Source organism: Saccostrea echinata, unplaced genomic scaffold (assembly GCF_033153115.1).
Source record: "Saccostrea echinata isolate AGI-Se365-2 ecotype Australia unplaced genomic scaffold, CSIRO_AGI_Sech_v1 ptg000001l, whole genome shotgun sequence".
NCBI classification, from domain to species: Eukaryota; Metazoa; Mollusca; class Bivalvia; order Ostreida; family Ostreidae; genus Saccostrea; species Saccostrea echinata.
The window spans coordinates 29537932-29597144 of NW_026889750.1; the positions used below are offsets into that span (position 1 = coordinate 29537932).

The 59213-nt window shown below is 33.5% G+C and overlaps 1 protein-coding gene across 6 annotated transcripts; it reads left to right on the top strand.

The window, feature by feature from the left end:
- The first annotated feature begins 3672 nt into the window (after window positions 1-3672).
- LOC133189015 (uncharacterized) lies at window positions 3673-55576 on the top strand. 6 transcript variants are annotated; one of them, XM_061324482.1, is made up of 8 exons: window positions 3673-3782; window positions 23061-23250; window positions 40762-41776; window positions 42964-44493; window positions 45994-46112; window positions 52149-52289; window positions 52669-52848; window positions 53207-55576. In XM_061324482.1, exons 2-8 carry the CDS (start codon window positions 23071-23073, stop codon window positions 53378-53380), a joined length of 3339 nt encoding a protein of 1112 aa, XP_061180466.1. In that variant the 5' UTR covers window positions 3673-3782; window positions 23061-23070; the 3' UTR covers window positions 53381-55576. The 6 variants fall into 6 exon arrangements, with proteins under 6 accessions (XP_061180466.1, XP_061180446.1, XP_061180472.1 ...); XM_061324462.1 differs by having other exon boundaries at window positions 3673-3778; XM_061324488.1 differs by lacking the exon at window positions 3673-3782 and adding an exon at window positions 20818-20958.
- The last annotated feature ends 3637 nt before the right edge of the window (window positions 55577-59213 follow it).

Genomic DNA, 59213 nt, shown 5'->3' on the forward strand with positions numbered 1-59213 from the left:
TTTCGTCAAGCTCACAAATTGCTGACATAACAATAAGAAGCACGATCAGTAGAGACGTAACGTTAGGGTTAGTCGCACAAGCTCTTAATTTGTTTCTGTAATAATTTTTAACCCATAGTATAATAATAATACAAGTTCTTAATACAAGACTTAGCTGAAATTTGCTTCTCAACCAATGAAAATCATTCGCCCAAATGTCATTCTATTTTTATCAAACCATACACGTGGGTATATTGAAGTGAAAACAAAGTATTTTCGAATAAGCTAATGAAAATATCCACAAATGCTTCTGTTCATGTGTAGGAATTTAGGCTAGACTGTGGACATCTACCTGGATAGCTTAGTGGTTAGAGCACCTGACTAGTAATGCAGGGGTCCCGGGTTCGATTCCCGGTCCAGCCATATGTTTTTCATTATATATATATTTATGAATTTTCAATGTATATGAACTCATTCCTCCTTTCGATACTACAGATGGTGCCGTGGCCTACCTTGTTCAGGCAATATGATATGTATATGTAATTAATGTTAAGTCCTGACAAGGTGAACATGTGTTGTGTCTTCGGGGGCGAAGACTATTTAAGGAGGGAGGAATGTAGAAATTTAGGCAGGACTGCGGACATCGGCCTGGATAGCTGAGTGGTTAGAGCACCTAACTAGTAATGCAGGGTTCCCGGGTTCGATTCCCGGTCCAGCCATATGTTTTTCATTATATATATATTTATGTATATTAACTCATTCCTCCTTTCCATACTACACATGCAACCTCTTCCTATTTTTTTAAGACGTGTGAATGTACTTGTTGGTATAATTATTACAAAGCCTAGTAATCTATTCTTCTATTTTAATGACCGAATGCACTATCTATGGCTGGAAACACGTGGGATTTATGGAAATGTTGTATATAAGTCTTGCCTTTTGGCCTTGTGTGCCTTGTCTTGTGGACACGAGAGCCGTACGCCCTGCAAAACGTAAGGTTTTAGACTTATAAGGCAAGCCTTACTGTGTGTACCGGCCCTTACACTTTCAGAGAGTACGCACTGACAAACTGTTTATTACCACAACGTCAAATACTAGATGCAATGCATTTTTCTGAATGTGATAAACGCGTGTCTTTTCTACAAATATCTTAAATAACTATATGTATTATTTAAAGGTTTGCACATAAAAAACCCAATATTGTAATAAATTTTAATTAAATTAATATACTGAAAGAAAAAAGAAACGCATACCTTAATATATAAAGTTAGCAGTTTCTGCACGTGTATATAACCGGCGGCTTTTGGCCTTAAGGTCAATAGGGGTCTTTTAGTTAAAGAAATTCATGACCACGTTTCATTGCAGAGAGAGAGAGAGAGAGAGAGAGAGAGAGAGAGAACTAATGACTATGTACTGTATGCATTATATGAATTTCTGACCTTTTGACCTCATAATCAACAAGAATCTTTTTAAGAGTCATATTGACTAAAGGTATAACATTTCATTGCAAAACCTCAAAGAGAAAATTATCATCAGGAAACCATGTTATGCAAGATATGAATATTTTACCTTGACTTTTTGACCTAAAACTCAATAGGGGTCTCCTTCAAGTCATTGGGAGTTATGATAAAATATTTCATTGAAAAAGCTCAAGAAAAACTTAAGTTATCATCTGGAAACCGTTTTTTGCAATATATGAATTCCTGACCTTGACCTTATACCTTTCGACCTAAAAATCATTAGGGATTAGGGGTCTTCTTTAATTATAACTTACTCTCATTTGAACATGGCATAATACCTTATACTGTGATGTTTTAATTATAGGATAACATTACAATGGGTTTATAAGCTGGGAAATTTTTTTTTTTCTCAGTTCGAATTAGAATTTATCTTTCGTCCGTGTGTCTGTCGTCAATCAATTTGCCTATGCATTTTTTACTGCTTCTCAAGAACTACCGGACCATTTTTTAGTACATTGCCACAGGCCAATAGCGTAGCCTAAAGCAAAAAGAATACCTTGAATGAATCAAATTTAAAACGAATTTGATCGAAAAAAAAAAAGGTGACAGAACAACAAATGGGGCAAAACACTACTCGTGCGAGGAAAGTTGTGCAAAAAAAAAAGGATTGGAACTTCTTACTGAAAAATGTAGAAAGAAAACTTTTTTGGAATGACACAAATATATGATAAGATCATTACTGCAACACTCTTGTGGAAGATGTGAACTAAAATCCTAGTAATACAAAACATCTTTCAGCAAATGATGTTCATAAAAACAAGTCATATGGCTTACCCATAAGAAACTTGAATTCAATAGTTTGGTAGCGAAAGAAATTGAATATTATAATAATTTTAAAAGGTGTCATTTACCGCTCTCTGTGCAATAATTTATAAAGAATCATGCATACATACAATGTATGCATGATTCAGGGAAATGGGTGTACATACATGAACCAATATCAACTTTGCCAAACTAATAATGGGAAAATAAGTAGAAACATTTCATTTTTACTGTTGTGAGAGCCAAAGTTTTCTCGATTGTGTGTTATAATTATACGATGTATGTAGTAGCCACAACGCTCTTGATATGTGAGGTTCCAAAAACCAGGATTAAAGCATGTGTGTTAATTTTTTAATCCGAAATACAGCCTCCAAATCGAACCCGAGACATAGATAATATTATTTATGTTTATGTTTATGTTTTTTTTTTCAAAGTAACGATTTAAAGATCAAGATCATTAATATAGAAAAATAAACAGAACACTTCCAAAAAAAAGCATACACTCAAAACATGCATAAACTGCAAATGTTCAACGAAATAAGAAAAAAAACAAGAATGATTTTGATAAAGAGATGCTGAAAGGAAATTTTACCCAAAATCATAATAAAGAACAATTTCAAACAACAAATTAGTAAAAAGAGATAATTAATTAACAGAAGTATATGATTTTAACATTATTTTTAACTGGTACAGCAGCAAAAATGCCCAAACAAGAGGGGAAATGGTGACCAATATCGTAAAAAGAAGCTTTATAACGGTAAATCATGCAGAGACTTTGAAGAACAAGATTTTTTTTCAAGCATAATATATATATATATATATATATATATATATATATATATATATATATATATATATATATATATATATATATATATATATATATATATATATATATATATATATATATATATATATATATATATATATATATATATATATACTGTAGCGACTTAATTAGTTATTGAATACGTTTAAAGAAGGATAACTCTTCTGGTCTTATTATAAATTTGGCTAAACATTATGCTGTTCTCTGTGCTTGTGTATTAATTTATAAAATTAAACTTAAAAATTTACATGAAAAGCCGTAGATTAGATTAAGAGAAAAGTGGAAATTTATTTTCTATGTTCACTTAGCCTAATGATTTTAGAACTTTATTTCTTTCTAAGATAAAGTGTAGTGTGTACATGGTATGCGCTAAAAACTTTTATATTATTTTACATAGTTACATATTACATTGAATTTGTTTATTGTTATTAAGATAGATGCAATTTTGGATTGTCATAGTTTTTTTTTGTTTTTTTTTTTTTTGTTTGTTTTTTTTGGTAGCTGTTTTCTGTTTTCGCGCGCTTTTATTTAATCGACTTCCGGAATTCTACTGTTGCTAAAATTACGTCACTTGGAGGATTTCACCGCCATCTTTAAAATAGTTCAGGAGGTCGCTGAACACCTGAACATGGTAAAGTGACTGTCTAGCACCCAAATAGAAAAGTAGCTGTGTTCGAATCCCCCAAATGTAAGTAATTCGATAATTTATTATCAGTATCGTCAAAGGCTAATGTTGTTTGTCAGGATTTTAGAAATTGACCCGAAACAAACATGCTCGGGGTCAAGGCACGAGAAAATGTCTTTAGTACAGACAAAAGTTTTTTCACTTTACAAATAGTTTTCCAATGTATTCTGTGAAGCATATCTATTTATTTTGATAATAAATTAGTCTCCATTTCTTTCTTTCAGTAGAGTTTAGCTCTTTAATTTTGTATTGCATTTTCATGATTTTGACATTTATGTATATTCAAAGGGCGGTAACTCCAATATTGACTCCACTTTTTGGGGTTGGGGGGTTGGAGGAGAATGCACAATATTTAGCAAGAAACAAACAAAAATTTTGTTTGATTATTGACGTTTAAGCAAATCATGACAAGTTTAATATAAAGTTACTGTTTAGAATGTTAGGTCAAATATTTGTGCAGTATCATATCAGAATCAGTATTTATATATTTAAACCTAAATTCACAGTAAAGTTGGTCATGAAAATTTTGAAATAAAACTTAGAGGAACAAAAATCAAAGATTAAGAATTGTGCATCTCTTGTTTTACAGAGTTGGGACTCTGGATCTTATTTTTTTTAGTATATAATAATAATATGGTAGAGTCAGAGTGCTTTATGTGTATATAAATAAAACATCTTAGAAGATAAGAGCTAATGGTAGGTTATTTTAGGAAGTGAGAATTTATAAAATTCCCTAGTTCCAACTGGAATATAAAATGGATTTTGTTATTTATACAGCATTTAAAAAATTTAATGCATCTTGATTTTCTTTCTTTATGTGAAGAAACAGCATAAGTACATAGAACAGAAAATGAAGACAGTGTACAATGATTAGATTATGTTGTGTATTACTATTATGTAATTTGTAACTGTTTATATTTTACTTGTTCATAATAAATATGGAAAGATGTAATTCAGTTAGTACTTGTATACTGATTCACATGGTACCCGCATGAATTCTACTTGAACTTGAAATTTATGTTCTTATTCAGTCTTTCTTTATGTCAAATATACAGTGTTGCAGTTGAAGATAAAGGGAACAAAAAAAATCTCTTTGTTTTCATGATAAATGTGTCCACTCCTTGTACATGTATGTATCAATAAAATGTTTGTGTACACAGTTTTCATTTAGGACTATAGGACCTGAGTAACTTTAGGGATTTTGCACCACTTAGTACTGGGGCTGGGGGCCATTAAAATTGGGAAAATTAGCAACTTTTGGGGAATTTTGGGAAAATCAATATATACATGACAGGGATAGACATTAACTTTCAGATTCAGAACTCAAACTTTGACTTGTACGAATGCCAAACTTGGTTGCCCAAAATTTAGAAAGAAGAAAACACCGGTAACTTAATATATTATTGTAAATGAAGTGTGACATATTAATTAAATAAACTGCCAGAAAAAAATGTTGATATATGCCGGTGATGCTACATTTGTAAAATACATGTACATGTATATCATTTTCCTGTCATTTACTATGCTGAAAACTCACACTACCATGCAGCATTATTCCTTAAAATTCATATTTTTAAAATTATTTTCTGTACAATCTTAATTTTGTGAATTTTGATTTTTTTCCCCCCTGAAAAACTGAAGCCATGTTATGCTTAAAGGAAAACTGTTTCCATGTTTTGAAACACACACATCCTGACCAGGATACATCCTGCGCCTAGAATAACTGTTCTAACTATTTTAGGAATGACTCTAATTCTTGGCCAAATTATTCGAGTATAACCTGGTTTGGGTCAGTTTACGCTTTATAATCCGCGAAGCGGATTATAAAACAGCGTAAACTGACCCAAACCAGGTTATACTCGAATAATTTGGCCAAGAATTAGAGTCATTCCTTATAATTTAATTCTAAAATCATTAAACAACTGTGGGTGTAAAATTTCGTTGCTTTTTATTAGTTCAAATTTGCCGCTCAATAATACAACCCTAGTAACGGAAGTGATGGGAAGCAAGGGGAGGTAAAAACTGATACATGGTCCTAGCAGCCATGTTTTTTGTTTACATGTGGTAAGGTCCGAGTTGCTGTTTGAAGCTAAAGGTAAATTTATTAAATCTGGAATTTTCCATGAATCCCGAGGACTGGAGATGAGAGGATTGCATGGATACAGACGATTCAGCTGGTTGTCAGGGGGGTGTGTCCCCATACCAAACCAGGTTATACAGAAATAATTTGTGTTCCTTTTTGGATATTAACCAATCAGAGGCTAGAATACAAACAAAATTAAATTATTCCATAATATCTAATTTCATAAGAAGAATGTTAAGAAAGTTTTCCAACGGAGAACATATTTTTGTGAAAACGGAATAACGAACCCGATATCGGAATAAATGTTCTGATTGAAAAACACTATGAACGTCTGACCAAGGGGTTCCGAATGCAGAACCTGGCGGAAATCAGTGTTCAATTTTTTTTATTAACTAATGTAAGATTTCTATTAGAAATATTCACTTGCCTGATCGGACAATTACATTGACAGTTTAACTTGCTCGAACTGAGAATTTACTTTCCCCGGGCAATTGGACAACGGGTAATGTCGATCCCTGCATGAAAACGCATCATATTTGGGGTTTGATATTACCTACATTTTTATTTTGCAATATGCAGAAGCATGAATAGCCAGTTTACTATTTATCCAAATATATGTTCTTTAATTTTGAGGGGTAATGAGTATTGGAAAAAATACATATTCAGTTGGGAAAAAAAATACCTTTTTAGCTCTACTGGTCAGAGACCAGAAGAGCTTATGCGATAGCAAGGTGTCCATCGTCCATCTGTCTGTAAACAATTTTTCAAAATGCTACTCCTCCTACAGTTTTGGTCTGATTTCAATATAACTTGGCACACAAGTAGATTAGACTTTATATCGGTTTTTGATTTCAATGAATGGTATTGCCATGGATACTAAAAATAGAAATTTCTTTGAAATTCCTTCAAAACACTACTCAGTATTGGTCTGATTTCAGTATATCTTGGCACACAAGTAGACGACACAGATACATAATTCTCTTTATCGGTTTTTGATTTCAATGAATGATGTTGCCATGGTTACTAAAAATAGAAATTTCTTTTAAATTCCTTTAAAACATGCTACTCCTCGTACAATTTTGGTCTGATTTGAATATAATTTGGCACACAAGTATACTACACGAAGATTCACAATTCTATTTATCGGTTTTTGATTTTGATGAATGGTGATGCCATGGATACTAAAAATAGACATTTCTGTGAGATTCTTTTAAAATGCTTCTCCTACAGTTTTGGTCTGATTTTAATATAACTTGGCATGCAAGTGAACTACACTTACTGGGTAGATGCATAATTAATTCTCTTTATTGATTTTTGACTTTGATGAACGGTGTTGCAATGGTTATTAAAAATAGAAATTTCTGAAAAATTCTTTTTAAAAGGCCTCTCCTCCTACAGTTTAATCTGATTGCAATAAATCTTGCAACTAAAAGAGACTAAACCAAGGATCATTATTCTATTTATTGCTGTTGCATAATTTCAAGTCCAAGTGCTACTTTTCTAAATACAAACCAGTAGAGCTTCAGTCTCATCAGAGACTTCTGGTTTGAATTGGTAATAGGGCCTTTAAACGGCTCTAATTATAGACAATCATGAGCCCTGAACTTTTTCACATATTTATTGAAGATAATCCATGATAGTAAAGGATTCCATGAAGGATGAATGGAACAATTTTGATAAATTTTCTCTAATACTAAAGTATATCTAGAGATTTGCAATATGTATTTTTTCCTTCAAGTGACTACCAAATATGTTCAAAAAAGTATCATATACAAAACTTACCTTGGATTACTAAACTTTTCTGATGAATTTCAAGTATAATAACTTAAAAAAATAATGTCAGCTTAATATTTTTTTTTTATTTGGCATCTTTAAAAAATCATTTTAAAAGATGTAAATATTGTTAATTTTAACATTCACAGTATGCAAAATCAGTTTGCTAAATCCATGAATTCATTACATCAGAGTTCATTATAACTATAAATTTTACTATGAATTGTTATTAAGAATTTTGCCGGGGATCCAAAAAAATCCGCTGTATCCATATTTTTGCTATATTCATGTTTGTATTAAACAAGTTTCACTGTAGAAATTATGAACGAACTTTAACCGTTAATAAAAAACCAGAATATTATTGTGTTAAAAAACTGTTCATACAGTTTGATGATACATAACATTGAAAATGAATTTTTATAAAGGATTAGTTTCACACTGTTATGTATATGAAAAGAATCAATGTTTAAAAACATATACCTGTGAAGAGATTTGTAAAAATTAAAGCAAGCAGGTAATCTGTTATGAAAATTTATTTTTATCTTCATTTTCAAATATTGCTTCTAACATTCTTCTTTTGTTAAGAAAAATCCCACTGTAAACAAGTTTATTCTGAAGTAGACTTAATAAGTTTCAGAGCCCTCCATTTTAATAACATTGGAGTGGCCTGTGTTAGCTTATCAGGAATTTCTGAAAAGAATGGAACTTATGCCTTCTGAAAGCAAACACCCAGAATGCATGTGGGGAAAGTATGATTATGTTATCAAAATTTGAAAAAAATCTAGAGACCTAGTATTGTGTTTCATCGACTGCTGACTCGTAAGTGCTGGGTGTCTGCACAAACATAATGAGGTTTTGTAAGCTTGTAACATACTAAGCTATTGCACACACTGCTGTTTGAAGATTTATTGATAAAGAAATCAATAGTGAATTTTATGTGCGTTTAGTTCTAGTATATGCATATTGAATATTACCAAACATGTATCTAGGCCTACAATATAAAATATATGTTTGTATTTTTTTTATTGTTTGTATTTTTTTTTTCTTCAGGTATAGATAAAAGTTGTTTTGCCTACTGATATATTTAATTTACAGATTACTGTTTGATATTATGGAGTGCAATTAAAAAAATCAAGTACTAGCCCACGGGCTAGTGGCAGCAATAAAGTTACTAGCCCCAAGTAAAAAGTTACTAGCCCAAATGCATGGGGGGAAAATTAACAACTAATATTGAAAAAAATAGATTTATTGTTGAAAAGTCAGGGTTTTAAGGTCATTATTTTTAGAATTAAAGTTTAATTCTCACTAGTAAAATTGGATCATGTATAAATTAATAATTATTAGGGATGTCAACGAATAGTCGACTATTCGACTGTCAGTCGAATGGACCGACGATCGAATAATGAAACGACATTCGAATATTATAATTTTAAAAAAAATGCAATAAAAGAGTGATAACGATATGGAATTCTCATTTCAAAATTGAGAAACCGTCTTTCCTCGGAGACAGTTGATAAGATAATTTTCCTCTACAAAAAACTTGATTTTCCATGTGCGTATAGAAAGTACAGTAATTATAAATGCTTCACTACCGCGAGAATTAATTATCTACCAGTTACTGCTTGTGTTGTTTTTGTAATAAATCAACCATCAATATATATCTGGGCTTTGTTTGTAAAATAATTAATGGGACTTGATTTTATACGATGTACCAATTATCTTTTATTTTAAGATTGCTCAAATGCGAGGAACATGTGACATGTTTTGACGCTTCGATAATTATTTGAACAATTTGCTTGCATTTTAAATTGTTCATAATAAGGGCATTTTGATAGCCAGAACAATCAATAAATGAATAAGCAGTAACTAACTGTTTAACAATTTAACAGCCACCTGGCGTTTGGATAGTGTGAGATTACCCCCCCCCCCCTCCTTAATTTATTTCACAATAAGCTTTAAAAAATATCGGCTAGCAAATTTTGAATGCTAACTAAAATAAAAACTAACTGCATGTACAGACCAACTTATGAATTCGATTGATGGGGAAATCATGAATTTAGGAATATTAGATTTCTAAATTTATTTCATATAATCTTGCTATCCAACGTTACGCGCTGCATTAATTTTTATGTTACTTTTTAAACAGATTAAGGGTTTTTGAGTTATAAATTCGTCATGTACCAGTGAAGTTTGAAATAAAATTTTATTTTCAGAAAATGTTCCGAATATTCAACTATCGTTCGAATAATGCAATCGAATAATCGACTAAGAAAAATAAATATTTTGACATCCCTAATAATTATGATAGAAAATAAAAATGAATTTAAAATTTTTTTTCCCCTTTTTCTGTGCTTTGCACTAGCTCATCTAAAACGAAAAGAAATCATTTTCTTTCATCTTAAATTAATAAATACACTGGAAATATATTTTATGTAAATCACATAACACTTATCTTTCAGTTGATTGAGTTATCGTAAATAATTTAATGAGATATCTGCCTTTATTTACCATAAACACATGAATGGAGGAAATTTGGAGTAGAAAAAATGATTGTTTTTGGAAGTAAATAAGTCAGGATGTGCTGCAAAATGGATAATATTATGGAGATTTACGAACAAAAGGAGCATGCTGCCTGGAAATTTTTTATTGGTTGGGAAGTTAATAGCAAAAAATGATTGAAAATACCAGTAGTGATTTTCATATATTACATTGACATTTTTAATTTTCAATAGCCCACGGGGCTACCTGCATGCAGAAAACCACTAGCCTGACCCCAAAAAATGGTAGCCCCGGGCGTCAGCAATGCTAATTGCACACCCCTGTGGAGTGGATATTAATTTATTCACATGTTGCATATATTTGAATAGAAAAATTCCATTGCTTTTTATTTTTGTAAGAATTATATCTTAAATACATTGAACCAGTATGGCTCATGTGCAGGTTCAAAGCTCAAGAATTATACTGAGCTGTAAGACATATAGTGATATACTCAAACCCCCCCCCCCCCCCCCCCCAAAAAAAAAGACAGTACAGTAATCTAAACAGGAATCTGTTTTGTAGTAGTGACCTCAAATGCTGTAGAATTTCCTTTGTCATTGTCAAACAAACATGTCATAAATACTGGTACAGACAATGTAGCTTTTTTCCCCACAATTTACTTAATACTGAAGCTGTCTTCATAAAACTTTTTAGCTAAAGAAATAAATAAGACAATTTTATGAAATTAAGTGGAGGTCTTACTAAGCTCTGTGAGTTTGATTATTATGATGCAATTATGAACTATAATAAAAATTTCATTATCATTTAATCCTTCAAATTATTTAGTATGGTTTCTTGTAGTAGCATTGTACAGTCAGGATAGGTAAGATGTAAACTTTAAAGCTTGCAGTCTATCAAAATGTGTACTGTTAAAGATTTTTTTTCCCTTGTATTTTCAAGGGGGAAAAGAATGAGAAGGCAAGAAAAATTCAGATGCATAATGTTTTCTTTGAAAAGTTTCCTAAAAGAATATTTTCATATATTTTAAACCTCTTGCATGTCCTGACTTCAAATTTAATACTTAAATTTTAAGGACAGTAAATTATCTTTTTCTCTGACTAAATTACAAAATTCTTGGCATTTTTTTAACCTGCTGGAAAGCACAATGAAACGAATTGCTCTTGATGGATTGTCCATTGGAGGCTTTCAGAATTTATTCTCTAGCACTATGTGGACCCCATGATGTGCTTTCTATAATGAGAGGCAATTATTTGCTCTGAGTTGGAAAGTTTACCTTATCATGAAGTTGTATTTTTTTTAATTATGGAAATAGCACAAGAGTAAATAGCATTGAATTGTTTATTATTCAGTGCTGGGGAGAAATTTAGAAAACTAAGGATCACTGACCAATATAACCAGCAATGATGAATAGAGATCATTGTTCTTGTAAAGTCTACATTGTCAAAATGAAATTCAAAAGCAACAATTTTCTGTCAATTTTCAAAAAGGAAAATCTTTTGGGAATGACACCTTAATGTACTTTAATTATGTTCCCCAAACGAAGTTTGGGAACATATTGTTTTTACTCTGTTTCTTATTATTATTATTATTATTAAGGTCTTCCGTTTCAGACGGAAGACCTTATAGTGATTCTACTGTTTATTATTATTATTATTTTTTTCCCAATTTTTGTCCAAGCGATTTCTCAGAGATGGCTCGATGGATTTTCTTGAAACTTTCAGGGATTATGACAAATAAAATAAACTAAAAACATTTTAAGGATTTTGCAAAATTTACTTCCGGTCGTTAGATATGTCCGATTTCCGTTTTTTTTTTAAAGAGATCATGTCCGGACGATATCTCAGAAACGGTTAAAGATTAAGACCTCAAACTTTCAGGGATTATAGATCATGACAAGTACGTTTGCAGAATATGTTTAAATTTGTCAGCCGTCACTTCCGGTCGTCACAGGAAGTGATCAAAGAAATCGAAAATTTCAACTTTTCTTATTTTAATTAAATCTTGCATCACATTATTGCATCTGTTTCGCAGTTTCGAAATATTATGGTCCCACCGGAAACAGAAACGTCAACTTCTGGTTATAAGCGAAGAACTACATAATTTGAGTATTTTACTTTCCAATAAATATCGCTTATAGATGAAGTATTTGAAATGATTTTTAGATATGTTATTTAGACTGCAAATGTCTAGAGTAACGTCAAATATCTTGGTAAAATTCACTTCCGGTCGCATGTTTTACTGTCCGCAAAATAAGAACTTGTCAAAGTGAGATCTCAGAAACGGTAAGAGATTAAGACATCAAACTTATATGAGTAATAGAACTTAATGAGTAGGCAAAACCCTTTGGGTTAATAGCGTCAGCCGTTACTTCCGGTTGTTACAGGAAGTGATCAAAGAAATCAAAAATTTAAACTTTTCTCTTTTGAAATAAAACTTTCATCATATAATTGAGTCTCTTTCTCAGTTTCTATATGTGTTGGTCTCACTGGAAACAAAAAACGACAACTTCCGGTTATAAGAGAGAAACTATGTAATTGGTATTTTTAACTTTCCCAATAATATCACTTATTGATAAAGTTTTTGAAATGATTTTTACATATATTATTGAGACTGCAATTGTCTAGTGTGAAGTCAACCATCTTAGCAAAATGCACTTCCGGTCACGTGTTTTTCTGTCCTCAAATTGAGATTTTGTTAACCTAATTGCTCAAAAACAGTATATAACTGAAGTATAAAACTTTCAGAACTGATAGTCAGTCACCAGTTTATCTACATCATGCAAAAATCGTACGTTGCCGTCATTTCCGGTCGTGAAGGAAGCGATGCAAAAAAGTGAATTTTTAAAGTTTTTTTCTTTTTACAGAAATGTTTGGCTAATGCAGACGTTAGATAGATCATGACCATGCAAATTATTTTCATCGGAAGTGCCAACCGAAAAACAAGAAGTTGTCTCAAACATGAGTAGTTTTTCATGGAAACTTTTAGGGATGATCAGTTGTGAATAATTTAGGTGTAGAATGAACATTTTATTCGTTTGGAGCACTTTCGTTCATGACGAAGTACATAAAGAAAACAGAAAAGTAATTCCGTTTGTTTTTATCTGTATTTACATATCTTTGGAAGCCTTGTGATAACTTTTGTTAATTATTTAGAGTAATCTTATTGAGAAAATTGTTTTTTTTTTTCAAAAAAGTCAAGAAAACGGAAGACCTGTTATTGCCTAGGCAATAAGTATCTAGTTATTATTATTATTCTTTTTTTCTACTTTCTTCTCCGGTACTTTTTTGTCCGGGAGTGTTCTCATAGAACCACTCATCCGATTGACATGAAACCTTTTTAGGGTTAATAGGCATGTTGTGTAGGTGTTCGGAACGAAGGTCATTTTGCGCGCACATGCATGCACGTGCACGCGCGTGCAATGAGTGAAATGACTGATATACTTGATGAAGCCGTAACTTTTGTATTTCTTGATGAATTGCTTTGAAACTCAAAATATAAAGATATATTAGTAGTCTAGATAAGATAACGTGGTCAAATTAGCGTGAACTCACGCGCATGCACGTGCGCTCTTCTCTGATTGGCTGATACAAAAATCTCAATAATTTCCTTGTTTTTTCACAAAATACTTTGAAATTTAGAATATAAGTATATATCAGAAGGTGCTACAACATGGTATATAGGAAATTTCTTGAAAACACGCGCATGCAGGTGTGCTGCAATCTGATTGGTTGAAACTTTAAATGTCTATAACTCCCTTGGTTTTCAACAAAACAGGACGAAATTTACGACATGGATAGGCACATAGAGCTCCTACAATATGATACTATCAAAATTGAATGCAAGGCCATGCATGCGCGTACGCTGATTTCTGATTGGCTAATACTTAAAGGGTTACATCTCTCTTATTTTTCAATGAAATTCTTTAATATTTAACACAAATGTATGTATTGTGAGACACTATAAGAAAATTAATGTGAAAAATGTATAAAACATGTGCAAGCACATGCGCTGAAATTTGATTGGCTAATACCTATATGGCTATATCGGAGTAGTTTTCCAATGAAATACCCTTAAAAATAAAGTATCCATTTATATTACAAAAGTATTGTCTAATTCATTGAAGCTTGTAGGGAATGGGGCATCATAAGGGATTGGGGAGCCGTTTGGGGAACATCTGTAACGGTTCCCGTTACAATTAGCACTAGTTGGTTTTATTATAAGGTGGTTTTTTGTGATTAGAAATGAATGCATTGTTGGGAAAGAGGTTTTGCTAACTAAATAAAAATGAAGGTAAATAATCTTGGCCAAGGGTCTTTGCACAGAATAGGAAATGAACACGTGGAGTGAAAAAATAAAACAGAAATTTCGAGTGATAAGCTATCCACATGGAGGCATATTTTTGTCTGAAGCAGGGATAATCAGCCTGTTGAACTAGGAACTGTGCTTCCATGAACTATTTAAAAAAACAAAACTAAACTAAAGGCATCATCCATGACATTGTTTTTTGGACATCTTAATGCAGAGAAAAGCCGGAGCTTTTCCCTTCCCTACAAAACATGTGTCTGCAAAAGTAGTAAACTAAGATAAGGGAACTGCATTTTGGTAATAAAACTGAATATGTATGCATGTACAGAATAACTTAAATGATCTTAATAGGTGTATCTTCTATATTCCAACCAGAGATAGAGGTTTTGTGAATTCTGTATAGCTATAACATGTTTAGTCAAACTGCAAGGTCAAGAGATCAAAAATGTTGTTACCCAAAAGAAAGGACTTGTGTCAATGGATATACCTGGTAAATATGAAAGCCTAAGCACCAACCATTCAAAAGTTATGGTCAATGTTAATGTTTTCTAAAAGTGGGTCAAACTCCAAGGTCAAAAGGTCAAAATGGTACACAGGGAAAGACCTTGTCATAAGAAATACTCCTGCAAAATATATAAGTCCTAGCACTAACTGTTCAAAAGTTATGGGGAAGGTTAAAGTTTTTTAAAATTAGGTCAAACTCCAAGGTCAATGTCAAAGGTCAAAATTGTTGGTATACAAAGAAAGGTCTTGTCACAAGAAATATACCTGTGAAATTTGAAAGCCCTAGTACTTACTGTTCAAAAGATATAACAGAAGTTAAGGTTTTTTAAAAGTTGGTCAAACTCTAAGGTCAAGGTTAAAAGGTCAAACTCTAAGGTCAGAAATCTTAAAACCCATGAAAAGGTTTTGTCACGATGAATACACGTGAAATATGAAAGCCCTAGCACCAACTGTTAAAAAGTTATGACCAAGGTTAAAGTTGGGTAAATTTTTGCAAAAGTAGGTCAAACTATAAGGTCAAGGTCGCAGTTTTCTCGGCAACTACTCATCACAGGTGCTTGAAATCTTAGCACACTCTTTGTTTAGGCATGCCATATGGTGGGATTCATTTTTGTACGAATCCAATGTCAACTTCCTGTTTATCCATGTGTCTGTCCGTACCATACATAACTAATTTTGTCGCTTTTTTCTCAGCAACTACTCATTGCAGAGGCTTGAAATTTTATCACACTCTTTATTTAAGCATGCTATATGGTTGGATTCATTTTTATACGAATCTGATGTCAACTTCCTGTTTATCTGTGCATCTGTCCGTACCATACATAACAAATTTTTGTCGCACTTTTCTTAGCAATTACTCATTGCAGATGTATGAAATTTTAGCACACTGTTTGTTTAGGCATGCCATATGGTGGGATTTATTTTGTATGAATCCGATGTCAATCTGATGTCAACTTCATGTTTATCCCTGTGTCTGTCTGTAACTGAACTTGTGTACATTTACATCAGAGTATATATCCACATCAAAGCGGGGGTATTACTAGTGAGCATTGGCTCACCGACTTCTTGTTTTTAATTGTTTACCCTGACTTTGGAGTATGACCTACTTTTGAAAATCTTTATACTTGGCCATAACTTTTGAATGGTTGGTGCTTTCACATTTTATATGTACATTCCTTTTGACAAGACATTCCTTTGGTACCAGGATTTTTAGGTCACCTGAGTCACTCAGGTGACCTATTGCTATCTGTTTTTGTCCGTCGTCGTGCGTCGTCCGTCGTGCGTTAACTTTTGAACATTTTTAACTTCTTCTCTAAAACCGCTCAACCAATTTCAACCAAATTTGGTATATAGCATCTATGGGTGAAGGGAAACATAAATTGTGAATTTCATGATCCCTGCCCCCCTGGGGCCTGAGGGGTGGGGCTAAAACCACCAAAATTAATGCAATCTTTAAAAATCTTCTTTACTCCTGGACATCAAGCAGTCAAACTGTTGGCATCATTGTAATAAGCATGGAGCCCTCTACCAAAATTGTGAAATTTATGGCCCCAGGGTCAGGGGTTCTGGCCCCAGGGTGGGACTATATAGATCATATAGTGAAAGTGCATTATTTCTTTGAAAATCTTCTTCTCTGCTCCTGGGTATTAAATAAAGTTACTAAGTACATAGTTATGATGAGCAAGAGTGCCTCTTCCAAAATTGTGAAATTCATGGCCCCAGGGTCAGGGGTTCTGGTGTTAGGGCGGGGCTCTATAGATTATATAGTGAAAATGCATTAATTCTTTGAAAATCTTTTTCTCTGCTCCTGGGTATTAAATAAAGTAACTAAGTACATAGTTATGATGAGCAAAAGTGCCTTTTCAAAAATTGTGAATTTCATGGCCCCAGGGTCAGGGGTTCTGGTGTTAGGGCGGGACTCTATAGATTATATAGTGAAAATGCATTAATTCTTTGAAAATCTTCTTCTCTGCTTCTGGATATTAAATAAAGTAACTAAGTACATAGTTATGATGAGCAAGAGTACCTCTTCCAAAATTGTGAATTTCATGGCCCCAGGGTCAGGGGTTCTGGTGTTAGGGCGGGGCTCTATTGACTATATGGTGAAAATGCATTAAATCTTTGAAAATCTTCTCCTCTGCTCCTGGGCATTAAGGTGATAAACTAAGTACATAGTTAAGATGAGGAGGTGGGCCTCTTCCAGAATTGTGAAAGCCATGGCCCCTGGGTCAGGGGTTCTGGTGTTAGGGCAGGGCTCTTTTGATTATATAGTGAAAATGCTTTAATTCTTTGAAAATCTTCTTCTCTGCTCCTGGGTATTATTTAAACAAACTAAGTACATGATTATGATGCATAAGGATGCCTTTTCAATAATTGTGAATTTCTTGGCCCCAGGGTTAGGGGTTTTGGTGTTAGGGCGGGGCTCTATTGATTATATAGTGAAAATGCATTGATTCTTTGAGAATCTTTTTCTCTGCTACTGGAGATTATTTAAACAAACTAAGTGCATGGTTATGATGCATAAGGATGCCTTTTCAAAAATTGTGAATTTCATGGCCCCAGGGTCAGGGGTTCTGGTGTTAGGGCGGGACTCTATAGATTATATAGTGAAAATGCATTGATTCTTTGAAAATCTTCTTCTCTGCTACTGGAGATTATATAAACAAACTAAGTGCATGATTATGATAGACAAGGATGCTTCTTCCAAAATTTTTAAATATATGGCCTCAGTTTTTGGGGTTCTTGAGGAGGGGGGGGGGGGCTCTATTGATTATATAGTGAAAAAGCATGAATTCTATTAATCATTAATTAATCCTGTCTGCTCCTTAGTGTTGAGCTGATAAATAAATTGCTTAGCTATGATGAAAATGGGAGCTTCGAACAGAATTTTTAAATCTTGTGGTCCTAGGGTCAGGGGTTCTGGCATAACGGGGGGGGGGGGGGGGGGGGGGGGGCTTTTGATAATATAGTGGAAAAGTGTTAATTCTTTGAAGTCCATAGTTATGATGATGAGGGTAACTCTTCCAAATTTGTAAATTTCTTGACCCTTGGTCTTGGGTTCTGGTGTCAGGGTAAGGCTTTGTTGAATCTGTAGTGAAAATGCATTGTACCTGTGAAATTCTTCTCTGCTTCTGGGCATATTGGAAGCAAACTGAGTTTAAATGATATGAGTAAGCATATTTCTACCAGATTTTTAAACATCTGGACCATTGGTCTAAGCATTCTGGTCCTGGGCAGGGCTCTATTAATTTGTATTCTACTGAGAGAAGTAGACCTGTAAGTAATAGACAAATAAAAATGAGACAAAAACAACTTATCTTATTAAAAGTTCTTCAAAGACCATAAGAGAAGTCAATGCTAGAGGTCTTAATATGGGTTTAAAAATAGTACAGAAGCACTAATAGTTTGTTAATAGTCTGCATAGTGTTAAGTGGGGGACAGATTAGAACTTAATTTATGAGTTGATACTGAATACTACACTAATTATTTTGTTGATCCTGATCTTCCTACTTCTCTTGCTTTAGGGCAACAAAGCTTCAACTATCAGTGTATTTAACTTCTAAATTGTTGTATTATACTCAGGTGACCGTTAAGGCCCTTGGGCCTCTTGTTACCTTTTGGCCTTGACCTTAGAGTTTTACCTACTTTTGAAAATCCTCAACCATTGTCACAACTTTTGAACGTTTGGTGCTATGGCTTTCATATTTTACATGTGTATTCCTTGTGACAAGACCTTTCTTTGGGTACCATTTTAACCTCATGACCTTCTCCTTGAAGTTTGACCTACTTTTGAAAATCTTTAACCTTGGCCCTGAGTTGCCATATTTGGGCATCAGTGTTTCACAAATTGTCAAAGGATATAAGCTTGCCAAGTGGAATTAGAGAGTTGGAAAAAACCTGATACTAGTAACTAAGAGTACATTTTGTGGAACCTTTTTCTCCCTTTGCAAAACTGAATTTCTTCAAAGTTTATGTACATTATTACTTCACACAGATCTCAACATTCAGTCAAATGCTGCACAAATCATGGCAACCAATCAGGCTTACTAGGAGATCTATAACATGTTAGAGAGAAACAAAAAAAATAAAATAAAAAAGAATTGACACTGTTTGATAGTGATTAAACATATAGCAGCAATGGAAGAATTATAAATTAATAATGAATGGATTTTGTGTTATTTCAATTTTAGTTCTAGTAGCTACATTCAATGACGGAATTTTGAAGAAATTGCTTTTATGATGATTTTGCATGTAAAATTCAAATGCCTACAAAACATAACTTGTATTTAGAAGACAATGGAGACACTGCGTCTGAATCACTGGATGACCATTACATCACAGTTGACAAAGATAGGAGAAAATAGTTACTAGGTCTCAGTCATTTTATAAAATGATAACATTTACATTCAGTCTAACTGTAATCAGACATTACAGGGTAACAATTGGTCTGGAGATCTATGTTAGTATTGTCATGTTGGGTCCCTTATCAGCCCCTCTATCTGCTAGGTAATGGTAAGGTGGTGTACAATGGGATAAACCTGCAATCCCTTCACAGATAGGCACATAATCATAGGAGATTTCTCCACCTCTAGGCATCACTATTTCCTCAGCATAGTCCTGATTAGTGGTCAAGATAGAGTTATCTGCCCTAGTAATGCAGTGTCTGTCTTGGCAACTTCCTTTGCTATGTCAGGGATAATTCCCATGTTTCCTGGTCTAAACACCACAGCTCAATTACATTGGTGTCCTCTGCCATACTGAAGATGTAATTGAGAAAATTGATGTATTGTTAAAAGATTGAAGACTTTTTATGAACATTGATTTTTTTTTTATAGAGAATTCAGTTAGTTTATTTGTAGTAAAGAAAGCTGCAAGGATAGCAAAGCTGACAATAGAGGAATTTTTATGTGAAGATTTTTTTTAAAAAAATTTTATATAACAAGAATATACATATTAGATGTGACTTATCTAAATGCTTTATGCTTATGATAGTGTACATGTATCTACATAAAGTCAAGGATTGAAATGTAAAATCTTGAGACCATATTGTACAACTACTCTACTCTTTAAGTCATTGGTAGATTCATAAATTAATTCATAGCTGTTGACCTTGTATGAAGAAGCAGCACGATTTGCCATTTCAGATGCATGTTTTCAAGCTGATTAGAAGAATATGAATAACTAAAATTATTATTATAAAATATCTATGTTTGTGTAATAATTATGTAGGGTTTTCTGCAAGCAGTAAGAGAGAAATATTTTAAATACATGAATGAACAGGAACATTTGCACTAGAATTATGAGCTATCTCAACTTGAAAACTTGAAAATTGACTTTGAGTGAAATAAGTTTTAGCTTGAAGTTTACTGTTTATATTATTTATTTCTGTTAGAAAACTTCAGTACTTGATTAATATTTTACTTGCTTTTTAGTGGTATTATGAAAAAATAAACGTAATTTTAATAAAACGTTATTAGTGAAGGTCTTCAGAGATTTCGGAGTCAGGAATATGTGCTGGTGCTATATAGGATGGGTTACATACCAGACATCTAAATACTCGGTAGTAAAAGAGTGGGAATATATTGGGAGGAAAAGTCCACTTTGTATTATATAAATATTACTTTTATATACCAAGATAACAATAATGTGTACAAACAAATCAAAGCTAAAAGAAGGATATAGGGAGAAGAGTTTATCTAATCTGAATCTGATAGAACATAGTCATACTTTGTGTTGGGCATAATTTCATGCTGTAAATTATTCTACAGTACCTGGAGTGCTTTAAGGAGACACACATCTGAAAGTTTGTCTGGCCTTCTTGAGAGGTACAGAAAAATACCAAATGTTATTTGTTCTCACTGTGCCAAAACTCGTATATCAATATACAATTTCAAACTCGACAGGTTAATGTCGTAGGATTTAAGCAGAGGTCAGGCAGAAAATTTACCTGTATGTGTACCTGGAATACAGTATTGTTCGGATCCATACCTGTCACTCTGTGACTTGTAGGGCGGAGAAGGTTTGTGACCCTGATTTTCAAGGGTCGCTGCACCTAGATTCTTTTTTGGGCAGTTTTAAATGGAAGCCAGAAGGAGTAGAACTCTGTACCGCGTGTTAGATTTCATAAATAAGAACCCTGAGCTGTTTCGCTGATTTGTGTAGTGCTCTGGTAAAAAAGCATTCTCATTGATAATGGAGCATACCTACTTCTAACCAATGTCTACAGGAAATAGCACACTGAATGTAAAAATGTGTGGCTTTAATGGTTTCTGGTTTTTTGTTGCTATTAGGTGAATGATTCCTGCACGTGATTTTTTTTATTTTTTTCTGGGGCTGAGTGCAGATAACTGGAGATATTTTTTCTTGTGACTTAAGTGTAGAAAACTAGTGGTGTACATGTATTTCTACCAGGATTCCAGTGTATAGAGTTTTTATTGCCCACAGCTCCACTGATAGCATCATTTCTTATACTTGAAAGAAGGTTAATTAGAGAAACGTTTATAGAATGTCATTTCTTCTACTTTCTGAGGAGAGACCTGGTAAGTGGTGCCTTTTTGCAGTATTTTTTTTTCTCTCTCTTGGAAATGCTCAACCACAAATGTTGTAAATAATGATTATGCTATTTATTATCATGATTTTAGATTTTGCTCAGAATATCACCTAGTTATCTTCTGTTGTGAGTGTAGAAAAAGAGTGTTTCGTGGAATTTTGATGTCTGTTTTTGAATTCATTAAAAAATGTATGCCTGAATTTAATGAATGTGAATTTGCATAAGGTGACAGGCATTCTGTTGGTTGTGTTATGATTAATATAATGTTCTTTTGTTAAGAAGCTCGGCTATGTATCTGGAGGAGCGTTTAACTCAGGTAGATGGTCTCATTTATTTTCTTCACTGCTGCCTTTCATGATTCATACGTATGCCCTGAATGAAGGTACTGTTCTACTCATTATTCAAAGTATTGATAAATTTTTCGGAATATTCGGCAAATGGGATAATTCGTTCAAAAGTCAATTTATTATCTTCCTTAGGCCTCCGTGTTACATTTTGTTTGTGGCGTAAAAGTTTATTAATGTTATCAAAGGTGATTGTGGCTCTTTTGTCTTTTTTTTTTTTTTTTTTTTTTGCTATGAGTGTATTGATACAAAGATTACTTGGAGTATATTATGTTGAAGTTAGATAAATATCAGAGAAATGTCATCATGATAGAGTGTTAGAATTACTCTCTCAAAATCATATATATACCCAATGTATTTTATAGAAATAATTTTTTTGTATTTTTTTTTTTAGAAATATTAAGATATCTTAATCCCAACCATGAAAATTATACCATATACATGTATTTATAATTCCTAGCCATCTTGTAGAATATTCATTTTCTTCAATAACCTCATAAAACCAAACATCCCTATCATTATTGTGTGATTTCTACCCTTTGGGTTAACGTGTAATAAATTCTGTTGTGCAAGGATACTTTTATTACAACTTTGCAGGACAATTTTTAATTTTTTTTTTCATTAAGTGCTCTAGTTTTCTTTTTACTAAAATGAGCACTATTTTCATGCTCGGAAGATTAAAAAAAAAATGGAAATCAATTAACTATTTGTAAATATGTATAAATCATATAACTTGGTGGCGCAGATTTTACAATATTGCTCTAGGGTATGTTTGAGTCTTGATTGTTTAATTTCTTGGTATTAATCATGCTAATGATGCAGGCTTTTGCAACATTCACAAATCTATCTCCAGGCAAGTTACGGATGCATCCATGACCATTTGTTATCCTAAGCTGGAGGTTCTTATTTTTTACCAAAATGATTACTCTCTCTTAGGTTTTGCTTTGTATCCAAAACAGAGTTTTGATTTGGGAGGTCTTTGACTGGTTTTTTTTACTCTCAGTTGATGAATTAGGAAATGTTCTGAATCTTCCACACTGCTTGAAAAAAGTGTACATTTTTTTTGTTTTTTGATTTAATTTTAAAAGTTTAGTGGTTCATAAGTAACCAAAAATGATAGAAGATTTTTATTTGTAACTCATAATTATGTGAGGTCAAAGACTCTTGAGTTTTACTGAAATTTATTTTTTATACAGATCATGTGATACAATGTATATTCTTTTACAGGGTTGCCAAAATGGCAGTAAATGTTAAAACAGAACCACCCGGGATATTTTCTTGCATCAACGTCAACGTAATGGACGATGATAAAGAAAAGTCATTTCAGATGCGCAAAACAATGATGAAAAAAGAAGCCATGGACCCAAAATTTCGCAAAGAGTTGAAAGTGGATGTAGGAGCTGGAAACTTTCAAAACGTAAGTATCATAACTCCCCAGTCAGCAATCCTTGGCTAATTCAGTTACGCTACATACAGTCCTAGGAATGTAGGAATACACATCCTTCGTAAAAATTAACTTTTAATTCATTTTGCCCTACACACTGTGTAAAGATCACCTGCATATTCCTCTAATTTGCATACTACTATCTCCTTATATATTTCTTTTAAATACAACCTCTTGTTATTTTAACACATTTCAAATGATTTCGAGGTTGATCATATAAGCAAAATGGTTGAATTCTGATCCCGTTTAAGGTTAGTGTGTGAGATATAAGCCAAGCAAGGAGCTCCAAGTGATGGCTCCCTGGATATCTTAAAGGCCTTCTATCATAGACAAAATTTGACTTGTACATATTAATCTGTTCTTTAATATAAATACACAATATATAATTATTTAGCCTATTTTAAGAGAAGTAAAAAATTTATTGTGGATAGTGTGAACCGCAATCTACAAACTTCAGGTTAATCAGGTTGGAAATCACATGGCTCACAAGCACATGTTGTCAATTCAAAGCAATATACAATAAATGGTCACCAAAGAATTATAAATACAAAGCCATCAGATGGTTTTGTTTACCAAAAGAAAAAAAAAACGATACATAAAAAAATTAACTAAAATTCTATGAAAATATATGTCCAAATTAGAAATTAATAAACAGGAAATTGCCTTTAAAAAAACTCTAAAAATTTTGGTTAGTGGCAAGGATTTTTGACTTGGAAATGAACTTAATTGTATAAGGTATGATTGCATTTCCTTCAAAGCATGCAAGTAAAAGTACTCTTCTACAATTTTATTTAAAATTAAAGTACATAACATGTGTTTATGAAAATCAATCGCAGACAGTAAGAGTGCAACGATAAACCATTTGACGGTATATTTTTCCACAGTTCAATTCACGATACGCTAAACGGATATCACAATTCGGTTCAATCGTGTATGTCGATGAAAATTCGCCGTCTTGTTGACTGAAAACGTGTTAACATGAGAAATATGACTGTCACAACTGATTTTCTACTTAAATGAAAGAAATAAAAGAATGAATGTCTTTCTATTTCATTCCAGTTTAAATGGAAGATCATGAGGAAAGGTCCCCGTAGTTCCCTGTAAATGTTTGTCTTTGGTTTAGAATATTGTCACAACTTAAAGATCTACCTATCCATCCAATTCAAGTTTACAAATTGATATTTTAATTATTATCAAAAAATATGAACGTTTGATATAAATCTGTCAAGATAAGACTTCTTAACCTTGTCATGTATCATGATACGTATCGTATCGTGAACTGAAAATCGTGATACGTATCGTATCGTGAGATTTGTGTGTTGTTGCACCCCTAGCAGACAGTGTCACTAATAATTTCAACTTTACATAAATAGCAAGCATGTTCTTAACTTCTGATCATGTTTTCCAATTGTTTGGCTGTTGTTTGAGGTGAAAATAACAATTTCATTTCAAAACTTGTTTATGTTACTTAATGAGTATGAACTTTCTTCATGTGGCATTTAAGAAGTTGTATTCATGTCACAGAGACGCATAACTATTAGATGCTGTAAAGTAAATCTAAGTCTCGTGAAAGTCAGAGAGAATTTAATAGTTAACTTGTAGCACATGTATATTTAAAAGAAATAATTGCCTTATTAAATTTGGGAGGTTGTTTGAGGATGATATACATTGTGCATAAATATTTCTTACATTGATATTTTAAACTAGTAAAGTATATTTTTCATGCCAAATTTGAGTCAAAATCCACGAAATGCAATGAAATTAGTTTTTCAATAATATAAATCACTTTTTATTTGCGAGAACATTATTTGTTGCATAATTTAGAGACTGTTTGCTTGCGGAAATTTCATTCTCACGTATAAATTTACTGTTAAAGATTATATAGAGCAATTACTGAAATTCGTAAAAATGTTGTTTTGCTTATAAATACCAAAGAAAAATTTTGTGAAAATAAGGTGTCACAAAAATTTAGTGATCTACAGTATGTCACAGAGTATGATACATAAGTATAAAATATCATGATATGACACGTAATATACAGCATATGAAATTACTTGTAAATCTAGAAGAGTACATTATATTGATAATATCAATTATTATGTACTCTTATCAATTTGATCTTTCATTAATTAATTATGACCTTTAACCAAGCCAAAGTGTAGATTAAATTCCACACTTTTCTTATCATGAATTATTTTGACTTGTGCATATGACATTAGAGATTAAGCCATGTCGTCATCAGGTTTGAAAATTATATATTGTGAAATTTTTATTTTTGAACTAGGTTCTCTGTCTAGCTGTCTGTTTGTCTGTCCATCTGAAAACAATCTATCAAAATGCTGCTCCTCTTACAGTTTTGGCCTGATTTCAGTATAACTTCGCAGAAAAGTAGGCTACACTAAGATACATAATTCTTTGATGAACAATGTTTCCATGGTTACTAAAAATTTCTGTAATATTCTTTCAGAGGGCAACTCCTCCTACAGTTTTGGTCTGATTGCAATGAACCTTGCCACAAAAAGAGACCAAACCAAGGAACATTATTCTATTTATTGCTGTTGCACAGTTTCTGCTTTTTTTCCTTCTTTGTTATAAGTACAAACCAGCAGAGCTACAGTCTCATCAGAGACTTCTCTTTTTTTTTTTTTAGGCCAAAATGTTTTCACAGCAGGAACCTAAGGTTCACTCCATATATAAAGTGGGTTTATTTCAGGGAAGGGGGTGGGGGGGAGTCCTGTCCTCAAGCACCTGTGAATGTAGTACTTTAAAAAATGTTGTGATTTGAAAATCTTATTGCTTATGGGTTTTTAATCTCAATTCCTGAGATTTGACTGCTGATGCCCATATTTTTGCTGTCATATCATATCATATTAATTTGAAGAAGTTTAATTGAAAATTGAATTGAATCCTGTGTATCTCCATTCAAGTGCACTGTGATAAATCAATGCAGCCCTTTTTTGAACCTTAGAAATTGCACTTAAATATGTTGGTACCCAAAGTAAGGTCTTGTCTCGAGGAATATACCTGTGAAATATGAAAGCCCTAGCAGCAACCATTGAATAGATATGGAAGAGGTTAAAGTTTTTCAAAAGTAAGTCAAACATCAAGGTCAAGGTCAAATGGTCAAATTAATGAAGCCCAAGGAAAGGCCTTCTCACAGGAATTACACATGTGAAATATGAAAGCCGTAGCACCAGTCGTTCAAAAGTTATGGCCAAGGTTAAGGTTTTTCAAAAGTAAGTCAAACTCCAAGATCAAGGTCAATGGATTACAATTGTTGGTATTTAAAGGAAGGTCTTGTCACAGGAAATAGACATGTAAAATATGAAAGCTCTAGCACCTACTGTTCAAAAGTTATGGCCAAGGTTCAAGTTTTTCAAAAGTAGATCAAACACCATGGTCAAGGTCAAAGGGTCAAAGTTGTTGGTATGCAAAAGAAGGCCTTGTCACAAGGATTATATATGTATAAAAGTCCTCTCACCACCCATTTGAAAGTTATGGCCAATGTTAAAGTTTTTTCAGAAGTACGTCAAACTCCTAGGTCCAGGTCAAAGGGTCAAAGTTGTTGGTATCCAAAGGAAGGTCTTGTCACAAGGATTACACGTGAAGTATGAAAGCCCTAGCAGCAATTGTTCAAAAGTTATGGCCAAGGTTAAAGTTTGGTAAAATTTTGCAAAACTTGGTCAACCTCCAAGGTCAAGATCAGAAGGTTAAATATGATGGTACCCAAAGAAAGGTCTTGTCACAAGGAATACACATCTGAAATATGAAAGCCATAGCTCCAACCAATCAAAAGTTATGGGCAATGTTAGTTTTTGTGGACAAACAGACACACAGACAGATGGACGGACAGGGCAAAAACTATGTACCCCCGAGTCTTCGATACAGGGGCATAAAAAGAATTCCATTTTGAATGTAAGAAGACCTTTAACAGTAGAGGCCTGTAATATGTTGACGATGCGACCATTAGGGTGATAGCATGCAGATACCTCTTCCATGTTTTAAGTGTACTGTTTATAAACTGTGACCCATCTCTTCAAACCACACGTGATATTTGGTACTTCTAGACTCTGACATCACATGATGTCATATTGCATTACCAAACCGAAGACTGAACAGTGCTAATTTTAATAAAGAATGTCTTATTTACTATTTTATCTGCAATATATCCATTAAGTCAAGGCGATTTTATTTTTTGTTGACATTTTGTTGTTATTCTCATGAGAACGTAACTTTAAATAGCATTTGGATTGCATTGTGGGTCCAGAGTTACTGCGGAAAAAATTCATTTGGATCAATGTACAAAGTCCGAATTTTCTCTTCACCCAGGCATTGCTTTAAGAGCTCGTAGTGATGAGCAGCACTTTTCTCAAAATTATCGTCTCGTCCAGTCAAAATAAGTTGTGAAGAGATTTGTTTATAATTTACCAATTAACCAATTAATTATATCAACACTCGGACGACTCACAGGTGTAGTATCATCTATGTAAACACCCAATTAACACGTCCATCCCAGCCCCAGGCGTTCACTGTTATCCAGATAAGTCCAAGCTGAATTAATTTTACGCTTGATTGACGTCTATACATGCGCAATCAAAACTTAGAGAGATAGAGAGTAAAAAACAATGAAATATGTGTAACGGGACCCAGGTCTTGGTTCGAGAGATGGAGAACTTCGAGAGATCGGAAGTTCGAGAGATCAGGAGTAAATTTGCTTAGTTATATAGATGAAAAAAAACGGGACTGGAGGTTCACTTCGAGAGATCGAGAACTTCGAGAGATTGGAGTTCGAGCCATCGAGAGTCACCTGTATATTCCAGTAGATTATTTACAGAGAGACACACAAACAAACAAACATGTTTATTTCCCTCAGTTGCACAGTAAGATTCTTGTATTGCAATTAGAGATGAATATTGGGGTGTGTATCATTACCACTACATTTTCAAAATTGTCATTACCGCTACATACTCCTTACCGCTACAAAAAAGTATACATTACCGCTGCATTGCCTCATTTGTTAGCAAGCAGCTAATGTATGTACAGATTGATTTAAAGCATATGTACAACATATACATGCATAAGACATGTTTCCTCTGCTCATCATGGAGAGGTGAAAGTAGGAGGTTGAGCAGGATTTTTTTTCACTTTTTAGCTCACCCCAGGGGTAGGACGGAGCCACAATAGAGAATCCAAGTTTTACATTGAAATATATAGGAAAAATCTTTTAAAATCTTCTTCTCAAGAACCACTTGGCCAGAAAAGCTGAAACTTATGTGGAAGCATCCTGGGGTAGTGTAGATTCTAAATTGTTCAAATCATGACCCCCGGGGATAGGGCGGGGCCACAATAGGATATCCAAGTTTTACATTGAAATATGTAAGAAAAATCTTTAAAAATCTTCTTCTCAAGAACAACTGGGCCAGAAAAACTGAAACTTATGTTGAAGCATCCTCAAGTAGTGTAGATTCTCAATTGTTCAAATCATGACCCCCGGGGGTAGGGCGGAGCCACAAAAGGGAATCAAGTTCTACATTGAAATATATAGGAAAAATCTTTAAAAATCTTCTTCTGAAGAACCACTGGGGCAGAATAGCTGAAACTTATGTGGAAGCATCCTGGGGTAGTGTAGATTCTGAATTGTTCAAATCATGATCCCCGGGGGTTGGATGGGGCCACAATAGGTATTACAATGGGGGAAATCTGGTAAAGTCAACAGCATGGCCAAAGTTACTCAGGTGAGCGTTGTGGCCCATGGGCCACTTGTTTTTTTAAATCTTATTTTATTTAATAAAATATTTAAGAAAAAATTTTTATACCGAAAATCGTTCATTTATTACTTATTTATTCGAAATTTATATCCATCAATGACTAATCCTGCTTTGCCACGATTTGTTACCAACTTATCAATAGTAGCCATGACGTTTAACTGACGCTAAATAATTGAATTTCGACTACAGACTAAATGAATCGAATATGTAGCGGTAATGAGTGGTAATTGCCAATGATCTTATCGATAAAATATAGCGGTAATGATCACCCGAAATCTCGAAGAAATGTAGCGGTAATGAGTTGAAATTTTTCGTAGCAGTAATGTTGACCTCCCGAATATTGCTGCCTGGTATTCCAGTATCATAATTATGTCATAATATAACCAGTGTTTTATTGTTTCAAGTTTTAACACCAAATTCCTGAAATCTTTCTGTATACATGAAAGATTCATTTCAGACACAAAAATTTGATTTTGGAAATAGGTTCTATAATTTTGAACTCATACAGATCTCCATAAGTTTTGGTCTGATTTAAATATAACTTTGTTCGAAAGTAGAGGACAAAATTCTGTATGCACGGGTGAACTATGTCGCTGTGTTTGCTAAATATAGAAATTTCTGTGAAATTCTTTTTAAACACTGCTGCTACAGTTTTGTTTTGATTTGGTTTAAAAAATGGAAGAAAGGTATGCTATACAATGGTACACATACTGTATTTTGATAAACAATGCTTCATGTTTACTGAACATAGAAAAATGTGGAATTCTTTCAAAACATTGCTCCTTTTACAGTTTTGGTCTGATTTCAGTAAAACTTGGTACATAGGGAGACTATATCAAAGACTGGTAATTCTATTGATTGATGTTGCTGTAGCTACCAAAAAGTATGAGAAAATCTTGCAAAATTCTAAACCAGAACAATTTTGGTTTGATTTCAATAAAACTTTTCAATTTAAGTTTAGAGAACATGAGATTACATTATTTGTAAATGTCAACTAAATACCTGTATAGATGAATTTGAAAGTATTCATTTTTTTCAGTTGCCATTTGCAAGTAGTCTAGCTAGTGTTAATTTGATTTAGTATTAGGTAAAATTATGTGACTTTTTTCTTCAATTTAATTACAATTATACATTAGTAAAGCACATGATTATATTACAGATGACTGTAACATGAGGCACATGTGTCTTTATGCACATTAAGCTACATTTATTCATTTTATGTGTTAATGAAATGAGCTTTCGTCATTAGAGAAAACTGAAATTCAAGTACACTGGTTTTCAGTAAATGTGATATTATATATAATGGTACTTTCAATGCATTGTATGATTTCTTTTTGTGTAGTTTTTTTTATTTATTATAATAGTATTATTTCTCTATGTTTTCACTTTTGAAAACTTAACAAAAATTTGATTTTTACTTCAACGAAAGCTTTAGAAACCATTGATGGTAAATGTAATGTTTAGCTCCTTGAGAAATCAAAACCTCTTTAAGTATGCAATTATAAAAACCCTTTGGAAGTATTAATTATCAAAACATGCTTTTGTCATAAATCATGGACAAGTTATAAAAATCTACTATAGTAATGAAACATAACAAAGCTTTTTTGTGATGTTGATATTGAACATGATAAATACTGTGTTTTGAAGACTTTAGGAGTTAATTCATTTTACTGAACAAAGTCATTGATCAGTCATTTTTGCTTGTATTAACCAATATTACAGTAGCCTTAATACCTTCTCAAATTTTACTGTGCAGTTTATCCCAAAAACATTACATTCAAAAAGTTTTAATATCTAAATGGGTAAAATTCAGCTGATTTTGTTGACATAAAATTCCTATTGCAGCAACGCCAGAAACCTCTGAAGCCTGGCTAATTGATTTATTACACTTAATTGGTTCTGCACGGTTGTTTCAAAATAGAATATTGCTCTGCAGAGAAAAAGTATTTGCATGTTAAAATAAATTAGATTTCAGATAAGCTGCTAGTAATTAGAAATTTACAGTTACATTGTATAGAGTAGGAGAGATTTTCTATTCACTAGGATAAGTTTGTTGTGTATGAGATAGGAACAAAATGTTTTTTCTTGATTGCAGAAATTGATAAATTAAAAATTCATTGAGTGAAGTAATATTTTTGTGGACTTAAGGAATATGCATTCTTTTGTTTCTTTAGGTTTAATTTTTACCAAGAAAGCAATCCCTCCACTTTCTGTTGGTTTAGTTGTCATAAATTGTTTACATAGGGAACTTTTTCAAATTAAACTTTATGACCTGATTAAAAGCTCATCCTTATCACTATAAATATCTGTACAATGTATATTGGGAGGAAAATATCTGAACAAGTACCATGGCTGAATTTACCATCCTGTTTAATTAGAACCATTTACCCCCAGAAAACAGAATTTAAAAAAAAAAAAAAGCCCTGTACATGGTGATTGGCAAGTTGTTGTACAGGTACAGGGTGAGGGAGTGGGTCTTTTATCAGTTGTCCTAATCACACAGGCTTACCGTCAGGCTTCATTTAATGTGTACTACATCACCGGAGAATTGACAGGCCTCATAATGGTTATGTCAGTCATTCGATTAATTAGTTCAGGTACAACTTCTTATATGTATATAATGTTATGAGGATCATTTGAATGTGTGCAGTACAATTTCTCTCAAAACTTGATGGAGAATTTTAGTATGTGATTAAATTTACAATTAGTAACTTTTTTCAAAACTAAGAATGAAATTTTAAGAAATGTTTTAAAAATCATCAATATGGATACCTTTGCTTTCTTTGTGTTTATGTTTTTGTTTATGGTCTACTCATGTAGTGAAGTAATTGAACATTATAACAAAATTTAATTAAAGGAATATTGCCAAGTAAATGACCATGAGTCAACTAATAATTCAGGCAAACGTAGCTATTTATCACATTTGCCTTCTTTTTGCTAGGTGAATATAATGTTCTTCCTAAATAGTGAAATTATTGCATCAATAAATGATTTATTATTACAATACTATATTTTGCATGATGGAACTTAAACCTGGATTTAACTATCTATTGATGTTGGTAAATGTAATCTCCAATTTTTGCTATCGTCAAACTAAAAAGAGATGAGAATTTTCATTGAACAGGTTGAAAAATTTTTAGAACAATGCAAGAATCAGTGTTCCGTCAACACAAATTTCTGCGTATTTTACGCATAAAAAAATTTTTACCCCCTAAAACATCACCTAAAAGGTCATCATGATGCAGAAAAAATACAAAAACAAACTTTAGAAAAATTTAGTTCAATGGAAAAGGTGAGTCATGACCTTGACCAAGGCCATTTGTTCAAGGTCACTTTTACAAAAAAAATTCTTGAACTGACAATATCTTGTAATAAAGAATATTGGAAGCTCATATTTATACCCCTCGCAACTAGTTGCGGGGGGTATAATGTTTTTGACCCGTCCGTGAGCCAGTCCGTCAGTCCTCTTTTTTTGTCAGCACAACTCCTCCTAAACCGCTGCACAGAATTTCGTCAAACTTTGCAGATATTTAGGCCACAATGTGTAGATGTGCATACTATCAGGAAATTCCGATTCCTTTATTTTTTCTGGGAATTTCGGCACTTTTCAACTTAGATTTTTGGCCGTATCTTGAATATAGAGATGAACAGTTTGTCAGCGCAACTCCTCCTAAACCGCTGCACAGAATTTGGTCAGACTTTGCAGATATTTAGGACACAATGTGTAGATGTGCATATTACCAGGAAATTCCGATTCCTTTATTTTTCTGGGAATTTCGGCACTTTTCAACTTAGATTTTTGGCCATATCTTGAATATAGAGATGAACAGTTTGTCAGCACAACTCCTTTTAAACTGCCGCACAGAATTTGGTCAAACTTTGCAGATATTTAGGACACAGTGTGTAGATGTGCATATTACCAGGAAATTCTGATTCCATTATTTTTGCCCTAAGAGTTTTGCCTATTATTGAAGAAACTTTCCAGCTAGGTAATAAGGAAATCCACACTGGAATCAGCCTTTGTAATGACATTTTATGTGAAATATTTTATGACCTTAAAAGACCCCTATTGATTTTGAGGTCAAAATATTAATGATTTAACACACACACAAAATTTTGAATCTTGGATAGTCCCCCCCCCCTCCCCCTTCTTCAAATTGGTGCTTTGCCTTAAATAATTTCATAAGTACAGTATATAAACAAATTCATATGACTACATCATAATTTTGTTTCCATCAATTATTTAAATGTGTAAGTTGTCATGTGTTGGACATGGACTTACACTCATTAACAAATCGAAATCACTGAGGAATTTAAATAACAGTTTGTCAGCATAACTCCAGCACTGAATTTCCTGAAACTTTGTAGGTATTTCAGACATAATGTATAGATTTGTATATTACCAAGAAATTTTTATTCCATTATTTATCTAGAAACTTCAGCCCAATTAAATTTGTAACATGCAAAGATTTGAATGTCCTTATATGCAAGAAGTTTTGATGTGATGATTTTTTGCAAGTAATGCCCCTTTTTGAATTATACTGTGTATTTAAAATGCACTGTGCTATTCAGTACATGTTGCATTGTCAAGTTTTGGGGGAGCGTGGGGTATGTGAGCTTGCTCACTTTTTCTTTCATTATCACAGAGATTGCTTCTAAACTGAGGGTAGGTCATTCTAGTAAGTTCATGGTCAGGGGCAGAAAAACTGTATTATTTGTGTCCAGTCCTTAATTCTCCAATGAAAACTTATTGGAAGTTGATACTTGATACAAAGATTGTTTATAACTTAAAGAGTGTGTAATGATCTTGACCCAAGGCAATTTTGGCAGGGTCAAGGTCACTGATCAAAGAAAATTGTTTAACTTATGCCCAGTCTGTAACTTTCTAATGGGAAAACATTGGAAGTTCATCTACACAAAAATATCACTTATGTTCTGAAGGTATGTCATGACCTTGACCCAAGGTCCATTTGCAGAAAATAGTATAGAATGTGTATCCACTATCCAATTCATAATTCTCTCATGTATAAGTAGTGGAAGTTATACTTCAAACAAAGATTACTTAGAGCTAAGTGTATGTCATAACCTCTGGTAGGTTCAAGGTCACTGGCATAAAAAATGTAAAATTCATGACAAGTCCAACTTTCTAATAGAAAAACATTGGACGTGCATATTTCACTCAAATATTTTATGATCAGAAGATTTCCTTCTTTTTTAACCAAGGTCATTTTAGCAAGTTCAAGGTCAGTATATGGGCATTTAGAAAAATTGCATTTTGTGAGCTCACTCACAGTACCTCAAGTTATTGCTAGGGTTGTGGAAGTTTATACTTGACAAGTGGAGGTGTAACTGCCTTCAATCAATTGCATTTCAACAAGGTTAAGAACAAAGGAATTTTTAGTATAGTTTGTTGCAAAAGACAGAAATCTTTCTTGAGCTCAAGTATGTACAAGTTTTTTCATTGTCCTAAGTTGGGTACCATTAGGACAGTTCAGTTTTATTTGTATGGAATCTTTGTTTCTTATTATAATTTCATGGGTTGGGATTGAGGCATTTTTGCTGGACAATGTATTGGTTAAATGTACAAATGCATGTGAATTTATCATTAATGTGACTAATAAATTGTAATCCTAAATGTAAGCCTATAAACACTTTTTGTCAGGTACTTGTTTTAGCAAAAGTCAAAGAATAATTATTGATTTGTTAATTAGTTGACAGCTCATTATCAAATTGTCACTCTACACTCAGCTTGCTAAAAAAATAATACCAAAACGTGTTCATTTAATTTACACCAACAGCATGGTTCAACTCTGTTACGGAGGTTCCACACTTGGTAAAACTATAATAGTTTGAGAGTATTGGATAATTATGATAAATTTTTAGTATTAAATTCCATGACAGATACATATAATTTAGGGAGCAATAGCATTTTTGAAGTTAAATCACTGCTGAAAAAAAAAATTAAAAGAAAAGAAAAAAGAAAAGAAACTTTCCTGGGAAGGAGCTTACTGATTTATAGTTTACAAAGCCTACAGAGGTACCCATATAGAAAGAACAATTAAACATGGCTATGACTTGTAATTCTGTATTTTGTGATATATTTTAATAAAAACAAATGTCTACACATTGTTCCTTGTTAACTCAATTAAAAATCAACTTGAGAAATTATTGAATTACCTTTATCCTTTTTTTGAAATAGTACTCAAACTTAGCTTGACTAAGATTCTTTGAAAAGAAAAGAACATTCTCCTCCATATGCTATGATCAAGGATCATTACTTAATTAAAATGACTAAGTTTTAGTGAGGTCTTTGATATGCTAATAGGGAGCACCTGTTTCACTTTGACAAGGGGCTAACAGATTACCAATAGATCATGTGGAGTGTTACAAACTGTGAAACCAAACAATACCTGCTCCTTCCTTTGATGTCAGAAACCTGAGAATATATTTAGCTCCACTTCATACATGTTATCATCAGATTCTTTTTAAAACCAAATACGACTTAAGTTAGAAAATGCATAAAAAAGAGAAGATGCTTTATGATTTTTTCTGTAAGTTTTAATGTCTAGTGAATAATATTAATATTTAATAATAGAAAATTCATACTTGGTATCAATAGGATTGACTTTGTAAGAACCAAAATATGACTAAGAACTTGAGAGACAAAATGTATATAAAATAAAAAATGAAAAAAGGGAAGGTGCTGTGTGATATTTTCCTGTCAGTTTCATTCTCATAATAATGTTAAAGATAGAAAATTAATGAACTTTTTTATTGTTACTTTATTTTTTTTTTCTTTTTAGTGATATAATCTAATCATTACATCATTATTAAAACATTTGTATAAAATTTCTTTCAAAATTAAACAAGCAAAAATATCCTTAAGTAATAATACCTTTTTATTGTTATATTGATTTTAAAATCCCTGTGGGACTTTGATATTAGAAGCTTTCATGTAAAGGAATTATTGCCTTACTATTCTAACAGCTGGCTTTGGAACAGGTGTTGCAGGGCATTGTATGGGAGATAAGAAATTCTATTGGTTATCCTGTCTAGCCTTGAGCCAATCAGAGCCCATGTAGCATAGTTCAAACTCTGTTGTTGTACTTTGTTTAGATACCCATGTGTAGTATTGGACATCATATATTTGTATATTGAAAAGAGTGGAAATGGAAATTATTCAAGCCATTTTTTAATTTTTGGGACATACTGACCTAATTATTGTGACTGTGCTTGATAACATGTGATTCATTTGAGTTTGACTGAGGATTAACTGCTGTTTATGAGAAGTGACCACCCAATGTATAGGGTAAACAAACACAGTGTCCAAGTCAGCATGCTGGTGAAGATGAATACTGTGATAATACCGAGATAGACATATAGTCTAGTGTAGATGATATACTGAAAAACAATAAGTAAAGAGCTGTCTAATTGATCCAGGTTAATTATCTTCTTCTCATCAACTGAACAGGAAGTGACCAGTGTGTTGTATAGTGCTTGTATTGTGCAGTTAAAGATTTATAAGATGGTGTTGTAATGTGCAGTTTTGGTTATGGATTTTAGTGCTCCGTTAACCTGATTATTCGGGTATTAACTGTATTTAGTGCTGAGTAATTCTCTGGTATACTGTATGGATGACCAATTCAAGGCCAGGAAGATGAAAATGACCAATCTCACCCTGGGTGATCTGTATTGTGATGACAAGAGTCCGTTGTCTGAGGTAAAATCATGTCATGTATTTAACAGTCACATGGTACAGGGAGATTTACAATTATTTACAGAAATGTGTACGTAAAAAAGATGTCAGATAAATTATGATGGAGTAAACATGCTTTGTAAAAGTAGATGCATATTTCATAAGAACCTGCATGTGATGAGAATAAAACAAGTTGAGCATGTAATGTGGGAATGAATACATAATAAGCCTTGAACAGTGGTTTATTGAAAGGAATAATGTTTTGATTATAGTTTTTATACCTGCTATATCTTAGTTGCAGAATTTGAATAATACACAAAACCTGGAATTAGTTGCACAGTCTATTAATTGTATTGCAAAATGATGTTGCTAAAATTTATTTTTCATTTTACTTTATGGTCTTCAGGGAAACCATACTCATATATCAATTAAAAATTATGTTATTTGACCCTCACTTTCATTCAGCCAAGAATAATGGTCAATTTGACAGTGTGGTGGTTAGGAATCCTCTTGAGAGGAAATGATTGAATGCAGGAATGCATTGAAACTTCAATAGATAGTCAGCTTAAAGAGAAATGGAATTAGCTGAAATAAGAGCTGATGTAACAAAAGGATATTGATGATAATTACATGAAGCATGGAGGCTTTGTGAAGTAAGCTAAACTGATACCATAAAATTTGTCATGGTTAAGGGAATCTCAGGTTTATAAGTATATACATTAACATAAGCTGACATTAACAGGGCACCCTTCATGATCTCTTGCCTGTATTTGGTTGCCACAGGTACTAAGATTTGCTGAAATCACGATTCTTCCCATGCTTTTTAATCAATTATAGAGCAGTTTTCTTCATTGACTCAGTAGAGGGAGATTGTGGAGTAGGATGGTGTCGGGTGGTTACGTTCCGATTCCGTGTTCGACCTGCGTGGTTACGACCCAAGTGGTTTCGACCTACTCTAATGTATATCCCTACATGTGAATACCTGAGTACAGGGGTATACACTGTGCGGTAAACAAATGGATATTCGGTAGCTGTATATTGTATGGCTTCAGAGATGTACGTGTCAACAGGGACCTATATACTAACGTTAGTATATAGGTCCCTGGTGTCAATATAGGTAGTTGTTTCCGTATAATGTGTAGTCAACATGCAGTGAGAAGGTTTCCTAACATTTTTTTCTACTATCGCGGAGCATGGATGTTGATGAATTTGATTTAATAATGAATTATATTTGAACAGTTTTCCATAAAAATTAATCAAATACTTCATCAATGTACCGTGATTACATATGCACTGTCTAAACATTAATGTAGGTTTCTCCAAATTAAATTACATACGATAATTAACACAAATATACGTGGTCGATATAAAAAAAAAATGTAGACGAAAAAATAAAATGTAAAACTGTTGAAAGTGTTAATTAATTTCGTTCGGAAGCAATTAATTGTTAATTAATTGCTTTGGAACGAAACCACTCGGGTCGAACATGGATTCGTGTCGAAACCACGCGGGTCGAACAAGTAGTCGGAACGTAACCACCCGCATTCAGTAGGATGATTGTGACTGCAGTAGTTTAAAGATAGTGAGAGATTAAAGATTAGGGGTGTTAATAATTGTTTCCTAACTTTTTTAATGTTGAATGTATGTGTTTGAAGAAATTATAAAATACTCTGTGTGTTTTGCATAGGATCTGAAAATTGTGAGTAAGATTTGTGGAGATAGTTTGATGAGTATTTACTGATAGACGGAGAGAACAAGTGCCCCAGTCATGTTAGACAGAGAGTCAGAACAGGAGCCAGGCATATGTTTCTGGTTTGAAAGAATAACAGCTCAGCAATCACTCAATGTCTGCACAATGTCTCCCACCAAAGCCAAAAAATCTCCCCCTGCCAGCAGCTACAAACAAGGCCATCAGTTTTGCTGCTTATATTTTGAAAAAAATCTGATGTATATGACTGACCAGGGCAAGACTAATAAAAAAAAACCCTTTCCCTAAATGATGTCATGGGCTGTGTTTTATTTGTCCATACATCAAATCTGCTGGACAAGTACATAGGTTTCTACATGTTTTACATAGCTATAAAGTTTGTTTATTTAGGCTAGCCAGACATGTAAAGAGACAGGTTATGTAATCTGCTGTTACATGCAAGGGATCATTAATGAAATTAACACTTTTAATTGTCTTCTAGTAAAAATTCAAGCTTTTTGCTTCTGTTTGTGAATGTTATCATTAGCATTCAAATTGGTGTTGCTTGCTTTTCAGATTGGTGGTGTAATGAAGTAGTTTATATAGAGGCTCTAATCTGTCCACAGTTTGATTATAACACTTATTCATTGTTTGTTTGGGTAAATTCTTTAGAATATAAGGGGCAGGTTGGGAACCAAATGTAAATGGTGAGGCTTGTCTTGAATTGATTAACTGTGTTTGTCCCTTGATAAACATTTTACTTGAATCTGTCATTTTCCTATGAGAAAATCCTTGTGGTTTTTGGTCACTCTTGGTTTGTAAACTAAGACGTCACTCTTTTTCCTGTCCTTCAAGGAATGTGCAAATTGTTAGTGCTTGGATTTAATTTGAATATATGTAAATATCCCCTCAAGTAGCACATCGCATTTACAGTGGGACCTCCAAGAAATTTGTCAACAGACAAAATTGTTTTCTCAAAATATTTGACACATTTATTTATCATTAGAGTAGAAAATAATTAAAAAATACATTACATACATCTTCAAGCAAAAACACCGTCAAGAAACTCATATAAGTGATTATACTTAAAAGAAAGGTGTCTTGTCTAGAAATAAATTAATTGATCGTGTGTTGATAAGGTGTGAAAATAACTAGAGGGAAATGTAAAAATTATCAATTTTCTTATTATACAGCCCTTTCCCTTCATTTTTAAGAGGTTACCTATGACTTATATTGATCATTAATTTACAGTTGGCTCACAAGTATACAGAGTAGAAGTCATTATAGGTCTTTAAAAAGGCTACTTTTCCACTACTTATGCGGTTACAAAACAACTCATAGCAAAATCTGGAACGTACATGTATCAGCAAAACACAAAATCTTAAGAGGTCCTTTATGTGAATTGTATAGAGTGACTTTTTCCTTGGTTTAAGTGTTGTAATTGGACCTGTTTCCCACATTTCTAACTCCTTGTCCCCTTCTATAACTGTAAAACCCTGCTTAACTTTGATCTATCTAGGAGGTCTTTTTGTTTCTAGAAATTAAGAACATGAAAATTCATAAGTGGATTTTCTTATAAAGATGAACCCCTGGGATCTCCCTAGGAGATCCAGGGATTTCTCCCCTGACTTAGATAAGGAATCTTAATCCAGATTTATACTTATAAATCTTACAAGCCTGCCTAATTGCTACAACAATCGAATTAGAACTAAAAATTATGTGATAGGCAAGTAATTTCTAAGTCCATGTCAATATTTTCATCATAAATATCATAAAAATGTGGAAAATATATACAAGTGACATCAGTATTTATATGATATTTATCAATATTTTTTTTAACCCAGACTTTTTAGAATTTTAATAAATTAAGATATTAATTATGTTATCAACCATAAAGTAACCTTTTTATCTTTCACCACATTTAGATATTGGCAGCAAAGATCAATAAAAAAAATTATTATAACATGTTATAGGTTTATAATAACAGGTTATTTTCATACAAAGGTCATAAGAATGTGTCTTTCAAATTGTGGTTTGAACTGAAGTCTCTTAGAGATGTCTTTGTTTATTCTGGAGATGAAATTTTCAGCAATAGTTTGATAAATAGGAAAGAATAAATATTTAGCTTAGGAAGCTTGAACAATGCTAAGTGTTATCTGGTATAGCCTTACCTGTACCTGTGTCAGCCTGACTTGGAGGAGTCCTTATTAACACAGTCTATATCATGTCTGACCTGTATTTTGCTAGAAAAAGGTGTATAAGAAATGAATCTGTGAACTTTCTGCAACATAGCTGCATGCTAACATTAAGTTTTTTTGTTTCATGTGTTTCAGATGATGGAGTACAGGGAGGCTCCTGTCAGTCCTGGGGCATCCAGTGTCCACAGCATGGACAATGGAGGGATGGACAATTTGGGCTCACCCACCACTCCATCCTCACCCACTCCAGCCCCAGTAGAAATTGCTGATGAGCGTCTGCCAAATGAGCTGCTGGATGAAATTTGTGAAGACATTGGAATGAAAGAGGGAATGGAGCTTGATTTTGTGGAATTCCTCATGGAGCAAGATATGGTGGATCCCCAGGTATACATGACTCCAGAGGCCATAAGGAACACACTGTCTTCAGTGGCTCCAACACCAGCAGCACATCCTCACAGTAGTCTGACTTCAGTCCCAGCTTCACAAACTCAAGTGACATCTACTCCAAAGAATAGTGAATGGACATCCAGAGGATGCAGCAGTCCAACAACTACTTACTCTGTGGCCTCCAGCACAAACTGTACAGTAGCCACTTCCAGTGGATCAAGCAGTCCTGTAGCAAAGAGGTTCCATCATTCTACATCAGGGCCTTCAAGTCCTGTGCGGACCACTGCTCCTCCACTTTCCCCTCATGGAGGAGTCTTCAAAGCACCGCCCACTCCACCTACACCTAGACGTTCCTCTCAGTCTCAACAAAGTGTTGCCTCACCAAGTATATCAAGTACTGTAGGGCCACAGGTACAGAGACCCTACTCTCCAGCCAGTGTGCCTTCCTCCCCCTCACAGAAATCCATGCCACCTCAATTTCACCAATCTCAGTCACAGACACAGATGGCCCCACCTAAGTCTATCCCACCACACATGCAAAGGCAGAATAGCCAACACAACTACCAGAGACTGGGGAGACCAGCCCCTCCTAATGTTAACATACAGAACATGCCCCAGCATCAGAAGTGGACAGGTCCACCTAATGGTCAGATGCCGAATGGCATGATGGGAAATCAGCCGTGTTCTATGAACAATATGGGGTATCCTGCAAATCAGCAGTTTCAGAGGTCAATGGAATCATGTGACAATGGATATTATTCAGGTATTAAAACCTTTGTATTCCTTCATCTTTGCTGATAAGAAATATATATATGCCTTTTCATTATTAACCCCCTCCCCACTTGAAAAAAGGGGGGTGGTATATATTGATGGGGGTGCTTGTCAATAATACTTGGGTGTACTCATCTCTTATCTGCAGCCCCTCCTATATCGCTGATTAAAATTTAATGAGACTTTCACAGAATCTATATTACATAGTGACATTTTGCACCTCCTATTTTCCATTTTGATTGGACAGATATTTAGGGTTTCCCATAGCAAAACCTGGACACTGTCATTCTAAAATATTGGGAGTACCAATCTCTTATCCTCAACTCCTATACCACTGAATAAAATTTAATGAGACTTTCACAGAATCTTTATCACTTAGTGCCATTGTGCACCTTTTTTCATTTCAATCAGACAGATATTTGGGGTGTCCCTTAGCAAAACCAGGACACTGCCATTATTTCCATAATATTGGGGGATACCCTTCTTGTATCCACAACTCTTCCTATACCACCGAATAAAATTCCTTAGAATTTTCACAGAATCTTAGAAATACATTGCAGTTGTGCACCTCTTATTTTTATGTCCTGCTCAGACAGATATTTGGGTTTCTTATAGCCAAAAATGGTCTTTGCCATTATACTCATGGGAGTTGGGGGTTGGGAGGGTATCATTTTGAAAGCTTAGTGCTCACAGTACCTTTAGTTTTGTTTAAAGTTGGATGTCCTTTTATTATATTATATTAGTGTTACTAAAGGGTGCATGAATAGTACAGACTTTTTCATCTCCGTTTTTTTTTTTAACTTTAAGAGAAGGTGGGGAAATACGCATAATACATAAGATAAAAGCAGAGACCTTTTTTTTGTAGGGTTTCAAATTGTTTAGCTTGAGATATAGCAAGTTTTTATCTGCAGTATTTTCTATCTATCTTTATACATTGTGGTATTGAATGACATTTGAAAGAGAGGAAATTCTTTCTTAATTTTGCTTTAAAATACTTTGCTAAAAATATTTTTGGGGCTTCTATTTGTTTATTGTATGCACTGGATATGCATAGGATATTCTTTCCAGGAAATATTGGGGAAAAAGGGATGAGTTCATACATGCAACATTATGATACCTGTTGGTTTGTGGGAGAGAAATTAAGATATTAATATTAATTATTCCAGCATTTAATTGTAGGGGATACAGCCAGTGTGAGGAGTTATGGGTCATCATCAGTATCATCAACTGTCCCCTCCTCTGCCTCGTCTGCTCAGACTGCCATTCACAATCAAAACTTCAACAACCGACAGACACTGCAGAACATGCCTCCTCAACAACAAAAAAATGTACACTTTAGTGATCTGCAGGGACATCACCAAAATGGGGTGTCTATCCAGAGACAGAACTCGGCAGGGTACAATCAGGGCTATGAGTCCAGTGACTGTGATTTAGAGAATGAGTTTAGTCAGAGAAATGTGCCATCAAAGATCATGCCTCGACTAACACCTTCCATGAAACCTGATATTGCTCCATATATGGTGCCTGGCAATAACAATGGTTCCATGAGTCCTTATGGAGACTACTCCAGAGGAAGCAATAGTCGACCAGGCAGTGGCGAGAATCCAATGGTTTCTATGCAAAATGACTATTTTTCACAAAAGCCTAGTGAAATGTTTAATGTGGATGATAATCAGAATTCAATGCACATCAACAATTATAATAATTCTATGCAACATCCACAACAAAGTGAGATTCAAGAATCTGGCTACAGACCTTCTTGTTCAGGAGGTGCTCCTATAGGAATGCAGCCTCTGAGGCATTTTGATGGACCTGGACCAAACTGTGGCATGCCACAAGGAGAAGCATTAGGGGACCCCATGTATATGGACAGAACGGATGCATACAAAATAGCAATGGGATATTGTGATAATCAGTATGAACCACAAGGCCAGAATATGAACAACAGCTGTATGAATATGGACCAAAAAATGGGCCCAGGTATGATGAATCCTAATCAGGGATACCCAGGTGAAAATTACTGTCAAAATCCTATGCAAAATAATGGACCACGTGGCATGCCTATGCAGAATCCTCACATGATGGGAGGTCCACCACAGGGAAATATGACTGGTGGTTATGAACAAAGTCAATACAACAATCGTATGCAATCAAGTGCCAATATGAACAATTCAATGTATTCGAATCCACAAACGCCGATTAGTGCTGAAAACTTACAGTGTCAGAACCCTGGAGTGAATGGACAGAATTGGGTTGGACCCCAAACTCCAGGAATGCAATCCAAGCCACCTCATCAAGGGATGGCTCCAGGAATGAACATGCACCCACAGCAGGGCATGCAGACCCCAGGGTCCAGCCCCATGCCCCCTTGCACTCAGCCAAACTGCCAGAGCTGTAAAACTGGATCACCTCACCGACCACCTATGTTGGCATCCCAGCAGACTTTCATTCAACATCTCATTTCTGATCGTTCTAATGCCTTCCGCTCTCATCCTCTCTTTCCTTTACTTCGAGATCTCATCATTGCAGATATGAACTTCTGTTCACCAAGTTTTCCTTACCAACTCATTAGTAATTTACCTGCTGACTTTGACAAGCTGTTGCAGAATTTTCTATCTCGGAACCCACCTTCAGGAACATATCAGGGCAATTTCGCAATAGAGAGTGTTATTATGGATGCTCTGAAGTATGCTCATCACTGCCTTATAGGTTAGTATATATGAACATTGTCATAGTGTAAAATACACTAAAAAAAATAACAATAGCCCCTGGAATAAAATGGAAATAGTGAAAGGGTGGGGTTGTGGGAGCTTTAAAAGAATGAATTATATGATATTGAATTTATAATTTTGATGAAAACATACTGCAAATTTCATTATGCATGCAAATGCATTTTGGTTGTGTTTTTTTTATTGCTTGATACCTATTGGCAAATTAGATGAGAAAAGAGAAATCCATTTTGCAAGGCTATATATACCGGTAATCCTTTAACCATGTTTTTAAGTTATATAGTGTGTAGAATCGGTTAGATACTAGTAGGTTGAAATAAATCATTGGAGAAGTGTATGTTTGATATAAATTTTTGTAGTCTTGTAAATTGATTTTATTGGATAACATTGTGTAAATATAGGTCAGAAAAAAGATTAAGGAGTTGTAAAACTTCAGAATTTATGAACCAGATCTGTCTTCTTGTAAAATGATGGCTTGTTAATTCTGCAAACTAAAAAAAGTAATGATTTGCTAATGAATTGTATAAAATTTTCATCAGTGGTACATTACCCTTTCAAATTTCAGAAGCAACAATTCAGCTGAATATGAATTTACCAGAGGATGTAAACAGTTTAATGCTATTCAAACGAGAATAATTGCCCACCAATATATCTTGTAAAATCAAATAAATGTTTTGTGTGATATTTTTACCTGTTCAATGGATGAAATTGTGCACAGAAGTGTTATCAGCTCAGCATTAGGAAATTTGGCATTGATTTTCGCTTTTTGTAATAGCTGACGTAATTTTTCTCTATGGTTCATATAAAGGACCAGAAATTTTATATTGATGCAATTGATCTACAGGGGAGGTAATAATAGGGACTTTACTTGCTGAACCTGCAGCCTTTACAAACCTGTATCGACAAATTGAAACTTAAAAGACAAAATCCCTTCTCTGTTGATATGCTAAAGTTTCCAATTACTAATTAGATAGTCAGATTAAATTGATTGCTGGTATCTTTGATGAAGTTATTATTGCAACCTTTTGAGAGCATTAGGGATACAGTTTTAGGTTTCAAAGTGGAGCTGAAATTTATATGAAACATTTCAGAACTTTTAGCATTTTCAGTATTAATAAGAAAATTTGATTTTCTTAGAAAGAAGTAAATGCTTTTAAATAGATACATTTATTGACAAGTGTAAGTACTATTGTCAAGCATGATAAAGTTGGTCATTGTTTATACAGTCAAACCTTGTTATCTTGAACTCGATAGGATTGAGAAAAAACTTCAAGATATCCAAGGTTATGAGATATCGAGGTAAAATACTTAAATAATAAGTGGTTGTGACTTCCAAATCACTTGAACATATACATGGTATTGAAGATATCGGTGTTTGAAATATCGAAGTTCAACTGTATTTTAGCAATATATTAACTTGATTTTATTCAAAAAAGAAAAAAATATTTCAATTTAATTAACATTGAACAAAATATTGTAGAGAAAATTCGGGATAGACAAGAACAGGACAAAGTGACCAAAAGCACATCTAAATCATTGAGTGCCATTGAAGAGTTCTGTGAGAAGTTTGACCGCTCAGTTCGGCAAAACATCATCAAGGTAAACCAATTTTTTTTTTCCCTGGAGAAGTATCTGGGTTTTGTGACCTTCTTCATATTATGAATATTTCTTGCTGCAAAAAATTTATTTTGTCTCAGTTGCAGAATTGTTCCGGATGGATTTCAAATTGACAAATCACAAATAAAAATTGTTGCATGTAGTAATTGGTTTACAATATATCCATTCACGGGAATCTTTTTAATTGCTTACAGTAATACTGTTCATTGATACATATACATATTAGAGCAGGGTTACTCTGTCATCTCAATACATCAGTTGACCCTCTTAACTCACACATTTACAACCCTTGTCAAAAGAATTATAGTCACAATAGCAGTGGATTGTATGTAGAACTGAAATGAATGTTTGAATATTGGTGAGTGAAAAGTAAATGATGAAAATTCAAATGGAAATTTAGCATTCAAATATTCAGTCACGTGCCTTATACATTCATGTTTGAAATCTGTTGATAAAATTATATTGGTACTTCCCTGAATACAACATATAATAATAATAATTAGTATTAATGGCTATGTTAGTTAATTTATCCTTCTCTTAAGCTTGTCGATGTCCCTATTGACCTGTTGACGCCTCTATTCCTTTAATTAGATTAGAATCTGGTATAAAAAGGCATTACCAGAGATATAATTAGAAAAATTAAACGAGTGTGAGCAATGATAATTATTCTTATTTGTTGAATATATTTGAGATCCGATCAGGATACAGGGATTTTTTTAGGGTCTCTCTGGGGCCGAAATTCGGCCCCATTCCCAATGCTGAAAAGTGCATGTTTTTCCCAAAATTATACCTAAAAATTCCCAATATGAAAAAAAGTATTAAGTTGTAAATTATTGAAATAAAATAATGACAAAAAGGTGTTTATGTTCTCTATGTGCGATGTACGAGCCATCCGAGGAGTTCTGAGAAGTTATTCAGGATACTACGGATGTTTGCATGCATACTTTTTAAAGCGGGATCGATGTTTAAAAATTAAAGTCGGGATCGTTATCTAAAAAATAAACGTGCATCATGTCAGTCTCTCCAGTTTGCCTAAGACAGTAATTTTCAGGCTGGGTTGAATCGCTCTTATTCTTATAAATTGGTCAAACAATACCGATTATCCACTCATCTGGAACAAACCCACTATCAAATGTTATTTTAAAGAACTTCTTACATAAAGGTAAAAAAGATGACAATGTATAAATATGTTCATTTACGATGTTATCATACCCTGCGGCTTTGCCATTGCTAAGCTTCTGAACTTCAACAACCGCTAATATTTCATATCACTAAAGTTGGTTTAAGCCAGCTTTATACTATAAAAAATAAGAAAAATGATTAAATATTTGACTTTTGCTTGTGTTTTCCTATTTATTTGTATGAAGATATTTTTCCCAATTTCAACCAAATATCACTATTTTTCCCAATCTTGACGGCCCCGGCCCCTGGAATCAAAGGGTAAAAAAATCCCTGGGATATTTCTTTTTTTCAGAACATTGAGTTTGATTCATATAAAGAATAATTAATCCTAAAATATATTTACTTATTTGAAACACGTATCTATACAGTCTGATCACTGAGATGGGTGTCTCTGTTTAGCAGCATGTTTAGTGGGGTGTGACGTTGTTACCCCAATAATGCATTTGAACCATCTGCTAATCATCGTTTTTACTATCAAACTATGACAAGTTTTCTGTATTATCCATTTGATTGAATTATTCAGATTGTTTTATGTAATGATGGTTTCTTTGACTATGACAATTGACAAATCAAATTTAAAGTACATATATTTATTAATTGGATAAATTATTTTATTTTTAACACCAATATTTACATTAATATAATTTCCTTTTCTGTCTACTGCATTTTTTATTGGCAAACAATCTGAAACATCCTGATTGTAGCAGTTATGAATGAAAATTTATGCATTTTATTTTTCACCAAATTTTTGGCAAATTCCTAAACTTGCACCTTAGACAGGTCTATCAAATAATGTGAGGCCAGTAACATAATGCAAAAAAAGGGTATCGGCATATCTTCCGAAAGTTAAAGTTTGTTTTAATTTGTTTTTCAATGTAAAGTTTTTCTTACAGAAAGATTTAATTTTGTTACACATGCTTACCCAGTAGTCTGCAAAGGGTATAGGTATAAATATAATTAAGAAAAAAATACTTTATATATAACATTGATGAATATTTGAATAGAAAAATAGTCCCAAATATTCAAATATTGAATGTTGCTATTCATTTCAGCTCGAACTGTGATTGTGTTATAAAAGTTTTAGCCAAGAAGATAATTGTAGGAAAAAGCGTTCTTTCTGTGTTAGAAGGCAACACTTTTGTACATCAGTTTACACCCTTGCTAAATACAAATATTTATTTTTTATATAACAAGAAAAATAACATGGTACTGCTTTCAAATAAATCTGGAATTTATACATGATATAGAGTGGTTGTACCTAAAATGGTGTCTATGTTGTATTGTTAGAACATCTTTGACATCATATCCTGTTTTTATTTGAAATTCAATACATGTATTTAGTTTTTACTATTGTAAGCAGTAACAAAATCTAACTGGTATATTACACTTTTCTAGTGTGTTGTCAGAATTTGTTAGTAAAGTTACATCATAGTTGTAACATTAATAGCTTTCAAGATTTATCTATCATTTTGCATGGGATATGCACTTGTCACTTAATGCTTTAAAATGAAGTATTGAGTTACTGCAAGGCATGACCTGTAGTCTTTAAACACTCAAATAACAAACTTTCAAAACAGCAGTCAGAGTTCTGGCCAAGCTTTATATTGGAGATCTGATATCTTTAAGTGGGCAAAATTTCACAAGTAATTTCCCAACAAGAATAAAAGATGTTGATGTAGAAAAAGCTGACAATTATAGCTCTAAGGTCCCCTATTCAGTGGCCGACCATGAATAACATGGGGACTTTTTGAAATCCAATCCATTCATTGAGTGAGGCATGCATACAGAGACAGCTTTTCTGGACCTGTTGATTCAGTGAAAATCTATGCTGGGTAGCATTACCCAAGTATTGTTCCTGTTGGTAGGAGAATGTGCTCCTATAAAGAAAGAGAAGAATAGACTTCACTTTCTTTTGTACCCTAGTTGTGTTGAGATACTTATTGCCAAGCTATTTCAAAGGATTGGCAAATCATTTTAAAACATTTTCCAATCTTCTGTCACTGAATGTTTTCAATTTTTGAAAAAAAAGGTAAAATTACAGAAAAGCTCATAATGTTGTCTTCAAAACTTTCATCTAACATTTTATTTGCAATTCAAGTTGATCATTTACTTTGTAAATTAAGTTTGCAAGTGCAAAGAATTTGAAATCCAAGTTTACCATTTACTTAGTTAATTAAGTTTGAAAATGTACTAAAATGTAATCATTTCAGCAATAGGAAATCTGAGCTGTATTTGTACAAAGTATTACAAGTATAGGTCATGTGCGGTATTGGCAATATCCCCCATACAATGACTGAAATCCAGCTATTATTATCAGAGGGTTTATTTTTCTATGGGACTTTGTCAGGGTTTAGAAAAGTCTACCTGGTCCAAGGCACAGGAAATGATTCATTCATCCAGATTTAGATGTCCTAGATAGAAAATATGGCCACTGTAAAGTGAATGTGTGTTTATCAGGCCTTATTCTCTCCCCAGAGTAAGCACCTTGTCTGATAGACTGCATACTGGATATTCATGTGGGAGTTTTTATCACTCACTAATCAAAACCTGGGATTTAAAAAAAAGTACTCGAATGATAGTTGCATTGAAACATTGATAATACCGGTAATCATGGTAATATTCAAATAGAATGTAGTTCTCATATTAGGTACATGATGATACACTGGTAATTCATCAGAAGATATTTGCAGCAAGCCTGTAATTTGAAGAAAAATACAATCTTTTTCTAAGAATTTGAGAATTTGAAACAAAAAAAGTAATAAATATTTGACAGGTCCTGTATCATCATGTTGCATGTATTGCCTGATACTGTAGCATTGATGATGGACAAGGTGTGTGTGATAGAGAGAAAATGATGTGTATCTTAACTTATCTGTAGCTGAATCAAGTGATGGCTGTCATGTTTACTATAGAAGTAAGAAACGGTGGTAAAATGAGGGAGATCTCAATCCATTATTTATATACACGCAATTATGTCACCAAATATGATTTAAAGCCCTACAGTAAATCCCTAGACTTTGTTATCTTTGTCAGGTCTAAATGCTTGACTTGCACAAAACATAACCTTGTCGATCAAACTGGTTGACATGATGGTGATCGAGACATGCTAGTGTATTGTTTTCTGTTTGTGTGGTCTCTGTGCTTTGCTGACTTTCCCGCCCATTTCTAATACCCCTCAACGGAGAGGAATTCACCCGTAACATTTAATCAGACAACTTCTCCTCCTTGAATTGATGGAATTCCTAAACAAGTGGCTGTTTGGTCGGTGGAAGGCGGAGAAGATTAAAGTGCCTGCTTGTGTTGGCCACTCCGTCATTAGACCATGTTTGTACTGGAAACATTCAACAGCCCCCGTAAATGGATTCATTAAATGGGACCAATAAAAAAAAGACCAGGAATAAGTGTTCTTTTTATAAAAATTATCCTATAGTTCAAGCACTTCATCAATTGTAGGTTGAAGCTTTGAACAATTTTAATGGAATTTTAAAAAGTACATGTAGTTAGAGAGAGAGAAGAGAGAAAGAAAGAGAGGGAAAGATTACCAGTACCACACATATTTTTACTGGCACATATTCAGAAGAGAATTACAGAAGACCCACTTTCTTAGTTTTATTTCTTAGTTTTTCCTGTGGTGTAACTTGGCATATATACTGGGTAACTACATTGCATCAGTCAACCCCTGTTGACTTCGACTTTAGCTGGCTCACTCTCAACAATCTGAATAGCTTTGCAAAGATTGAAATGAGAATGCATTATGACAAAAAACTATTCACAATAGGTAACTAACATACTCTTGGATGGGAAGATGGTTGGAAAAAGAAGGGAGCAAATGCCAGGAGTCTGATTTCTGTATTAGAGCTTGTCTTGAGAGATTTTTTTGTTTTCATGTGGCTAAGTTTTTGTTAAAAAACAGAGAGAAAAAAAAGCAAACACCAGGTGCAGTAAACTTCCTGACATGCAACTGTGTATGTTTGTGTTAGAAGGGCATTCTCTATTCAAAACATATGATCCCATCTTTTGTTTTGGGTTCACTGAGAGTGGCACTAGAAAGAGAACACTCAAAATATCTATATCCTAACCAGATCTAGCTTTCAGACAGGAGTTTAATAGTTGTGCCCCTTTGGTGGTGTGTTAACTTAATTGTACACATTGCTGTAGAAAGACTATTTTGTGTGTGTGTTTTGTGGGAGATGGAAGTAGAGATTAGCTGAAGCATGGCAGAGTTGTGGTCTTGTGTGTATTGCTAATTTCTTTTTTGCCTGGATGCTGGGAAGTTTGACTGACACACACACGACTAATTCAGTCATGATAGACATCTTTTCCAGGCCAGTTCAACAAGAACCTGCCAGGGGAACTAGATTAGACATGACTGCAGGCCCCTGGCTGAGTCATACACCTGCCTGATAAGGTTTCATTATAACAAATTCATCCGAGGGATTTTTTAAATGAATAATCTGGAAAACAAACTCAACTCTTATCAGAAAATTGAAAGACCAAAAGCTATGTTTACATGGTAGATACAACATGAATTCCAACACTTACTGCCTGTATTAAATGTCAAATTTCTTTATAGTTGATGTTAACAATATGATGTATAAAAGTCAGTGTTCAGTTAGGAATTTCAAAACATTTCCTAGTCAGATTTTTGGAGCCTTGTAATGCATACCTGTAGCAGTGGGAAAAGTTGTCTAATTAGGTCAACAGATACCCAAATCAGTAGGAAAGCTCTTCTGATTGAGTTGTTTAAAAGTCAAGATCATATGTAGAAGATAATATTTTATTTTAGGTTGTTGAAACTGAATAACATAAAAGTTAATAAGCAATGCTTTTTTTCAGCCAGCAACATTTCAGTTGCCAAACCACAGTGGAGGGGTGAGCTCATCATCCATGCCCGGCCAACCAATGGGAGGGAATATGACCCCCACCATGGGTACCCCCACAAAGGACCACAAGTTTAGCAGCATGGATGGCATGATGGTAAACTGTTTGCATTTTTTAGTTGTCATGAACAATTCTGAAATATTCACTCCACTGTTTACCCATATTCAAGAAAAGATAGTTAGAAAACCTGTAAAATGAGTAATGCAAGGCATATTATATAATGCAGTCAGCAATTCTAATTCATTATGCAGATAAATGTTGAGGTTTAGATTGGGGTTGTTAAGTGTGGAAATGTATAATGAAAAATTATGGTTACGTGTTAAAAGGAATTCATCTAGTAATTTACACATCTAACAAATTACTGGGGGAAAAACTCTCAGTCATAATTTATTTTCTTGTTAGAATTTATTTCAGCTTGTTTGGTTGTTTATCTTTTTTTGCTATGTTGTTATAATAAATTGTAAAAATGTTATAGATGCAGGGGTTATTTGCTTCACCGAATGCAAAGAAAGGCCTAGATCTGAGTGCCATTTGTTCTCCACATTTCAAGTCACTGAAGGATTTGGCAGATTGCAGCGACTCTACTAGTATTGTCAGCAGCAGTAGCAACCATGGAAAGTCTGAGTCTAAAAAACATCCAAGTCTGCCAAAAGAGGTATTTGTAGTCTCATTATTGAAAAGAAGATATGTTTGTTATACCAAGAAGGTTGCAATGTTTGTTGAGCCCCCCACCACACCCCACCCCCACCCCTCCATGAGTTTCCTTTGTGGAAGATCCTTTGATGAGGATTAATAGATTCCATGTACATAAACAGTTTTAAGCTTTCCATTTCTTTGACCAGTTACTTGGAAGTTTATTTCAACCCTGCAGCTTATTTGAGGTGAAATTTGCCAGTAGTTTATTCTGCAGTCCTTGAATGTTAGTTAATTACCTTGCAGTTTTTAGAAACTGGTGTAAATATTTTAATCATTTCGTAAAGCTTGGGTACAAATTTGAGGACTTTTTATTTCAGGCTGTAGCCATTATGCTAGAATGGTTAAGACAACACAAAGACAACCCATATCCCAACGATGATGAAAAGGCCATGCTAATTAAACAAACAGGACTGACTATAAATCAAATTAATTACTGGTTCACAAATGCCAGGAGAAGAATTCTGCCTAAATGGGCCCAACAGTGTAAGTGAACAGGATTCTGCCATTAAATGCCCAGTTTCTGGAGTAAGTGGCACAGAGTTCTGTGATTCCTGGAAAATTGTTACATATCACAAAACAGTGCCTGACGTTATAGTCCAAGGGGAGTAACTCTTGAAACTTACTGGGAGCATCCCTGGTGAACAGAGCGGACATTACACATCAGCATTTTGAGATAGTATTCTTGGATAACTTGTGAAATGTGTTCATTGTCCATGACAATTCTGGTTAGTGCTTTGTTTACAAATCTATTTAGAGTATTATTTTGTGATGTCCAATATTGATATCAAAGCCATGTTATGCTATGCACAGAAGTTAGCATTACTTTTCTCTGTGATTTTAGATGGTCCTGCAAGGACTTTTATTCTGTAATAATTGTGTCCTAAGGACTAGTAACATTAACTTATTCATAGTTTTAGGGGGGAAAAAAAGCTATTACCAAAGCTTTATGCATAAACTTTACCAGTGTAAGCAATAATTGGTGTTTTTTATGTAAACTTCTTTAAGCTTTTAGAGAGGATTTTATTCTGTATGTTATATTTATAGTAATTTTTTTTTTAATTTTTATTTAATATTTAGTACCTTAACTAGAAAGGACACAAACTCAGAGAGCTCATAGTTTCAGTGTTGCTGTCTGAATTTTATACTGACTTTTTTGAAAGTGGCCTTCATTCAATTTTTATTTTCACCCATTGAAACAAATATATTAACAACCAGAGAGATCAAAGTGTATATACCTTAATACAACAAAAACGTGCCAAACTGTCTCCTGTTTGTCTGATATTCCACGAGAATTTGGTGCACTTTGTAATACTAGTATGTAGGTATAGCTATAAGAATACTCATTTTGTCTTTTGTTTTAGTTCTAAGATATTGATTATAGTAAATTTTTAAGCAACTTTCACCTGACCATTTTTAAACTCATCAGGGGGATGTGACATCCTCTGGGAAAAGTCATGAAATAATGTTCCTGATTCTCTTTACTTTTGCTTGATATACCTGTACAAATGTAGAGCTCTTGTTGTCAGATTCTGTAACTTGTCGGATCCTCTGTTTTTTGCTGGTTCTCTTTCCTTCCTTTTTTTTTTTCTTGAAGATTTCCGCTGTAAAGTTTGTATATAGTGTGTGTTCAGTGGAATCATTATGTTATGAATCAATTGTTTATCTTACTGAGAGGTTTATTGAAAGAGTTTAATCACAGTTTTATATATCATACATGTTCATGAATGATTGGCACCTGAAATTCCACTGGCCAGTGTGTGTTGTTTAGAATTTTTTAAAACATTTTTTACAGCAGTATTAATGAAGGTAGAACATTTTTCAGTTGTCTTTTTATTTTGATACTGGAATAATTGCTGCATTTTATAATCTTTCAGAATTTTTTTTTTTAGAAATCGGTATCATCAATAAGCTTTAGTAGATAAGGAGATGTTAAAATAAAAACTAGGATTTTGCAAGTACATGTATTGATGAACAAAATAATTATGCTGTACCAAAGATCTTCAGAGGATTACTTTGTTTTAAGCTTTAAGTTTATGACAAAATTATCTGTGTTACCTTTGTACAAGTGATTCATTCCAGTATGGTTTTAATTTCATCAAAAAGTTGTAAAGTGTACAATTACCTCACTAGAACAGATAGAGACATATCATTTACAAACCTGATCAATTATTCTTTCTTTAAGTAAAATTAGTTGTGATAAATCTTTGGTAAAATATATTTCAAATTTCATTCCAGTAAACTTTCTATATAAAAGTTTTATAACATTTTATAAAAGTTCAAAAACCTTTTATATATGTGCCCAGGTGCATAATTTTTTCTCAAGTTCTTGATATTTCATTCAGTTTGGTTTAAATCTGTAATCACATGTGGCAGGTCACAAAAATTTTTCTTATCAAAAAATTAATGTTAAGAATTTTTTTTATATTTTTTTAAAACAACTGATTTTTGTACGCCCGTCTGAAGACGGGACGTATTATTTAAGTTATGGACTGTGCCTTGATCTTACATTCACTTTTAATTCTGATATTTTACTCTAACATGTATATGATAGGTTGTATCCATGCAGCATGTAAATATTGTGCCTTATAACATGCTATTAATAGATGTAAAAGGTGTTTACCAATATGAAAATGCTTTAGAATATGTCAACTTTTTTTTACCTCATTAAAATTGTGATGTTGATTTAAGTTGTGTTTAGTTGTTATAGATATTTCTGACCAAAAGGGGCTTGGTGATGAAAGTAAATTGATTAACATCTAGAAATCATGCAAGTTTAAAAAGAAAATTCTTGTACCATAAGTTGCTATTAATTAACGCCTTCAATTGCATGAATAATGGGTATCATTATGTAATTAACAGGCAAGTTATAGACGAGATTGACCATAAGCATTTCTGGTGCATGTCCCACTTACCTAATGATAATTTCCTGTCTCTGAAATATAATGGGTAGGACAGTTTTAGTTTGCTCATAACCAAGGAATGGAGTGTTTATGCCTGAACAGTGCATTTGCTGAAGAAATGGATGTCATTAAATGAATAATTTTATATTGCCTCCTAAACCTATTGTTAAATATGACTGCTGCTTATATTCCTGTGTCCAGTAGGTTATAATTTTTAGGTCACCTGAGTTTACTACTTGAATATGATTAAAGATCATAAAGCCCTCACTAAATTGTAAAATGAAAGTCGCACAAGTCGAGAGAGTTCCTGACCAGTTCCATAGAGACAGAATTTGAAATAGCCTGAGAATTTTTTAATGATGGAACAATCTCTATAAAAAGCAGTCAAGTCAAATCCATATATATAAATACTTGGTATATGTACGTGCCATTTTTATATATAATACCATGTAAATTTCTCTTTACATTTATATAAGGCTCATGGGCCTTGGTTGTCATCTGAGTATCAAGCAATTCAAGTTTGTTCTGAGGAAGATTCACACCCTGTTTCAAGGGAAGACGATTAAGAAATACATGTAGTGAAAATTGGTGGGATCATTTAAAAATCTCAAGAACCACTTATATGTAGGGTAGATTCAACTTTGTTCAATTGATGTCCCCTGGGGATGGGATGGACTGCAACATGAAATCAGGGTTTTATCTAGGAATGCCAGTATGTATAGAAAATATCTGTAAAAACCTTTATCTGAAGAACAGCAGGACCACAATAGCTTACATGTAGTAAATTTAATGTAGAATCAGGTTTGTTCAAATCATGGCCCATGGAATATGTAGGTTTATAAACACAGGTGTTTGGTATAAGATTATGAAAAATGTAAATTTTTGTACTGATAGACTTTCATTTGGGCTTTCCGTAGAAAAGGTCAGTTATTGAAGTGGTGAAATTGGCGGATGGGTGAAGCCAAAAGGGTACATTGTCCAGATAACTCCTACAGTTTTCTAGACAAGAACTTTTTTGTAGATCAACTGTATATATACCAGAGATGTGCATGTTACTTGGATTTTGATTTTTGATAAACCAGTTGTTGAACTTAGTCATTAGTTCTACTGATCAGAGACCAGAAGAGCTTATGTGATAGTAAGGTGTCCGTCGTCCATCTGTCTAGCTGTCTGTCTGTCTGTGAACAATTTTTCAAAATGCTACTCCTCCTACAGTTTTGGTCTGATTTCAATATAACATGGCACATAATGATAAGTATACAACACTGACATATATGATTCTTTAAATTTGTTTTTGATTTCAATGAAATGTGTAGCCATGGTTACAAAGAATAGAAAATTCTGTGAAATACTTTAAAAATGCTACTCCTATAGTTTTGGTTTGATTTCAGTATAACTTGGCACACAAGTAGACTGCATTGAGGTACATAGTTCTTAATATTGTATTTTGATTTTGTTGAACAGTGTTGCCATGGTTACTAAAAGTAGAAATTTCTAAGAATTTTTTTTGAAAACACTTCTCATCCTACAGTTTTAATCTGATTTCAATAAATCTTGCCACAAAAAGAGACTAAACCAGGGATCATTATTCTATTTATTGATGTTGCATAGTTTCGAGTCAAGGAGCTACTTTTCTCTTCCTTTGATGTAAATACAAACCAGTAGAGCTACAATCTTGTAAGAGACTTGTGGTTTTTTTTTTTGTTTTTTGTTTTGCTCTACTGGTCAGAGACCAGAAGAGCTTTTGGATAGTAAGGTGTCCATCGTCCATCCATCTAGCTGTCTGTCTGTTTGTAAACATTTTTTTTTTTCAATTTGCTACTCCTCCTACAGTTTTCGTCTGATTTCAGCATAACTTGGCACACAAGTAGACTACACTGAGATACATAATTCTTATTACTCTGCAAAATAAAAAAGTTCCTATCTTGCAAGATTTTTTGATATCAGAGCAAAACTGGGAGGAGTAGTATTTCACAGAAATTTCTTTTTTTTAGTAACCAGGGCAACACCATTTATCAACAGCTACTCAGTCAAGAAAATTGTGTACCTCAGTGTAGTCTACTTTTGTGCTAAATTATTGAAAGCAGACTAAAACTGTAGGAGAAGGAGTGTTTTGAAAGTATATAACAGAAATTTCTACTTTTAGTAACCATGGCATCATTGTTCATTGTGAATTTCATGGCCCCTAAGTCAGGGGTTCCGGTGATAGGGCAGGGCTCTAATGATTATATAGTGAAAATGCATTAATTCTTTAAAAATCTTCTCCTCTGCTCCTGGGTATTAAGCTGATAAACTAAGTACATAGTTATTATGAGGAAGAGTGCCTCTTCAAAAATTGTGAATTTCATGGCTCCTGGGTCAGGGGTTCTGTTGCGGGGGGGGGGGGGGGGGGGGGGGCTTATTTATTATATACTGAAAATGAATTAATGCTTTGAAAATCTCCTCTGTCCCTTGGTATTAAGCCAATGAACTAAGTACATAATTATTATGAGAAAGATTGTGCCTTTTCCAAAATTGTGAAGTTCATGGCCCCAGGATCAGGGGTTTTGGTGTTAGGGTGGGACTCTAATGATTATACATGTATAGTGAAAAAATGCATCAATTCTTTGAAAATCTTCTCCTGATTATTAAGCCACTGAACTAAGTACATAGTTATGATGAGAAAGAGAGTGCCTCTTCCAAAATTGTGAATTTAAAGGCCCCTGGGTCAGGGGTTCTGGTGTTAGGGTGGGGCTCTAATGATTATATATATAGTGAAAATGCATAAATACTTTGAAAATCTTCTCTGCTTATTTATTATAGACTAAAAATGATTTAAAGATTTGAAAATCTTCTCCTCTGCCCCTTGGTGTTAAGCAAACAAACTAAATACATAGTTATGATTCAAAATTGTGAATTTCATGGCCCCTGGGTCAGGAGTTCTGACTGGAGCTTTGATGGGGTTCTTTTGAAATAAAAATATTTTTGTTTGATGTACTCGGACCAATTTTTATTAAGGAGGGTACGTAGGTGGGTTTTTATTTTCTTTTATTTTAGGAATTATAAAACACAATGATGAATGTTAAAAAATCACAGAATTACACATTTATTCCTCCATGACTCTTACCTAAACTTCATCAACATAGTTTATATGTTTGTAAAATGCAGCAAAAACCAAAACAGACAGATGGATCCTAAACTTTTAAAGCAAGTCAGACAATCTGTATTTTTCAATAAACGAAAAAGAAAATTAACAAGAGGCCCAAGGACCTTAACGGTCACATGAGTATAATACAACACTGTAAAGGATCCATGGAAGTATAAAACAAAATTAACTGATAGATGAAGCAATGTTGCCAAAGAATTTCAAACATAGGTAATCAAAGATTACGAAGCTCACCTCGACGAATGTTATCTATCAAGTAAGGCAAATCTCACATCATAT

Coding starts and splice junctions, on each gene's coding strand:
- LOC133189015 (XM_061324462.1), top strand. Junction 23,251..40,761: donor GAGCTGGAAACTTTCAAAAC/GTAAGTATCATA, acceptor CATGTGTTTCAG/ATGATGGAGTACAGGGAGGC. Junction 44,494..45,993: donor TGCTCATCACTGCCTTATAG/GTTAGTATATAT, acceptor AAAATATTGTAG/AGAAAATTCGGGATAGACAA.